The sequence below is a fragment of the Vicugna pacos genome, chromosome 9 (genome assembly GCF_048564905.1).
Source record: "Vicugna pacos chromosome 9, VicPac4, whole genome shotgun sequence".
In the NCBI taxonomy this organism is placed as follows: domain Eukaryota; kingdom Metazoa; phylum Chordata; class Mammalia; order Artiodactyla; family Camelidae; genus Vicugna; species Vicugna pacos.
In genome coordinates this window covers 7,749,682-7,817,971 of record NC_132995.1, presented here as the reverse complement: position 1 = coordinate 7,817,971, position 68,290 = coordinate 7,749,682, and the positions used below count along the sequence as shown (strand labels likewise).

At 47.7% G+C, this 68,290-nt stretch overlaps 3 protein-coding genes, 1 long non-coding RNA gene and 1 other non-coding gene across 13 annotated transcripts; 4 read left to right on the top strand and 1 right to left on the bottom strand.

The window, feature by feature from the left end:
* Nucleotides 1–6,356: 6,356 nt before the first annotated feature.
* Nucleotides 6,357–6,463, bottom strand: LOC116282315 (U6 spliceosomal RNA). The gene has a single exon (XR_004191809.1). It is a non-coding gene; the product is annotated as a U6 spliceosomal RNA (small nuclear RNA).
* A 2,536-nt stretch (nucleotides 6,464–8,999) lies between these two features.
* On the top strand, nucleotides 9,000–11,326 carry LOC140698419 (uncharacterized). Its single transcript, XR_012076202.1, has 3 exons — nucleotides 9,000–9,113; nucleotides 10,437–10,772; nucleotides 10,874–11,326. It is a non-coding gene; the product is annotated as an uncharacterized lncRNA (long non-coding RNA).
* Nucleotides 11,327–12,324: 998 nt separating this feature from the next.
* Nucleotides 12,325–27,084, top strand: C5AR1 (complement C5a receptor 1). Of its 2 annotated transcripts, none has more exons than XM_072966776.1 (2): nucleotides 12,325–12,407; nucleotides 24,667–27,084. In XM_072966776.1, exon 2 carries the CDS (start codon nucleotides 24,673–24,675, stop codon nucleotides 25,717–25,719), a length of 1,047 nt encoding a protein of 348 aa, XP_072822877.1. In that variant the 5' UTR covers nucleotides 12,325–12,407; nucleotides 24,667–24,672; the 3' UTR covers nucleotides 25,720–27,084. The 2 variants fall into 2 exon arrangements, with proteins under 2 accessions (XP_072822877.1, XP_006208747.2); XM_006208685.4 differs by lacking the exon at nucleotides 12,325–12,407 and adding an exon at nucleotides 19,693–19,767.
* On the top strand, nucleotides 19,753–39,605 carry C5AR2 (complement C5a receptor 2). 8 transcript variants are annotated; one of them, XM_015242941.3, is made up of 3 exons: nucleotides 32,386–32,586; nucleotides 35,806–35,875; nucleotides 36,839–39,605. In XM_015242941.3, the coding sequence occupies exon 3, from the start codon at nucleotides 36,854–36,856 to the stop codon at nucleotides 37,865–37,867; it is 1,014 nt and encodes a 337-aa protein (XP_015098427.1). In that variant the 5' UTR covers nucleotides 32,386–32,586; nucleotides 35,806–35,875; nucleotides 36,839–36,853; the 3' UTR covers nucleotides 37,868–39,605. The 8 variants fall into 8 exon arrangements, with proteins under 8 accessions (XP_072822872.1, XP_015098427.1, XP_072822875.1 ...); XM_072966774.1 differs by lacking the exon at nucleotides 35,806–35,875 and adding an exon at nucleotides 34,181–34,255; XM_006208519.4 differs by lacking the exon at nucleotides 32,386–32,586 and adding an exon at nucleotides 34,836–34,922.
* A 3,047-nt stretch (nucleotides 39,606–42,652) lies between these two features.
* Nucleotides 42,653–67,358, top strand: DHX34 (DExH-box helicase 34). The gene is made up of 17 exons (XM_015242939.3): nucleotides 42,653–42,706; nucleotides 45,978–46,958; nucleotides 49,816–50,127; nucleotides 52,544–52,798; nucleotides 54,922–55,024; nucleotides 55,421–55,638; nucleotides 56,250–56,424; nucleotides 57,702–57,895; nucleotides 58,586–58,687; nucleotides 60,291–60,533; nucleotides 60,767–60,940; nucleotides 61,295–61,412; nucleotides 62,553–62,659; nucleotides 64,864–65,145; nucleotides 65,985–66,161; nucleotides 66,320–66,458; nucleotides 67,100–67,358. The coding sequence occupies exons 2-17, from the start codon at nucleotides 46,254–46,256 to the stop codon at nucleotides 67,231–67,233; spliced, it is 3,438 nt and encodes a 1,145-aa protein (XP_015098425.1). The 5' UTR covers nucleotides 42,653–42,706; nucleotides 45,978–46,253; the 3' UTR covers nucleotides 67,234–67,358.
* The last annotated feature ends 932 nt before the right edge of the window (nucleotides 67,359–68,290 follow it).

Below are 68,290 nucleotides of genomic sequence, written 5' to 3'. Positions count from 1 at the left end.
ACACTGACCTTGGGGCCAACATGCCGAGATTCAGATCCCATCTCTTCCGCTCACTAGCTATGCCACTTTGGGTGGGTAACTCAACCTCTCTGACTCTGTAAAAGAAAAATGATTATAGCATTTATCTCATAGAGTTTCTCTGAAGATTAAAGAAGCTGGTGATCCGGAGCCCTTAGAATAGCATCACATGTTCTTTCTATCCGCCCACCTCTGTCCCTTGGGGCTTTAAAAACCACAGCTTGGATCCCAAGGGATATCCAGACAGCTCAGAGCCCTGGATGCCAGCAAATGGTGAGTTAGAGGGAGGGGCTTCGTCTCTGTTCCATTGGGCCCTGCCCTGGTTCCCAGCTCTCCTACCAACCCCAGTTTTCCTGCTGTCTCAGTTTCTCTTCTTGTCTCTGTCTCCCTCATCACCCTTTCCTCTACCTCTTCTCTTCATATTTCTCTCCCTGTCTCTCAGTCTTTGTGTGTCTTGGTGTCTCTTTCTGATGTCTCTCTGTATTGTCTCTGTCTCTATCCCTCACTCTGATCTCTGATCACCCTCTCAGCTCTGTTGCTCTCATCCCAGCTCTCTATTTCTTTCCCTTCCTCACTTTTCTCCCCTACATCTTGATCCAACCCCCACTTCCCATTTCTCCCCTAATTCACTCCATATCTCCTCCCCATCCCCCCTTTTGAATCTCTCTTCCTTTCTCTCTTTCTGTTCCTCTCAGTCTCTCTTTTGATCGCTATCTCTTCATCGTTCATTTAACAAATATTTATTCAGCATTTACTATGTGCCAAGCCTTATTTTAAGCACTGGGGACACAGCAGGGAACAAAACAGGCAGAAAATTCTGCTCTCAAGGGAGCTGACATATCAGTGGGGAGATGGACAAGAAATAGGATGAATAACTTAAATATACATTGTGTCAGGTAATAAGAAATACAAAGGAGAAAAAATAATGGGGCAAAGGTGATAGGGAGTGATGGAGTTGTGCTGGTTACCGGCTTGAAGCCTAAGAGAAGAGAGGGCAGGACATGTGGATCTCTGCGGGAAGAGTACTCCAGGAAGCAGGAACAGCCAGTGCAAAGGCTCTGAGGCTGGAGGTGATTGGCTTATTCAAGGGACAGCAAAGAGGTCAGTGTGGTTGGATCAGAGTGAGTGAGGGGGAGGGCGGGAGGAGGTTGGAGGTTAGAGAATGGGGGTGGATTGTGTAGAGCCTCATGGGCTAGAGTGAGGACTTTGGTTTTTAACTTGGAGTGAGATGGAGCTGTGGGAGGCTTTTGAGCCCAACTTAGGTGTTAACAGGACCCTCTGACTGCCACATGGAGAATGAACTGTAGGTGGCAAGGATGCAAGCTTGGAGCCCAGTAAGGAGGCCACGGCTATGATTCAGGTGAGACGATGGTGGCTTGAACACGGTGGTGATGGAGAGGAAGAGAGAGGTGGGTGGTCAAAATTTGCATCTATAAAATACAAGTGGCATAGAAGTTACCATTGTAACCATTCTAAAGTGTACGATTGAGGGCATTAAGTACATTTACGAAGTTGTGCAAGTGTCACCACCGTGCCTCAGTCTGAGAGCTGTGGAAGGAGAGAGGGAAGAGGGGTCTGGGTCAGAAGAGCAGCAAGTCTGTGGGATGGGGGTTTGTGTCTACAGAACGGGATCTTTGAGCAAAGGTTGCCCATCAGAGTTGTCCTGGGTGGGGCTGCAATGGGCTGGCACTAGTAACTGCTGTGTTCTGTCACTGGGAGCAGCCCAAGGGAGGCATGGCCAATGAGGTGGGACTGTCAGACAGCTGTGCTCTCAGCAGCAGGAACTCTTAAAGGGAGATCTGAGCAGTGCCATTGCATGGCCATCACAGGGATCTAAACTGTTTCTAGTTCTTTCTGGCCTCATCTCCAAGCGGCTTCACCTGGTACCCATAAGATCCGGGCACCTGGGTCCCACTCATTCCCCATTCTTCAAAGATGGGGAGGCGTGGCTTCTACTGGTGGGACAACGGGCTTTCCTTCAATCTGATTGGATCAGCTTGGGTTACATGACAACCCCAGAACCAATGCCTGTGCCAGGGGCTCGTCAGGTGCTGGTTGGCTAAGACTTGGATTCCTGAACTACTCACTGGCAAGTGAAGGCGGGATTACTCTGAAGGTTTAGACCAATGAGGACCCATTGCGGGATCCGGCCAAAGCCCGCGGGCATCCCAAATTCTCAGCCAAGCTGCAAGGACTGAGACTGCCAGGAGGGGGCGCTGAAGGGTCGCCAAGCTCCTGCCATCTTCCCCTGTGTCCAACTTGAAGTCGAAGATTTACAACAATCAGAGCAGGAATATAAGTAGATGCATGTGTGAAAGTGCCACTAGAATCCCCTACCCCTTATCCGCAGTTCCGGATTCCAAAAAGCTCTGACAACTCCAAAATATTTCTTTGGCGGGTAATCTTGGCCCTGTCTCACATGGTGGCAAATCAGCTAATATGTGTTCTTTACACTCTTTACTTATTTCCCTTGGTGTGAATTTTCACACATTTTACTGCAAATGTATAAACATGTCTCGTGGAGAGGGTCTGCTGCAGGCCCCTGAGAGTGTTACATAATCTATGGCATTCGCTCAGAATTGCCTTTCTAAAATTGGAACAATTCTGAGCTCTGAAATGCATCTGTCCCCAAGGAATTCAGCTAAGGGATTGTGGACCTCTAACTGGGCACACTGCCGACCCTAGATTCATCTTAATTATTTGTTCAACGTTTATTTAATGGTTCTGAGAAGAAACTCATTTTCCATTACAATTTTTTAAAAATAGAGAATGATGTTCATTTACTAAGTCCCCTTCGTTAATGATATGCTATTTTTAGTGCTGTGTGTGTGCGTGTGAAAGTGTGTCTGTGTGTATGACTACGTGAGTGTGTGTCCGTGTGTGAAGCTGTCTCTGTGTGTGTGTGTGTTGGTATTTCTGTGGGTGTACACATGTGGGTCTGTGTGAGAGATTGTGTGTAAGTTGTGGGTGTTTGATCTTGTCTGTGTGTCTGCGTGACTGCGTTTGTGAGCATCTGGCTATGTGTGTAATTTTGTGTGTGTGAATGTGACTGTGGGTCTCTGGGTGGATGTATGTGTTTGTGTGAGTGAGCAAGAGAGGAGGCATGGCTCAGGGTTTAAAGTTAATTATCTGAAATAAAGTCCTCATTTCACGCGATCATCTCCGCCTTCCTTTTCCAGCATCAGCGAACTCTACAAGAATTACCTTATACGTCCACTAGAGGTCGCCTGTCTACTTGGGCCAAAAGAAACTTAATTCCTGGCAGAGGCGTGGCAGGGGCAGCTAACTCAGGCTCGCTTCGGCTCTAACTAGAAGAGTGGTTCTCAAAATTTTTGGTCTCAGGATTCTTTCACACCCTTAAAAATTCTTGAGGACCCAAAGAGCTCTTTTTTGTATGTATGTTATATCTATCAAAATTTAACCGTTAAATTAAAATTATTACATAATTCATTTAAACATAACTGATGAATCCATTGCATTTTTGCAATTATTGTGTAAAAATATACATAACAAAATTTAATATTTTAACCATTTTTAAGTGTACCGTTCAGTGGCATTAAGTAAATTCACACTTTTGTGCAACCATCACTACCATTCGCCTCCAGAATTTTTTATCTTCTCAAACTGAAACTCTACCCATTGAGCAATAATTCCGCATCTCCCCAGCCCCAGGTAACCTCCATTCTACTTTATGTCTCTATAAATTTGCCCGTTCTATGTAACTCATATAAGTGGAATCATACATTTGTTCTTTTGTGATTGCTTCATTTTACTTAGCATAATCTTTTCAAAATTCATTCACATTGTGGCATGTGTAGTAATTTCCCTCTTTTTTTTTAAAAATGCATTCTTTTTTTTAAATGGAGGTACTGGGGATTGAAGCCAGGACTTCGTGCATGCACTCTATCACTGAATTATACCTCCCCCACCCTGAATTTCCTTCCTTTTTAAGACCGAGTTGTATTTCATTGCACACCAACATAAAAAAAATTCAATGAGAAGAGTGGCATTATTTTACATTTTTGAAAATACAAAATGTCTGGAGGAGAAGACAACTAGGTTTTCAGAGCTGCTTCTGCATTTGGTCTGTTGCAATATCACAAGTCATCTGGCTTCTGGAAAAATCTGAGTGAAGTCCAGCCAACTCTTAGAAAGTCCTGAGCTTGGGCTTTTCAAGCCTGTTAACACGCAACCACACTACTCTGAAACTTACGTCTTTACAAAACCGCCTCTAGCCTTCCATGTCATCTGCATTTAACATCTGTCTCTGGGTACAATTTCTCACTAATTTGCCAGCGCCATCTTGCTATGTGGTCCATGATCATAAATAAAATAGAAGTAATCTGGTGGTCATGCAGTCACTCTGTAGCTATGTAATGATGAGTCTGTGGGTATACTGCTGGTAATATATCAATTAACTATAGTTGGGTAAAAAACAACCAAAACCTGTGTATGATGTACATATATGGACATTTATTTAGCTCATGCATCTTAGGTTGGCTGAGAGTCAGTTGATTCCGGCTGGAAGGCTCTGTTGATCTTGACTGGGCTCTCCCATATATCTGGGGTGTGACTGGGGCTGGGCGTGACTGGCTGCCTCTCTGATCTTGATTGGGCTGCCCTCAGGGGTTTGTAGGCAGGCTCATCTTGGCTGGCCTTGGCCAGTGCATCCAATGCTTGGGACCAGTGCTCTATCCCGGAAATGTTCTTCCCATGGTGATGGCAGAGGTGTGAGCTTAACTACACAGGTACATTTCAAGCCTCTGTGTCCTGTGTGCCATCATCCTGTTGGCCAAACGGGTTACGTGAGCAAGCCCATTATAAAGGGGCAGGAAGTATATAGTGGCCAAGGAGATAAGGTAGATGAAGTGAAGACTCCTGAAAAGTAACCCAGAGAGGCAGGAGGGGTATAGCTTAGTGGTAGAACTCATGCCTAGCATGCAGGAGGTCCTGGGTTCAATTCCCAGTACCTCCATCAAAACAAGAATAACAATAAAATAAATGTAAATAAACCTAATTACCCCTTAAGCCTGAAACTGAATGCGAAAGTTTAAGCATCCAGTAGGGATAATATAAATAGCACTAATATTAATATTGTGCCTCAGAGAGGTTACATAGTAATTTGCAGAGCAATAGAGGGGTGGGTGAGAAGATGAAAACCCAGGCCATATGACTCTAAACTGTTCCCTTTCATTGCTCATTTTGCTCCTTATCCCAAACCAGATGGGAGAGCCCACGTGCAGGCACTCTGGTCTAAAATCCTGGCTGTGCTCCCACTTGACAGCCAAAATCAACCAAAGGAGAAGAAGGAGAAAAAAGAGGAGGAGAAGGAGAAGGGGAAGTTGTTAATGGAGATAGAAATGATGATAATGTTGATGATGAAAATGAAGGTGCTTTTGTAGTGGTGCACTAGAAATGATAATGATGATGATTGCTATAGACTGAATGTTTGTGTCCTCCCCAACCCACTCCAAACCATATGTTGGAACTTAATCTCCAAGGTGATCATACTAAGAGGTGGGTCCTTTAAGAAGTGCTTAGGTCATGAGGGTGAAGCCCTCATGAATGGGATCCACCCATAAAGAAACTCTGTACCTATTAGGCAATAACTGACCATTTCCCATTCCCCCAGCCCCTGGTAAACTTTAGTCTACTTTCTGTCCTTGAATCTACCTATTTTAGATATTTAATATAAATAGAATCATACAATATTTGTCCTTTTGTGTCTGGCTCACTTCACTTACTGTATAGTTTTCAGGTTCATCTCTCTTGTAGCAAGTATCTGAACTTCATTCTTTTTCATGGCTGAATACTATTCCACTGAATGTATATACCTTATTTTGTTTATCTATTCTGCTGACGGACACTTGGATTGTTTCTACCTTTTGGCTATGTGAATAATGCTGCAGTGATCACTGGAATACAAGTATCTCTTTGTGTTTCTGTTTTCAGTTCTTTTGGGTATATATTGAGGACTAGAATCACTGGGTCATATGGTAATTCTATGGTTAACTTTTTTGAGTTAATTGCCAAACTGTTTTCCATAGTGGCTGCACCGAGTGACTTTTAAAAAAAATTATTGAGTTATAGTCAGTTTACAGTGTTGTATCAATTCTGGTGTACAGCACAGTTTTTCAGTCATGCATGAATATACACATATTCATTTTCATATTCTTTTTTTCACCATAAGCTACTACAAGATCTTGTACATATTTCCCTATGCTGTACAGTATAAACTTGTTTATCTATTCTATATATACCTGTCAGTATCTACAAATCTCGAACTCCCAGTCTGTCCCTTCCCACCCCCTCCCCCTGGCAACCACAAGTTTGTATTAGAGAATACGGAAGGCTTCACGAATTTGCGTGTCATCCTTGCACAGGGGCCATGCTTATCTTCTCTTTATTGTTCCAATTTTAGTATATGTGCTGCCAAAGTGAACACAGCCATTGACTATTAAATCATGGAGTTCCCAGTATTAGATCCTTTTATGTTTAAAATACCTCGAGTGGCACCCCAGTCAGTATAAGCTAGGTTATGCCACAGTAACCCTCTTCCCGTTCTTAGCGGCTTGAGACAACAAAGATTTGTTTCTCACTCATGCACTGTGTCCAGCGTGGGTGGTCTGGGAACTCTCCCCACACTGTTTATGCTGTTTTACTCTGGGACACAGGCTGATGGAGCAGTCCCTGTTGCGTCACCCTGGCCAAGGGAAAATTCAAAACATGGTCAAGAGTGTCCTAGTTCTTAAAATTGCCATACTGAAGTGGCACATGTTTCTTCTTCTCACGTTTCACTTTTGCAAGGCAAGTCACATAGCCCTCCCAAACTGCAAATAGGCAGGAATGCATAATCTTATCACGTGCCCAGGAAAGCTGGAAGGTTCGAGAACATCTCTAATGACTATTGCAAATGGATTGTTTCTTGCTCTGAAACATGAGTCACACATTCTGAGCTCTCCCGTGAAAGATACCCTTTTCGACTAGAAATTGGGATTGCTTCCTCTTTGTACTTCTGTGGAAGTATAGAACCACCATTGCCTGTTACTGCCACAAGTAACAAGTGGCCACAAATCCCCCCACCTATGCCCTTTGCATTGTGGCTCTGTGGTTCCTTCTTTCTAGAGGTGGAGTCCGTCTCCCCACCCCTTGAATTTGGGCTGGCCTTGACCAATAGAATGTGGCAGAAGGGATGTTGTGTCAGTTCTGAGTCTAGGTCTTGAGAGTCCTTGTGTCTTCTGCTCCCTTGGAAACTTTCCACTGCCATGGGAATAAGCCTGGGCTAAGCTGCTGGAGGATGGGAGCCTTCACCAAGTAGACCCAGGGCACCCAGCTGATATCCAGCCAACTCCCAGAAACAAAGCCACCTACCCACAGCTGACTGCAGAAGCATGGACGAGCCCCTCCGAGACCAAAAGAACCATCCGGCTGACCCATAGGCTTATGACCAACAACAGTAGCTATTGTTTTAAAATATTACCCTTTGGGGATATTTGTTACATAGTTGTCTTGGTCCATTTGGGCTTCTATAACAAAATACCATAGACTGGTGGCTTAAACAACAAATATTTATTTCTCATAGTTCTGGAGGCTGGAAAGTGCAAGATCAAGGTGCCAACAGATTCAGTATCTAGTGAGGGCTCACTTTCTGGTTTGCAGACAGCTGTCTTGCTGTGTCCTCACACAGCAGAAAGAGTGAGAGAGCTCTCTGAGGTCTCTTTCATAAGGGCGCTGATCCCATTCATGAGGGCTCCACCCTCATGACCTAATCACCCAAAGCCCCACCTCCTAATTCCATCACACTGGGGAGAGGTTTCAACACACGAGTTTTGGAGAAGGGACACAGACATTTAGTCTATAACAATAGCTGCTGTGATTGGCTATTCACTGTGGGTTCTTCATTTCTTCTCTTAGTCTGAAAATAAAGGTCTTGGAACATTTTTATCCTTCGTCATCCAGTTCTCTTTCAGAACAATGTGCAGAGCATGAGAAATCTCTTTGTCATCTGTCCTCACTGCCCAGGGAGCCTAGGGCTCAGGACTGTGGATAACTGAAGAATCCACTTTTTGGCAGAGGGTAGGAGCAATGAAGGTAACCACCTAGGAAGTGCTTGGCACTGAATTTGATAGGGAACAAGGGGAGAGTGTTTCTTGTTATCTACTCTCTGTTTTCTGATGTTCTAAAATTCCCACTTCATTGTGATAAAAATAAAGCATGATTTTTGTCCAGAGAGAAGAGGCAGCTGTAATTTTGGCTAAGGTGACTGTCAGGCAGGGAGCACAGAGACACTGAGGGAGGGAGGAGTATGAGGTTGGGAGGGAGATGGAATCAGCTGACACTGAGAGATGGAGACACTGAAACAGGAAGAGAAGTGCAGGGACAGCGGTCCTGAGAGAGATAGAACCCTTGGGAGGTTAAGAAGGAGGGAGATGAAAGATGGAGCAGTCCAAGGGCTGAGACAGAGAGGAGACATGGTGAGAGGTCAGAGGAGGAAAGAAGTGGACAGAACTGAAGACTAGGAGGGAAGTGGGAGACAAAGGGGGAAAGAGAAAGAAATCAAGGGAAGAAGAGACAGAGAGGGGCCCAAACACGCTGAGATGGAAGGAGGAGGGACAGGTGGACAGTCTGAGGGGAAGAGGCTGGGAGATACTGAATTGCCTGGAAGAGTCTCAGAGACACCAAGAAAGTGAGGGACAGAGGATATGGAGAGCCCCCAGAAGGCTGGGTGAAGGAGAGATAGAAACGGGGAGAAACCAGGTGGGAGGCAACTCCACTGAGAGACAGTGATACAGAGTTGGACAGATGTTGGCGGAGAGAGAGAAGACAAAGGTGAAGCTAAGTGGTCGAGAGAGCCCGAGAGAAGAGAGATGGAGAAAAGAAATGCTGACATCTGAGGTGACTGAAGGGAGAAAGGAACTGAGAAGAGGGAGGGACAAAAATTCAGAAACAAGGGAAAGAAGATGTTGTGCAATGACATATGAAGAGAGTCAAACTGAAAAACGGAAAAAACAAAATGGTGTTGTCCAACCGATAGAAAAAGAAGATGCTGCAAGGAAATGGAGAAGAGGGAGAGACAGGAAAAGCCACTGTGACAGGTGGGAGATGTGAGGTGATACAGTTTGTGGTGGCTGTGGATTTGATGTGCATTTCCCTAATAACTAGTGATGCTGAGCATCTTTTCATGTGTCTGTTGGCCATTTGTCCTCTTTGGAAAAATGTCTATTCATCTCTGCCTATTTTATAACTGGGTCGTTTGTTTTTTTGTTATTGAATTGTATGAGTTCTGTATGTGTTTTGTGTATTAACCCTTTATCAAATGTATGATTTGCAAATATCATCTCCTATTCCACTGGCTGCTTTTTCACTTTGTTGGTTGTTCCCTTTGCTATGGAGAAGCTTTTGTTGGATGTAGTCCCTCTTGTTTATTTTTGCTTTTGTTGCCTTTGCTTTTGGTGTCCAGTGTATCAATTATTTTCCTGCTGCTGTTCTGAAAGTTTTAGTATAATCCCTTTAGTGATCCCCCTGACTTACTGAGAGGCAATACTAATACTTAATTTTTTCTTCTTAATGTTTGAGTTCTATCAATATCTACGTCTTCCGCCCAAACGAGACAAGAACCTAAGCATGACCTCACCTTCCCTTCCCCACCCTCCACCTGTATCTTGCATCTCCCATTTTGATATCGTCTTGAATGTTATATACAAATTTATAAGGATAAGCATTTCTTTCTCTGATGATTACCTGTTTTTTAAAACCTCACCTTATTTCCAGCAACTTGTCATTTCCTCCTGAATTAATTCCTCTTCTTAAGTTCTTTCAAAGTGTGTCTATGTGAGGCAAGTTTCTGGAGTTTTTGAATCTCGTCCTCCAGTTAAATAACCTAATACTAACCTGGTTATGCTGTTCCACGTGCAGACCTGTAGTCCGGCGTCTCATGGAGGATGTTCCTCTGTTATCTCTGCATCTAGTTTTGCTGTGGAAAGCTGGATGCTCTTTTCTGGTATTCTAAGACTCAGTTACCAAGGTAGGGTGAAATTTCCCGCACCTCCAACAAGCAATTCTCGGAACATCAGCTGGGTGTCTGAGAATTCTGTTCTCCCCATGTGTGTATGTATGTATGTGTGTGTGTATGTGTGTGTGTGTGTGTGTGTTGTTTTTCCTTCAGGCTTTGTCTTCTTCTGGGAGGAGTGTATTAAACAGTTAAAAATTAGAGAATAGTATAAATTACTTCTTTTTTGTCAGAATCTCTCTCTCTCTTTTTGGTGTGGGGAGGTAATTAGGCTTATTTATTTATTAGCGGAGGCACTGGGGATTGAACCCACGACCTCATGCATGCTGAGCATGTGCTCTACCACTTGAGCTATACCTTCCCTGCTAAATTACTTACTTCCAAGATTACATCTCTTCCTTCATTTCAGATTTCCAGCTGATTGCAGATCTATGTACCCAGGACTCAACACAATAGTATAGACCAACCCTAAAAAGGAGAAGGCTGAAGACATCTCCACAGGGGGCAGCACGTACTAGAGGGCAGGACACGGAACCTGATCGATTTCTCCCAGCGATGCTCTAGTCCAGTGCCTCTTAGCCCTTCAGGTGCCCAGAAATCACCTGGCCTCTTATTAAAATGCAGGTTGTGATTCAGCAGGGCAGGGGCAGGGGCAGGGCCTGAGATTCTGCATTTCTTATAAGACCAGGAGATGCTGATGCTGGGATTGCTCTTGGGGAGTGAGGATTTAAAGACAGACTTAAAGGTAAATAATCCAAGGAGGTACCACGTAGCCTCACCTGACCCATTTCCCCTGGTTCCCCCCTCAATCCAGCTCAGTTAAAGATCTTTTTTTTTTTTTTTAAGGATCTTTGAAGTAAGAGAATCTGCTGGCGGGAATGCGAAATGGTGTAGGCATTTTGGAAAACTGTCACTGTAGTAAGTTGAATGGTGTCCTCCCAAATGATACATCCACCCGGGACCTGTGCGTGTGACCTTAGTTGGAAAAATGGCCTATGCAGATGTAATTAAGTTGAGGATCTCAAGATGAGATCATCCTGAATTATCCAGGTGGGCCCTAAACCCAATGACAATTGTCCTTATAAGAGACAGAAGAGAAGGCACAGAACATGGAGAAGGCCGCGTGAAGACGGAGGCGGAGATTGGAGGGATGCAGCCACAAATGCCCGGAGCCACCAGAAGCTGGAAGAGGCAAGAATGGATCTTCTCCAAGAGCCTTTGGAAGGACTATGGCCCTGCAGATGCCTTGATTTCAGACTTCTGGACTCCAGACCTGTGAGAGAATACATTCCTGTTGTTTGAAGCCACCTAGTTTATGGTTGCTTGTTACAGCAGCTACAGCTAACTCATACAGTCAATTTCTTTTTTTTTTTAATTTTTTTTTGGGGGGGCAGGTAACTAGGTTTATTTACTTATTTACTGGAGGTACTGGGGATTGAATCCAGGACTTTATGCATGCTAAACACACACTCTACCACTGAGGTATACCCTCCCCACACTCCACAGTCAATTTCTTTTTTTTTTTCACAGTCAATTTCTTATAAAATTAAATATACACTTACCACATGACCCAGCTGTCCCACTCCTAGGTGTTTACCCTGGAGCGATAAAAACTTAGGATCACAGGACACCCTGGAGAGAAGGTTTATAGCAGCTTTTTCTTAGTAATTGCTCCAAACTGGAAACAGCTCAAATGTCCTTCCCCTGGTGGATGGATAAACTGTGACACACGCAGACAACGAAAAACCCCTCAGCTATTAAAAGGAACTTGTGCTACCTACAGTGACACGCATGAATTTCAAACGTCAACGCTAAGTGAAAGAAGTCAGGTTCAGAAGGCCGGATACTGTTTGATTCCATTTATAGGGCATTCTGGAAAAGGCACAACTGTGGTGATGGAGACCAGATCCGTAGCTGCCAAGCAGTTACAGGTGGCGGAGGGGCTGACTACAAAGAGGTAGCCCCAAGGGAATTTCATAGGGAGCAGCGATGGAGCTGTTCTGCATATTGTTTGTGGTGGTGGTTACACGACTCGATGCCTTTGTTAAAGGTCAGAGACCTGTTCCCCGAAATGAGTGGATTTCATTGTATGTAAGTTAAAAATAAATTAATAAAAGTTAAAAAAAATGAGAGGATCTTTGAGCTGATGCTTTAGAATTGGAGATGCTCATCCTCTTCCTACACTTACAACTTGAGAGTTAGAAACTTCTAGAGTTTTCAGAATAATAATAACTTTAGAATTAGAAAGTTCTAGAATTTTCAGAGTACTAATAATACCAGCTCCCATTCTAAATTCTGTCAAGGTGAGCACGTCTCATCTTAACCTGCTTTGGTTGCCGTCAAGCGCTTGGAACAGCACCCAGCACTAGGCAATCGCTTGGTGAGTGTTGATTCTTCTTCTTATTGCTGGTGGCGGTGTCTTCTGCCAGCCCTCCAGACACCTTATCCATGATGCATCACCCAAATTCTCCCTCCCAGCCCGCCCCTGGAACTTATCGCCACCCCCTGGTTCTCAGGCTCCGTGGTGCCGGAAGTCCCGCCGAGCCAACCTGGCCAGGGCTGGACCACTGTGTGGGACCAGACACTGCTGCTGATGGGGCCACGACATCCTGCCTCAGAGGCCACTGTGCCCACAGCTGAGGGCCTCAGCATAGATTGCTAACATCTCGTGGCTCTAGGCTTCCTGCGGCTGCTGGCAGGCTGGTGGCTGGCCACAGCTGCTCCTCTTTGGGGTGTGGTGGCTGCAGCCACTTGCTCAGCCCTGTCTCTCTCCAGATGGGATCGGCCCTGCATGGACATAGGGACTGTGGTCACAAAGCAACACAAGTCCACATGCCACTTGGTCATAATCCCTTCTTACTCCTTTCCTTTCCATTGTGTAAATGTTAAGCCTCACAGGCCCACTTAAAAAAATACCTTTTATTGAAGTTATAGGATGTAGACTGAAAAGTTCACAAACCATAAAGGTGTAGCTTAATGAATTTTTACAGTTGAATGTCCCTCTGTGACCAACATCCAGATCAAGAAAAAACAAGTTTCTAGTCCCCAGATCCACCTCTGCCCCAGTGCCCCTTATAGTTTCTACACCTGAAAAATAATCTCTATCCTGGCTTATGTCACCCAAGTCCAGCCTTGCCTTCTCTTGAACTTCATATAAACAGAAATATACAGTATGAACACTTTAATTTCTGACTTCTTTTGCTCAATGGAACGGCTTTGAGATTCAGCCATGTTGTTTGTTCCATGTACTAGTTTTTGCATCCTTCTTTCCTGCTATATAGTATTCCATTGTATGAATGTACAATTTATTTATCCATTCTCCTGTTGAAGGACTTTAGGTTGGCATCCAGTTGTTGGTTATTATGAATAGAGTTGCTATGAATACTCTAAGACATTATTTTGCTGGCTGTGTGTTGGGTTCTCTGTCAGGTAAATGGCCAGGAGTGGGATTGCTGGGCCACAGGTCAGGGGTGTATTTAGTTTTAGTAAATGGAAACATCCAACAGTTTCCTAAAGTGGTTGCCCCATTTTCCACTCTCTCCAGGTGTGTGTGAGAATTCAGGTTGCTTCACTTTGTCATCAGCACTTGACAATTTCTTTCTTTTTCATCATAGCCTTTCTGTTGAGTTTGTAGTAGAACCACATGGAATTTACTTTGTGTTTCCCTGTGGACCCAGAAAGTCATCACCATCTTTCCATGTGTTTATTGGCTACTTGGATATCCTTGTTTATGAAGCACCTGATCAAGCCTCTGACCCATTTTTCTACTGAGTTGTCTTTTTCTTATAATTTGTAAAAATTCTTTATGGAGTCTAGGTACAAATCTTTTGCTGAAGATATATGTATCTTCTTCCACTTGGTGAGTTGTCAGGCTTACCAATTTTTTTTTTCTCTTAGTGCTGATGGAAGGAATCCCAATGCTCTACTTTGAAACTGTAGGACTTTTCTAACTACTGCCAAAAACAAATCTCAGCAAGATAAGAAAAAAGCTTTTTCTTCTTCCTCCAAAGTTTCAGGAACGCAAACATGACCCTGTATCATAAAAATGCCCCTATAAATATTATTTCTAACAAAGGAATCTTATCAAACATCCAAACTTCAGATTTTGTTATATCTCATGTAAGTAACTTTTAACCCCTAAAAAGTCTCTATCATTATAGTTGGCTGTTGTCTAGTAAAAAATTTAACCTTGCCCAGAGAGAACTCTGGCCTTTGCTCTGGCTCCTGGGAGGTAATTGCTAAGCCCTTGGAATGTCCTGCCCGATAAAATTTCTTAGTTTTCTTGGAGCCTTGGGCCACTCCAGACAGTCTAGCAATGTGACTTAGGGTGAGGACTTTGGGTCACGTGGTATCAGCTAGACCTCCAGAGGGGCTGGAGACTGAGACCAGCCACACTGGTGATCAACCAGGACTACATGGCCAAGGCCCCAGCAGAGACTGGATGCCAAAGCCTGAAGTGAATTTCCTGCTGGCAATGCTCTATCTCTGTTGTCACACGTTGTCACTTAGAAAGCCTCCCACGACTTCTCGGGGAGAGGACAATGGGAAACTGTGAGTACAGAACTCACCTGGACTCTGCCCCAGGCAGCTCTTACCTTGACCGATTCTCTATCCTTTAGATCTAATAAACTGTAGCTGTGGGCACAGCTTTCAGAGAGTTCTGGAGTCTTTCTAGCAAATTATCAAACCTGAGGGTGGTCTTGGGGACCCTCAAACTTGAAGGTGGTGTCAGAGCGAGAGTGGCTTTGTGAGCTGCTCCTGCATTTCACGGTGGTCTGTCTTAATGCTGCATGGCTCTCGTGCTATTATTTGAATGGACATCCCTGTTTTCTGGAATGTGTAGATAGATGTGAATTCTCTTTAGCAAACCAGAGGAAGATCATTGGCACGTCCTTATTCTCTCACACATTTCACTCTGTTACACTCCTTATTTAAGCAATAATAAATAAGATTGTCTTGTTTAAATTAAAGCAGCCCTTCCTGATGCTGCTCGGGACTTCTAATTGTCCTATAGCCTGTATTTCCCCATTTGTCCATTGGAGATTATTTTATTTTTGTTTATTATTGAAGTGTAGTTGACTTACAGTGTTAGTTTCAGGTGTATAGCAAAACGATTCAGTTATATATATACATACATATATATTTTTTCAGATTCTTTTCTATTATATGTTATTACAAGAAATTGAATATAGTTCCCTGTGCTATACAGTAGGTCCTTACTGTTTATCTATTTTATATATAGTAATATGTATCTGTTAACCCCAAACTCCCAATTTATCCCTCCCCTGCCCTTTTCTCTTTGGTAACCATAGTTTGTTTTCTACGTTGATGAATCTATTTTTGGTTTGTAAATACGATTTGTATCATTTTTTTTTAGCTTCCACATATAAGTGATATCATATGATATTTGTCTTTCTCTGTCTTACTTCACTTAATATGATAATCTCTAGGTCCATCTCTGTTGCTGCAAATGACATTATTCATTCTTTTTTATGGCTGAGAAATATTCTATTGTGTGTGTGTGTGTGCTTATACACCACATTTTCTTTATCCAGTCATCTGTTGATGGACACTTAGGTTGCTTCCATGTCTTGGCTATTGTAAATAGTGCTGCTATGAACATTGGGGTGCATGTGTCTTTTTAAATTAAAGTTTTCTCCAGATATATGCCCAGGTGTGGGATTGCTGGATCATAGGTAAGTCTATTTTTAATTTTTTAAGGACCCTCCACACTGCCCTCCATAGTGGTTCCACCAATTTACACTCCCACCAACAATGTAGGAGGGTTCTTTTTTTGAAGTAGAGTTTTAACAGGACACAGGGATACCCAGCTCAAGATTAGGTTTCTCAGCATTCCTTGCAGCTAAGTGTGGTCAGGTGACCATGTTCCAGCCAATGGGCTGTGAGGGGAACACCTGGTGTGTTACTTCTGAGTCTCACCCTTAAAAGGATTGAACATCAGTACCCTGACTTCCTTTTCCCTTCCTGTTGGGATGTGGTGAGTGCTGGAACTGTCACCTTAGAGCCCCACAGTGGAAGCTGTGAGTTATACTGGTATATGAGAGAGAAATGAATGGGAAACAAGCAGACATGGCTCTCTTGGTCAAACCGTGTGTGTGTGTGTGTGTGCGCGCGCGCACGCGCGCGCGCACCCTGGCATGGGGCTCTAACTGCCCGGAAAGGGCACCTCTTTATAATTCACAAAGGTTCTGGCTGGGCTAGTGGTGGCTGGAGACCAGTGCCATCCTGCACAAATATGATGTGAATCACAGATGCAAGTCTCATAGGTAATGTTAAATTTTCTTTTTGTTTTTTAAAAATATGTTTCACCCTTAATGGAGGCACTGGGGATTGAACCCAGGACCTCGTGCATGCCAAGCATGTGCTCTACCCCTGAGCTATAACCCATATCCTCAGTATTGTTAAATTTTCTAGTAGCTGTGTTAAAAAAGTAAAAAGAAACAGGTGAAATAATAGGAACATATTTAATAATCTAATTATATGTTAGATTAACACCAAGGCTATTAAAATATATTTTATAGTAATAATGTTAATATTATATATTTATATTATGTTGTCACATATAATGATGTTTAATACATAATAATAACAATAATATACAGTTGATCCTTGAACTGCACAGATCCACTTCCATGAGGGATTTTTTTCCAATAAATATAGCACCTGTATTTTCATTTCTCAGATCTTTAAATTAACTAAGTGTGGGGAAAAGTTTGCGTTTGATTAGAGATCACAGTGTGCAGAAGCAAAAGAACTAGAGTCAGTGGGAGAGACTAGCTCAGTGGTAGAGTGCGTGCTCAGTATGCATAAGGTCCTGGGTTCAATCCCCAGTGCCTCCATTAAATAAAATAATAATAATAGATAAATTAATAACTAAATAAATAAACCTAATAACTCCCCTCCCCCATAACAAAAAAAAAGCAAAACAAAAAAGAACTAGAATCTGAATCCTGATTCTATCCAAACTGCTTCAGCTTCCTGTCCTTGGGGGAGTCATTGAACAACTCCTTTGTTTTTGAGGCAGAGAGAGCAGTACCAGGATTTTTGACAGCTTGAGGGTCAGTGCTCCTAAACCCTGGTTTGTTTGAGGGTCAACTGTAACTAATAATATTTTTTGCTTAACCCAATCCATCCAAAAGGTTACTGTTTTAACAGTAATACAATATAAAAATTGTTGAGCTCTTTTACAATCCAGTCTTTTTTTTCTGCAGTAAGTCTTGGAAATCTGGTGTGTGTGTTATAGTCATGATACATCTCAATACGGACTCACCACATTTCAATTATTCAGTAGCCACAGGTGGCTGGTGGCTGCTGGACTGGACAGCCCAGTTCTAGGTCTTGAAGAACAGGAAGAAGAGACATCAGCATGAAAGGTGGCAAATACTGAGAGTGGGTGCACCCACTTTGCTCTGCAATTCCATTTCTAGGGAGTTATCTGCAATCCATCCTTGGACACAGGCACCAGGATGTCCTTGCAAGGGTGCTCGCTATGGTATGGACAAAAATATGGGAAACCACCTGAAGTGTCACAATAGGAAAATGATCAAATAAACGGTTTCCAACTAACAATCGACTTATGATGCTGTTAAGACAATGCCAAGTGTTTAAATGTATTTCCAAAAATACTATTCTGAAAAAAATAGTGATACAAGCACATCATTGGAAACCTCAGTGAAATCTGAATGAGGACAACGGATTTCATAAGGTGTTGTATGACATTTCCTTACTGCTATGACTATTCTGGCCACTTCCCTTTAAATTTGAAATTACAGCAAAATAAAAAGTTGCAGAAGTTATTTTGAGAAGCAGTCCATAACTTCTCCAAGGAACCAGGACCTAGAAAATGTTAAGAATCCATGATTTTTGGTAACCACTATATAAAAAAATAGATAAAAACCAAATTTCTTCTGTATAGCACAGGGAACTATATTCCATATCCTGTAATAACCTTCAATGAAAAAGAACATGAAAATGAATATATGTATGTATATGCATGACTGGGACATTATGCCGTTCACCAGAAATTGACACATTGTAACTGACTATACTTAAAAAGAAAAATCCATGATTTTAAGGCAATGCACAACTTTGGTCTAAAATCCTAAAAAATGAAGAGAGTGTGCCCTGGCCTCCTGAGCCTCCCCAAGTTCAAGTGCTTCCTTGAGGTCAAGGTGAGTATAACAACTCCGCATTCCTACCAGCACCAAATCCCGACCAACAGACCCTCAAAATCCTTGCTGAATCATGTTGGCCACACGTATGGCTTCATTCAGTGGAACTAAAATTTGCTGTCCACTGAGCACCCCTGAATACAAACACCACGTCTGGGTGAATACACACCAAACTGCTAATGGGAGTTGCAGAAGAATGTAAGTTAGGGGATTTTTCAGTGCTTTTTTGGGGAGTGGGGGTGGGGGCATTTCTAGATTGTTCAAATGTTTACAAGGTGCATGGGTCATCTTTGCGGTGAAAAGAAAGCCAGATCTTCATAAATTGAAGCTTGCTGTAGGAAAATATGAATTGTGGAGGAACGATATCAGTGATCTATTGTAGAGTTACAGAAAAGTATGGGAAAAATGAACCTGTTTCTACACCCATTGTAATAATCACGCTCATGTGGTAGACTGCAAAATGGTTCCCAGTGGTGTCCGTATCCTAATTTCTGGAACCCGTGGCTTGACCTTCTATAGCAAAAGGGATTTTTCAGATAAATTAAGGATCTTGAAATGGGAGATCCTGGATTATCCAAATGGTCCTTAAATGTAATGACAAAGGTCCTTATAATAAGAGGGAGGCAGAGGGAGACTTAAGACACAGGAGGAGGGAAGGAGATGTGTCTGTAAAGGCAGAGACTGGAGGGCTGCAGCCCCAAGCCAAAGAATGCTGGGAGTCACCAGAAGCTGGAGGAGGCAGGCAGGAACAGATTCTCCTCTGGAGCCCACGGCAGAGTGCCCCTTCATTTCTGACTTATGGCCTCTAGAACAGTGAGAGGATGCGTTTTTGTTGTTTGAAGCCACCCAGTTTATGGCCATTTGTTATAGCAGCCATAGGAAACCAGTAAGTAGGCTCCTTCCCAGCCCCCGAGTCCAGCATGTTTCTGGGAGAACTCAGAATGGGGCTGCAAAGGCTGGTGGTGGCTCTGGGGTTGGGGGGTGGGGGTGCGAACTTCAAAACCCTAGGGAGGAAGACTGAATGGTCCTCAACGGCTGGGCCTCCTTCACAGACCTGCTTTGCCTCTCTGGGCTCCAAGCAACCAGGCTGGGAAGCTGGGGCTCACAGTCCCTGTTTCCCAGGACCAAGGGAGTTTTAAGCTATTTGGGCCCCTGAGCTTTTCCACAGCACCTCCGACATCCCTGGAAGGAAAGAGATTGTCTCAAATGGGGAAACTCAAGCCGCAAGAGGGGCCACGCAGCGAGGGGGCGGGGGTCTCTTTCTTCTGGCTTTCTCCTTCCTGGACCTGGGACTTCCTCAGTTTTTGGAGCCCCGGCCTTCCCCTCTGGCTAGGAGGCGGTGTTCAGAGCTCTCTGGGTGTGAGCCCGGCCGAAGGAGTCCCAGGCCACTAAGAGCCCGAGACCAATAAGAACTCCAGAGGGGAAAGATGGGTCATTTCCTCTTTGGCTATCAGCACCCTCCCTTGAAGCTTTAAAAACCACAGCCCTTAGGCAGGAGGGACCTTTGATCAGCAGAGAACCGGCGAACCCGGGAGAGACCTGAAGATGGTGAGTCTAGCGGGGCAGTGGGGCAGGCGCCCGCTGCCCGTGTGTTTTCCCTTCTGGGGGCTGTCCACTCTTCCAATTCCCCCCTTCTTCCTGCCTCTCCCTTTCCATCCTCCCTCTCCCTGTCCTGGGTGCCCCCTCTTCTCCCCTCGCCCTCATCTCAGAGGAGTAAAATTGTCAACGGATTGATTATAGGGCCCACGATGACCTTCGACTTCTTTTTCTTTCTGTAAAATAATCCCTAACCCCGAAGGATGTGGAGTGACAAGTCACTCTCCTTCCCCTCCCCAGAGCCTCAGACTCCTTGTCAATGCCCCCAGGAGCCACAGTGGGCACCAGTTTGTGGTGGATTCTTCTGGAAACAGTCTACAGGTGCTGCAGGACAGCATAGGGATGAAATAAGGAGTAGCTGGACACATAGGGAGTCACACTGAAACGGGCTTCAAATCCTGCTTCTCCTGTGTAATAGCTGAAGAGACTCACCTTTCTGAGCCTCCTCCTCCTTATCTCCAAGATGGGGATAATAACTCTACAGACCGAGATCCTGCATCATAAGATCATGGAGAGAATTAAGTGAGATAATACATGGGAAGCTGTTACAGCAGTGCCTGGCATACAGTTGGTGCTCAATGCATGTGATGGGTCTGTCCTTTCTCTCTTGCCCCCACAAATAAGGGTCTGTTTTTACACACTATCCTACATCTTGCTTTTTTCCCATGAATAACATAATGTTATTGACCAACATTTATTGAGTGCTTACTGTATACCAGGTGCTGGGCTATGCACTTTCCAATTGCTAATTTCATCTTTTTTTTTTTAAGGTTTTTTTTGGGAGGCAGAAGGGAGGTAATTAGGTTTATTTATTTATTTATTTTTAGAGGAGGTACTGGGGACTGAAACCAGGACCTTGCACATGTGCTCTACCACTTGAGCTGTACCCTTCCCCTACTACCTGCCTCTTAAACAATGTATGAGGAAGGTATTGTTACCATCTCCGTGTATTTCAAGGGAATGACCTCTTTCTTTTTATCAGCTGTATGATATCCCAATGAGAGGTTCCATTTGCTATCCATGGAGGTTTAGACTTTTTCTCAATGCTTTGTCTTTAAAACCAAAGTTAATCTTTGGACCTATAACTGGATTTCCAGAACTGCAAGTGCTGAATCCAAGGCATGGGCAATTTTTATTTTAACAGATACCGCCCCGGTTGTACCAACGTATGTTCCTCATCGACAGAATGTTGAGAGTGTCTGCTGGTCTATACCCCCATCTGCAAAGTCATTTGGAACTTTTTAATTTGTGCCAACTTGACAGGCAGCTCATCACATCCTCAAAGGGTCTCAACACTTATCTTTTCTGTGTGGTTTTTAAAATGCAAATGTTTCTGTTTCTTTGTGCTTAGGGATTTTTGACTCAACAAAGGTTGTGCAAATTCAAGAAGGTAAATCTGAGTTAAGATGCTCCCTCCAGCCTTGAATCCTGTTTCTCAGATGACTCAGCCTAGGATGGGTCCATGTGGTTCTGTGGGTGGATTGTTTAAAGACGTTGTGTCCATGTTGGAATGGGGCAGGGGATGTTCCAGAAGAAAAGGCAGACGGTGTCTTCTGAGTATTTACTAGCTCTGCCAGCACTCCTCAGTGAGTCTGTTACTTCCACTGTAATGGAGGGGATAGTCGGCAGGACTTTCCCTCCTGTGAGGATGGCGAAACTGAAGCCCAGAGAAGGAGGGAAGGGGCTGGGGCAGAGTTTACCACCCACCAGCTGCATGACTGTGGCCATGTCATGCCTCTCTCTTCTCGTGCCCTTAAGTCTTCCTACTTTTCTTCCTCTTCTTGGTCATCATGCCTGTCCCAGCCCGCATCTTCGCTGGCCTGGGTCTTTGCCTCAGCCTCCTCTCTGGTCCTCCTGCCTCTAGTCTCACCTCCTTACAGTGGCCAGAGGGATCTTTCTCAATGGAAAGTCTAATCCAGTCCCTCTGAAGCTCAAAGACCATCCATGGCTCCCCATTACCCTAGGATAAAATACCTAATTTTTAACATAGCATCTGTCAATCCTCCAACCTTGTCTTGCCTACCTGCCAGCCACACTGGACTGGAAAGTTCTCTTAAGCAGTCTGTAGCCTCAGTTTTCTCACCTGTAAAATGGGTGTTGTAATAGCAACAACTCTCATAGAGTTGTCCCATAGGTTAAGTTAGATGATACATGAAAATGACTTAGAACAGATCTGAGCGATTCTGATTGCTATTCTCTTAAGTACCGCATCTTCCTTCACCCTGGTCTCCTCTGATCCATTCATGTCCACCTCACCAGGACCGTTCCAACCCCCTCTTCTTCCCAGCTTCTGTACTGGAGCCCTTTCTTCACAGACGAGTGCTCTTAAAATGAGCCTACGAACTTAGGAACAATAAAAGTACCTCACCCTTTGGGTTGTTGGGGCATAAATGCTGCAGTTAGGGAATTAACAAACTAACACCTGGGAAACATCCGAGAATAGCGCCCAGCATTTAGGAATCTCTTAAGAGCTCCAGACCTGCCCAAGATGGGCACCTCCAGCCACAGGTAGCTGCTGAAACTGAATTAAAATGACAGAAAATTGAAAGTTCAGTTCCTAGACACGCTTGCCACCTTCCACGCACTCAACATACCATCTTGGATAGTGCACTTCTAGGACACTTCCGTCAGCACAGAAAGTTCTGTTGGACAGCGCTGCCGTTTTATTTTTCCAAGACCCTCCTCCTGATCCCACATCAGGCTGATTCTCTGTTGAACACTCTCAGTCCCCATCCTGGTGATTAATTTCTCCTGGTAGCATAACCTGTCCCAGGGCAGATACCAGCTAAGTCAGGAGCCAGTCCCCTAGCCAGTTCATCTTTGTGCGATGAAGAAAGAGTCCTAGAATTTTTCCTAGACTCCTAGAATGGTAGAACCACGAATTGTTGTGTATATTCTGTACAATATCCATTTTGTGGAAAATGAGTGGTGTGCACTCGCTGGGGTGGCTCTACATACAAGAACAAAAGTATATGTGTAGTAAAAGCTCCCTTCCAATGCGTGCTGTCTAACCCCCTACTGCTGTCTAACCCCCTACTTCTCCCCAGGGACAACCACTGTTACAAATTTCCTCTGTCTGCCTCTGGAGCTAGTCTGTGCATACACGAACAAACACACACACACGGAGGGAGACAGACAGAATGATAATGTGATAGAGAAACAGAGGAAAGGGAGGAAGGGAGAGAGAGAGAAACAGAGAGAGAGGGTAGAGAGATTCCTCTTTCGCAGGTAGCGTGCTTCACACACAGTTTAGTTATTACTTTTTCTCTTTCACCCTAGATCTTGGAGCTCTTTCCATATCCTTACGTAAACTTCCTCCTTTTGATGATTGCATGATATTCCGTTGCTTGGATGTGCCATCATTAACTTAGCCAGTCCCCTCTTGCTAGACACTTGGGCTGTTTCCCTTCTTTGCAGGGATGCTGCAAGAGCAAAAATCTACAAGCCATTTGCATTGGGAGGATCCTAGAAGCCGCAAGAGGGTTAGAATCAGCATTTTTTTTTCTGCATTCATGAAGTCAATGAGAGGAAAGGGTCGAGTGAGCTCATTTCAGGGAAGGATATTTGTTAGCTGATGGGTGGGGTGCAGGAGAGAATGATGAGGGTGAGAGAAGGTGGGGGAAAGGCTTCCCTTTTGGGGGTCTGGGTCATTCTGCAGCCAAGCCTGGCTAAGAGCTTGTGAAACCAGCAGGGCAAAAGTTAGCTTCATGTATCACATTCAAGGTCAGCACTTAAAATATCTGACAACCTGTTAAGATGCAGAGTGCCACCCCCCAGCCCAGCAGAATCTGAGGCTTCTTGCCATGCCTGGCACTAACTCTTCAGTAATCGGAGCATGGGGACTGGAAGTGGGGTCCCAAGGTTGCAAATGGGAAGCGCAGGTGCTGGGAGTGGAGGTGGTACGGGTGACTGGCTCAGGGCAGGGGCTCTTCTCAATGGAAATAGTTCAACAATTTAAACCAAACTGAAATATTTTCACACTCATAGAAAAATTACAAGAATAAGACAAAGAACTCTCATATACTCTTTTTTTAAAATAAAGTTTCTTGCCTTTTTTTAATCTTTTAATATATTTTTATTGAAGTCTAGTCAGTTTACAATGTTGTGTCAATATCTGGTGTACAGCATAATGCTTCAGTCCTATAGGAACATACATATATTCGTTTTCATGTTCTTTTTAACCGTAAGTTACTACAAGATATTGAATACAGTTCCCTGCAGCATGACTATACAGAAGTCCATGCTGCCTGATACATTTGCATGTTATTGTCAACCTGCAAAGGCCGGCCCAGCTGGGAATGCAGACTGTGGGCTGACTGGGAAGGTCTCCTTGTGCAGAACTATGGGGTCAGAAATCAAACAACCGCAGCAGATTATCTTCATCTAAAATTCAAGTTTTTTTCCACCGTGTCATTTTTTGGGGGGTGCACGAGGTCATGGGTTCAATCTCCAGTACCTGTATTTCCATTTAAAAAAACAGAAAAAAGAAAAAATACATTAAAAAAAATTTAACAAGCAGTGTGTCATGGGTACTGGCCAATCAGAACGGATGGTGATTTCAATGTTGCGGCAGACTTTAATCCTTTGGTTGCTGGATCCTGGGGAAGTCTGGGGACTTCAAGAGGAGGTGGCAGGGTGGCAGGGAGACTAATTAGCTTGGGAGGATTTTCAATATTTTGATAAATGGTATGACACCCCAGAGGGCTCTCGGCCCTCAGCATCCTCATTTCCCCAGGGGAAACCTGACGCTTAAAGAAATGGAGTGATAGGTTCAAAACTACGCAGCCCTGATGGGCCCCTTGGTGCCTGTCTACAGACTCATACTCTCCTTGCGTCTCCGATTCCACCCAGGACTCCATGGAGAACAGCACCTTCTATTACGATTATAACATCTCGGACCTAGACCCCAACGTGCTGGTGGATGACTCTTCCAAAACCCTCAGGCTGCACACTCCGGATGTGATCGCCCTGGTCATCTTTGCGGTTGTCTTCCTGGTGGGAGTTCCAGGCAATGCCCTGGTGGTCTGGGTGACTGGGTCCGAGGCCAGGCGAACCGTCAATGCCATCTGGTTTCTCAACCTGGCTGTGGCCGACCTCCTCTCCTGCCTGGCACTGCCCATCTTGTTTACATCCATCATCCAGCACAACCACTGGCCCTTCGGGAAAGCCGCTTGCCGAATCCTGCCCTCACTCATCCTGCTCAACATGTACTCCAGCATCTTGCTTCTGACCACCATCAGTGCTGACCGCTTCCTTCTGGTGTTTAATCCTGTCTGGTGCCAGAACTACCGCGGGTCCTTCCTGGCCTGGGTGGCCTGCAGTGTGGCCTGGATCTTGGCTCTGCTTCTGACCATCCCCTCCTTCTTATTTCGTGGGATGCACATAGAGCCCTTTCCATTCAAGATAATGTGTATTGTCGACTATGGCAAGGATGGTTTGTATGTAGAGAGGGTTGTGGCCATCTTCCGGTTTGTCGTGGGTTTCCTGTGGCCACTGGTCACACTCTCAATCTGTTATAGTTTCCTCCTGGTCCGGGCTTGGAGCCGCAGTGCCACCCGCTCCACCAAGACGCTCAAGGTGGTGGTGGCCGTGGTGACCAGCTTCTTTGTCTTCTGGCTGCCCTACCAGGTGACAGGGTTGATGCTGGCCTTGTTCAAACGGCACTTGGACAGCTACAAGCTCGTGTCCAGTTTGGATGCCCTGTGCGTCTCTCTAGCTTACATCAACTGTTGCATTAACCCCATCATCTACGTGTTCGCCGCCCAAGGCTTCCACGCCCGGTTTCTCAAGACTCTCCCCTCCAGACTCCGGAATGTGTTGACCGAAGAGTCCGTGCACAGGGATAGCAAGTCCGTCACCCTCTCCACAGTGGACACCCCAGCCCTGAAGAGCCAGACGGTGTGAGGGGAGGCCTCCCAGGCCACTATATTCCCGGCGCTCCACCAGACTTCCTATCCATTCGCTTTCTGCTTATTTGAACTCAGCCCTTGGCAAGGTGGTGTTGTCTGAGTGAATTCTCCTTCATCCTTCCATCTTTCCCCAACTCGTCCCTCCTCTCCAGGCAAACTCTTCCCATCATTCCTCATTTCCAAGATAAACACTTCCTTCCAAGGACACTCAGCCTTTCTTTCCATCCAAGGACTTTGGAAAACAAACAGAAACCAGTCTACCTGGAGCCCTCCCATCAAGCAATACGTTTGTGTGCGGAGACAGTGACAAGAATACGTCAGCTACACGGAAGGCAGACAAACAGAAACATTCTAACCTTAAAAAAAACATCGTTCTGTATTTATTTTATAGAGAGTTGGGAAAAAAATTTTAACTGGCATCTCAAAAGATATTCTCATTTAGGGTAAAGCGAAAATATTCAGTTTTTGAAAGTGAGTTGATTTAAAGGAAAACAATAAGTTAATATGTTACCTAACTAGGTTTTTTTTTATTAAAGTATTAAGTAAAAAGATGCGATGTGGTTATGGCAAAAAGCAGGCAGTGAGGAAATCACCTGGGGTTGGGAAACGCTGGTTGGGAACCTCCAGGGTGGAGGTGTCACAGGGGAATTTGCTGTTTTACTTTCTCAGTTGCTGCTTTGTTTGCACTTGAAAAAATGAAATGTTTTCTTTTGATTTCATTTAGAGTCTTTTTTTAAAACTTTGTTTTTATTGCGTTATAGTCATTTTACAATGCTGTGTCATTCAGAGTCTTATGCAGTTGTAAGTAATAATACAGAGGGATCCTGTGTACCTTTGACCTGCTTCCTGTACTAGCAACATCTTACAAAACGATGTTACGATATCACAGCTGAGATGTTGACATGAATATGGCCGCAGGGCAGGACGTTTTCATCACTGCCAAGATCCCTCGTGACACCCTTTTCTAGCCACACCCACTTCCTTCCACCCTCCCCAGTTTTATCTCGAACCCCTGGGGGCCACAAACGAGGCTGCTCTCCATCTCTGTGCTTTGGTCCTTTCAAAAATGTTATATCAATGGACTTATACAGTGTGTAATCTTTGGACTTTTATTTTTTATTTTTTATTTTTTTTGCTGAGCATCTCCTGAGTATTTTCTTTTTTTTTTTTTACATTTTTTATTGATTCATAATCATTTTACAGTGTTGTGTCAAATTCCAGTGTTCAGCACAATTTTTCAGTCATTCATGGACATATACACACTCATTGTCACATTTTTTTCTCTGTGAATCTTTGGACTTTTAAAAAAACTAGTGTGCACCACTTGAAAACTGAAAATAAAAAATAATAAATGGTGAAATGTGTTGTTTATAATGGAGTTGGACACATTCCTGCTTAGTGTTTTGTGTGTGTGTGTGTGTGTGTGTGTGTAGATGGCTAGAAATACTGTACAGGCCAGCACTGTCCAACAGAAATACGATGTGAGCCCCTTAAGTAGTTTAAAATTTTCTAGTAGCTACCTTAAAAAATTCATATGAAATGGATGAAATAATAGTAATATATTTAATAATGTGATACAATTATATGTTATACTAACAATGATGAAATGAATGCTGTATTAATTATATTATAATGGTTTACTTTATATCTTGTAATGAACTATAATGGAAAAGAATATGAAAAAGAATATAACTATGCATAACAGAATCACTTTGCTGTACACCTGAAACTAACAGAACATTGTAAATCAGCTATATTTCAATTTCTAAAAATTTATTATATATCATGTGATTATGTATTATGTGAATAGCAATATGTTATACAATTATATAAGTTATATTTATAATTACATAATATAGAAATACATATAAATGAGAAATACAGAACACATAATATCATGTTATAACACATATTAATACTATATTAATATATGTATGAATATATTATCATAATATTGATGTCATTAATATGTTATATCACTATATATAAAGATATATGATATATATAAGAATGATAATATAGTCAATAATATATTTGGCTTAATTCAATAGATCCAAAATATTTTTATTTCAACTTGTAATCAGTGTGAAAAATTATTACTGAGGTCTTTTACATTTTACATTCTTGTTTTGGTACTAAGTCTACAAAATCCCGTGTGTGTGACACAGTGTATCTCCATTCAGACTGGCACGTTTCAAGTGCCCAGAAGCCACATGGAGCTGGTGGCCCCTGAATCCAATGACACAGGGATCCACTGCCTCTCCCTGTTGGCAAGAGCTGACTGAGTCCAGGAAACAGCTTTCAGGATGGGGCACTGGGCTGGGATTTTGTGTGAATCCGACGGGAAACGTGGCTGAATCCTGCTATGGCTGTGTTGTCTGCCTTGGGGACAATTTTTATTTAAAGATGCTTCTGGAGCAGCTATAGGGGTGGGTGTTCTGCTGCACTTCCAGAAGAGGCTGTGTGTGGTTTTGGTACCTGTGCCGATTTGCTGGTAGCAAGGTTGTTGGGGGAAGACCTGAGCCCCAGCTACCATCAGGTCTGGGACCTCCTCTGAAGATCCTCTTGATCCTGGATGTCCCTTCTATCTGGACAGCCCACATCCCCCTGCTGCCTTCTTCCTGGCCGCTCGGGCTTCCTCCCTGGCTGGCTCCAAGCCTGATTGGTTATACTCTTCCCTCTCTGAGTGATTCTTCCCACCCTCCTCCACAGAGTTTCTTCCTCTATATTTAAATGTTGGGTTTCTAGAGTTTTCTCTTAAACATGCTTCTTACTTTTGTGTCTTCATCCAATACTTCACAGCGCTCTCTCTCTTCAGGGTATGACGTCTGCACCTGCCTCGCCCAAAATGACCTGGGCATCTTCTCCCAGACCTCCTCTCACCCCTGCATCCCCATCCTGGGGGGCCCCACCATCCATGCCATCATGCCAGCCTGCACCTGGGACCCGTGCTGGATGCCACCGTCTTCCCACCTCACATACTTCCTGATCTAAGCCCTCCATCCTCTCTCATTTGAATCCCTGCCTGTCTTTCTGTCTGATCTCCTAGCTGTCCGGTCAGGTTTTAAAAGACCTTCCCTGTCCCTATTCTACCTTCCTTCAGGGTGCAGCCTCCTCCAGGAAGTCCTCCTTGACTTCTTCCTCTGCCTCCCCACACTTCTACTCCATCTCTGTTCCAGGACACCCTCTGGCTTTCCTGGTTTTGGGGAGTGGGCTGTAGGCAGTGGGGTCTTTCCCTCCCCCTGATATGGAAAGGAAATGCTTCCTGAGAGCTGGGTCCCACAATTGTCTTCTAGAAACACTTGGAGGCAAGCACATGGGATCCAGGTGGCTTCTCTGAGGCAGCCTCAGCCTGGTGTTGATCAACACTGCCCAAGAGGGAAGTGGCTGAAGGGCCAGGAGATTGCGAAATCTGGGGCCTGGGGAATCTGCTGGGTCAGCAAGTTCCAGAGAGGAAGTGGTAGGGATAGGAAGTGCATGATGAGTTGTCTGTGTTCCTACCCTTGCTCTCCAAGTCCCTGGTCACCCACCCACCTGTTGTTGAGACCTGGCTCCCCAAGGCCAGGGGGCAGAGTCTCCTCCCCTGCATCTGTGCCACATGACCTTCCAAGGTACCACATCTCAAACCTTCAGGAGGATATTACTCAAGATTCATGTTGTCTAATTGGACTATAATGTCAACCACAAGCATGATTTTAGATTTTTCAGCAGTCAAGCAAAGACAAACAAAAAGGATCAGGTAAAACGACTTTTGGTGCTGTCTTTTACTGAACCACATCTATTGAAAGTATGATCATTTTGATATGTGACCCATATGAACAATTATTGAGACTTCACATTCTTTTTTTTTTCCACACCACATCTTCCAAATCTCGTGTGTAGTTTCCAGTCACAGCATCTCTCATCTCAAATCCATCTCATTTTATTTAATGTAGCCTCATGTGATCGGTAGCCACCATAAAGGACAGCTCAGGGCTAGAATTCCATGCCTGATGTTCAGATCATCTACCAAATTCTAACATTGAACAGTTGGAACTCTATACTTCTAACTCGGAGGTTCTGGTGTGACATTCTAACATCCTGAGCTTTAGTAGTTTGTGACAAACATTGTAGGATTCTTTGGGTCAAATAGCCCATGATTCCAACATTCTGAGAGTCTGTGATTCCAACAATTTAGCGCTCATAGTCTTTGACCTAGATCAGGTGCCAGCAAACTCCAGCCTGTGGGCCAAATCTGGCCCACTGTTTGTTTTTGTGAATAAAGTTTTATTGCAACACAGCCACGCCATTCAGTCTATGGCTGCTTTCATTCCACCAGAGAACAGGAGTGACCTCCTGACCAGCAAAAATGAAAATCTTTACTCTCTGTTCCTTCACTGAAAAAGTTTACTGACTCTTGATCTAGATATTCAGAGTCTAAGATGGTTGGTGGTTTTATAGAAGTTTTTTAATTGTTGTACTTTATAATTTACACGTTACTGGCACTCTTTTCCATGCATCAAATATCATGTAATAATATGCATTGTTCAGAAGAGACTGATTTCCACTCACCCTTTCAGGGTTCTAGAATTCCATTAGGCTGAACTTTATGAAATTGCCAGACTCCATCCTAATTTGGGGTGAGGTGGTATAACAGTTTGTTTCCTTATCACTTTTAAAAAATTGTAAGATGTGCATAATGTAAATTTCACCATTAGTAGCATTTAGTATATTCACAATATTGTGCAACTGTCACCTCAAAGTATCAAGTTCCAGAACATTTTCATCACCTGGAAAGAAAAATAGCATTCTCGTTAAGCAGTTACACCCCATCCATATCCTGTTCCCTTCAGGCCCTGGCAATCACTAATCTGCTTTCTGTTGCCACAGTTGCTGGAATGCAACCAATTTTGATCCACAAAAATGGCAATTTCATATGGGTTAACTTAATAATTGTCTTCATTGTCAGGTTCTTCCAGCGTTGAGGGACGAGTACTCCACATCGCACAGGGTGTCTGTAAAAGGACTCCCACTCCCCAAACAGCTACTTCTTTTTATAACAGCTGTGCCCCCGCCCTGTTCACAGCATCCCCCAGAGCCCCAGGTAAGAGCCCCCAACTCTAGAGACACCAGAAAACCTTAGCTTCCCAGAATCTGAGAAATGTACGCCGGACGCTCCGTAGCTGAGGACTTCTAAGGTCTAAGAAACACACTCCTGGAAACTCAAGATCAGAGAAAAGTTTGGACTGACGAAAGACAGTGCCCACCCTGGGCTTCTCTCGTGTTTGTCTCTCTTTGACCAGGGCGGGTTCCCACGGGGGCCTGGGCTGGCGGGATGTGTGGGAGCAGGAGGGTCCGCCCCCAGAACGTGGTGGGACAGGGCAGAGGCATGTTTGCCTTTGCTGAGATCTGGGACCAAGTTCAGCCAAGACAGGGTCACCCAGAGATGCCCCGGTTCCCACTGTGATTGCCAGTCTCTTTAGATTTCTTTCTTTTTTTTTTTAATTGAAGTATAGTCAGTTTACAATGTTGTGTTAGTTTCTGGTGTACAGCATAGTGATTCAGTTAGATATATACATACATATATTCCTTTTCATATTCCTTTTAATTATAGGTTATTACAAGATACTGAACATAGTTCTCTGTGCTGAACAGTAGGACCTTGTTGTTTTTAAGTCCCAGTCTCTTGACACATGAACAACTTCCTCTAACAACGCGAATTTATTCTCTAAACTAAACAACAAAAGAAATGTATAAATGGGTCCCCCAACCACTAAAGCACACGTAGAAAAGTGCAAACACCCCAAACTGCTGAATAAAGGGTTCCGAAGTTGGAGTAAACAGCCACTTCCTCTTGCCCAGCCTGCATTCCTCAAATGTAAATTTTAGGAATTGATATCATATGCTTTTTGTGGTTGCTAATTTAACAAACATGGACAGAGCATATTCTGTGTGCCAGGCACTGTTAAATCTCTTCACCTATCAGCTAAGGCTCACAGCTAAAATGCCCACTTCACAGATGAGAAAGTTGAAGCTCAGAAGGATTGAGGCCCAGGAACTCGTCAACGGGGGGACTTGGAATTTGTACCTTATCGCTGTAGCTATCAAATTCACATCTTCAGCCTCTGTGCTGGACTGGGAGGGAGGTTAGGAACCACTATGCTCAATGTCCGTTTTGTTTTAAAGAGAGAAAACAGAGGCGCATGGAGGAGATAGGACGTGTCTGTGTTTTGTCTGCCTCTGAAGCCTCAGGCCCTGAGCTGGGCGGCCTGGGTCTTTTGGTTGGAGGCTGTGACTCTGAGCTGTTTCCCTAAGAACCTGGGAGGTGGGAGGCTCTGTGGAGGGCGGAAGGAGGGGCTGGGCACACAGCTGGAGCCTGGGGCGGGGGTGGGGGCAGAAGGCAGTGGGGGTTTGGTAAGGAAGACCTCAGAGGGCCCCGCGGGGACAGTGATTCCAGGCCAAGACCCCCAGGCCTCGAAGGTCAAACCACACGTAAGACTGGCTTCCAGGAAGCCGGTGACATTGAGACTGCGGTTAGGGACACTGGGTCAGCTCTCTACACACCCATTCCCTCTCTGGCCTTCCCTGCTGCCTGGTAATTTGGGGATATGTGAGTCATGGGAAGAGTACAGGACACACACACCCTGGGAGGAGGAAAAGGCCATTCCTGTTTTTCCCTGGTTATGAGGATTGCCTGGGGCCTGTGAGGTGGCAGTGCCCAGCTAAGTCCCAGGAGGACCCTGGCAAATGAGACCAACTTGCAGAAATTCACCAGCTGCTAGACGCCGGGGAGAGACCTCAGATCTTTCAGGTCCTGGCTGTGGGCCTGGATCGTGCTCCCAAAAGGCATTTGGCTAACCTGGGGACCATCCTGCAAGAGACGGTAAGGATGGAGGAAAGGAGGGAGGGAAAGATGGAGGCAGAGAGGGCGCATTTCATAATCCTGGCTTTTCAGACTCATTATTTTCAGAATCTGGGAATCAGAACTAGAATTTGAGGAGTGGAATCTTACCATCATCACTCTGGAATCCACATCAGAATCTCAGACCCTTGGAATTTACTCAGGCAGCCCAACAGAAAGCCTTTTGTCAAAGCATCCACATATATCCACATACTCAGGTGTATAGGAAACCCCCTTCCCAAACCTACGGGGACCCTGGTAGCTTCTGGGAAATCCACCAAACATGCCCTTCATTCAACTCAGCGATTCGCCTTAAGAAAGATCCTTTAACTTTATTTTCACATGTAACATACACACAGAAAATTGTACATGTGAGAACTGGGCAGTTACGCATATCTGCATGGTCCCCCCTCCACCCATCACTCCCCACCCCCACATAGAATTCTTTTCCTCACTTTTGAACTTGATGGGAAAGGGATTCAGTAAATTCTCTGTGTGTCTGCCTCTCTCTCCTCAATATTATATTTATGAAGTCCATCCACATTCTCCTGTGTGGTTTGTTCATTCCCATGGTTAGAGAACATTCCACGATGTGTTTACTCATTCTCCTGTGAGTGAAAATTTGGACGGTTTACATCTTGGGCTGCTGTGAACATTCTGGTACATACATTTCTTTTGGTCAGCTTTTGTGTGCTTCTTTGGGAAGGGGGCAAGGTATCATATGATCAGTTTCAGCAGATACTGCCCCACGGTTTCCCAGAGCAGAAGTTCCAGCCAGACTGGCTGATACACAGACACATGTGTGAGTTCACACAGGGGTGCTTGTGATCTCAAGGACCTGGAAGAAATCTAAGCGACCCCTTTGTGTCTCTGTGCCTCAGTTTCCTTCTTCATTCTTTTATTCACCAAATAAATATCAACTAAGAACCTGCTGAGTGCCGGGGAAATGGGCATAATGATGGTACTTACCTCCTAGGGTTGTTCTAAGGGGTATACCTGGTACCTAATAGGCACTTGATAAATGCCATCTATTATTCGAATTCTTACAGAATAATAATAATGGTAATTATATTGTATCTAAATAAGTATAATTTATTTGATATACCAAATAATAATGATATCATAATGTTACTCATGAGGATCATTAAATGTCTTTTAGTCCGAGGCTGGTTAATAAGTATGACACGCTCAGCCAGTGGAGTGACTTCGAAGCTATTATGAAGAAAGGAGCCCGCACATGTCCAGATGGGGAAACAGATCTAAGGAACATGCAATGGAAAAGATTAAGAGATGGCACAGCGGGTGTTGAACGCTCCCTTTTCTGCTTAATATATTGAAAGGGAAATACCATAGACTGAGTTGCTTACACACAGAAAGCTCAGATTTGAAAGGAAGAATTGCGAAGGGTGGGGTCTCAGGGTGAGAGGAGAGGGTGGCCTGGATCTCAATACCAGCGGCTAACACATCTTAGATATGCTGGCTGTGGACCAGGCACTGTGTTCAGTAATTTATGCCTGTTAACGTGATGAACTCTCATAACACTCTCTAGGGTAAGTATGTTATTCTCCTTTTGCAGATGAGGAAGCTGAGGTGCAGATGAGGAAGCTGAGGCACAGAGAGGTCAAGTGACTTGCCCAAGGCCACACAGCTCGTGAGCATTTGAATTTTTTTTAAATTTTATTTTTAATTGAAGTGTAGTTGATTTACCATGTTAGTTTCAGGTGTACAGTGAAGTGGTTCAGTTATGATATACATACATATATTTTCAGATTCTTTTTTTGAGAGGAAGTTGCCATAATTATTTACTTATTCCATCATCCTAACCATTAAAAAATTTTTATTTATTATTGATTTGGTGGGGGAGGTAATTAGGTATTTATTTATTTATATGGTACTGGGGATTGAACCCAGTTAAGCCTGCACTCAACCACTGAGCTATACCCTCCCCACCCCAAATTCTTTCCCAATGTAGCTTATTACAGCCTGAATGTGTTTCACTCTAGTGATGAAAATGATGTGAAAGCAGAGGGTCAAGCTCCAAACATACACACACACACAAAGTGGCTTGGCTTTTTAGCAGCTGATTGGCAGGGGTGACTGCGCAGGGGAGTGCCCCAACTTCCCCTCTGTCTTTCCTGTTGGATCATCTCCAGCTGGAGTTCTGGGCAGGGCCAGTCAGCCCATAAGAATCAGCAGAGCCGCAGGCTCAGGTCACTGTGACATCATGCAGGACGGCTTACCTTGTCTCCCGTAGCCCTTGCTTCTGTGCCACGTGCTTTATGCGTACTGACTCTTCAAGGCCTCCCCAAACCGGTGAGGTAGGTTCATCTCGGTACCTCGTTTCCCAGACCAGGAGACAGAGAGAGAGCCAACTGAAACTGCTCATCCAGAGTCACAGAGCCCGGTCTGCTCAGGGACACTGGCCATCCTGCTTTGCAGTTTGCCTGAACCTAAGATTTTGGGATAATGATATTTTAGGGCCCGGAGTTCCAGATTGGGACCAACACAGTTTGACTCTGTTACTTGCTTAGCTGAGTGATATTCGGTAAGTGACTTAACAGCTCTGTGCCTCAGTTTTCTCATCTGCAGAATGGGTATAATAATAGTGTGAAAATCAGAGGGTTGTTATAAGGACTAAACAATATGGCATTTAAAAGTGCTTGGAGCAATGCCTGGCACATAACAAAAAGTACTCAACAGATGGTGCCTAATAATAATAATAATAATAATAATCGTTATGATTATTATTGCTATGATAGACAATGCAACTTATCAGCACCATCCCATGGCTCCCATTTTGCACAGAATAAAAGATAAAGAATTTACAGTGCCTGCGTGACCACTGCTATCTCTCTGTTCTAACCTCCCCCCACCCCATCTACTCCACTCTAGCCGTGCTGGCTTCCTCTCTGTGCCTTGAACACAACCATCATGTTCCTGCCCCCAGGGCCTTTATTCTGGCTGTTTCCTCTTCCCCCAGAGCCCCACAAAGCTCCCTCCTTCACCTCCTTTCCAGCTTTGCCTAGATGTCACCTTCTCAGAGAATTCCTCCCTGACCCCTCATTTAAAATTCCAACATAGGAAATTAAAAGTTCCCTGTGTGAGTGTGTTTTTCCTTCTGTTTGCCATGGCATTGATCACCTTCTAAAATACGGTGTGTTTTACTTACTGGTTACTTTTCTATCTGACTCTTCCCATCAGGAATTTGGCTCTGGAGGGAAAGAGGATTCTGTCTGTCTTGTCCCCTGCTGTGCATTTAGTAACAGAACAGGTACTCGGGAGCTGTGCCAAATATATGTGTGAATGAGTGAATGAATGAATGGTAGAGAATTCAAAATTTTATTCCTCCTGTTTTTCTTAATTGTCATTACTTTAAAAAAATGGCTCTAGCAGGATTCTAGAAATATGCCGTTTCTCAATCTGGGTGCCAGTGACACAGATGTGTTCAGCTGAAACCCAGCGAGTGTACCTGTGTGATGCATAGACTTAGCTGTCTGCACATTTTCCTATGATCTAGCTTATGTTAAAAAAAAAAGATGATGAATTTGACCCAGAGGTACATTTTTATTGCATCAAGATTCGAAAATACAGCTGAAGAAGAATCAAGAAAAATACTTTTGCTGTGAAGACATATTAACCTTTTCCCATCTTGACGGGTGTTAAGAGCCCAGTATTTTAAATTCTAGGATTCTAGGTTGCTAATGGACTAGAGTTCTAATATTTCAATGGTCTAGAACTTCACCCTCCAATAAGGGAGCCACTAGCCACGTGTAGCTATTTAAATCAATTAAAATTAAGCGCAGTTGGAAATTTAGTTTTTCAGTTGCACTGGCCCCATTTCAAATGTTCACTAGCCACATGTGGCTGGCAGCTACCGTACTGGGCAGCAGATGTGGAATATTTCCATCAGCACTGAAAGTTCGATTGGACAGGGCAGCCCTAGATTTCTAAACAACAAATGGCTAGGATTCTCACAGTTTCATATTTTGGAATTCCAAGATTTTTAGTACGCTAGTGTTCTAACATTGTAGTATTCTGGAATTCCAGGATGCTAATAAGTGGGAACCGTAACATTGTAATATTCTAGAATTCCAATATTCTAATGCACCGGAGTTGTAATATCTTATCCTGGTTTCCAAGATGGTAATAATGGGCTAAGGTTCCTACACCCTAGGATTCCAACAGTCTGAGAGTTTCCGTCTCCGAGGTTTCATGCCATTTCTCTCCTGCCCAGGTGTCTGGGGCCTGGATGGAGAACACGTCTCTCATCAACGAGTATGGGGATTACGGCGAGATTCCGGATCTCCCCGTGGACTGTGTTGATGGCGCCTGCGTCTCGATCGACCCCTTCCAGGCGGCCCCACTCTTGCTGTATGCTGCGGTCTTCCTGGTGGGGGTGCCCGGCAATGCCATGGTGGCCTGGGTGACCCGGAAGGAGGCCCGCCAGAGGGTCGGTGCCACCTGGTTCCTCCACCTGGCTGTCGCGGACCTGCTCTGCTGTCTGTCTCTCCCCATCCTGGCGGTGCCCATCGCCCACCAGGGCCGCTGGCTGTACGGGTCTGTGGGCTGTCGCACCCTGCCCTCTGCCATCCTGCTCTCCATGTACGCCAGTGTCCTCCTCCTGGCTGCTCTCAGCGCTGACCTCTGCCTGCTGGCCCTCAGGCCCAGCTGGGGGGGTGCGGCGCGGCGGGCGTGCCGGGTGCAGGGAGCCTGTGCGGCAGCCTGGGTGCTGGCCTTGCTGCTCACTGTGCCCTCGGCCATCTACCGCCGGCTGCGCCAGGAGCATTTCCCACCCCGGATGGAGTGTGTGGTGGACTACGGCGGCTCAGCCGTGGCGGAGAACTCAGTGACTGCCAGCCGGTTTATTTTTGGCTTCCTGGGGCCTCTGATGGTCGTGGCCAGCTGCCACAGTGCCCTCCTGTGCCGTGCGGCCCAATGCCGATGGCCACTGGGCACAGCTGTTGTGGTGGGGTTTTTTGTCTGCTGGGCCCCCTACCACATGCTGGGGCTGGTTCTCACTGTGGCTGCCCCACACTCTGTGCTCCTGGCCGGGGCCCTGCGTGCTGAACCCTTGATCACGGGCCTTGCCCTTGCTCACAGCTGCCTCAATCCCATGCTCTTCCTGTATTTTGGGCGGGCTCAGCTCCAACGGTCACTGCCAGCTGCATGTGGCTGGGCCCTGAAGGAGTCAGAGAGCGAGGATGAAAGTGTGGTCAGCAAGAAATCCACCAGCCATGACCTGGTCTCAGAAATGGAGGTGTAGGCTAAAAGGAAACGGGACTGGATCCTCCTATCCCATTTCACAATACTGGCTTCAGGCATAGCTGGATCCAGGGGCTCAATGCTATTGTCATATAGTTCTTTATTCATTCAGCAAATATTCATTATGCACCAGCTATGTGAAAGGCCCTATTATAGACACTGGGTATGTAGTAGTGACCAAAACAGACACAGATCCCTGCCCTCAGAGAGCTGACATTTTAGTGGAGGAAGACAGATAATAAGAAATAAAGGAACACAGAATATGTCAAGTGATAATAAATGCTAAGAAACCTAAATGGGATAAAGAGAGCTGAATGGGGCAGGGATATAGGTCATCCAGGCAAGGCCCCTTGGGAAAGATACTATTTGAACCAAGACTTGAAGAAGGGAGGGAGGAGTCATGCTTAAACTGGAAGAAAAGCATTCCAGGCAGAGGGAACAGCAAGTGCAAAGGCCCTGGGGCAGAATGTGCTTGGCATATTCCAGAAACAGTGAAGTGGCCAGTGCGGATGGAGCAGAGTGAGTAAGAGGGAGAGTAGGGTAAGATGAAGGGAGAGAGAGTGTGGGGGGCAGACTTTGAAAACCTTGTAGGTCACAGCAGGTGTTTGGGGATCCTTGGGAGGATTCTGAGCTATCATTAGCTGATAAAACACAGAACACTCAATTAAATTTGAGTTTCAGATCAACAACCACCACCAACATTTTAGCAAGAGTATGGCCCATGCAATATTTGAGACATTTTTATACTAAAATGATTTGTTTATCTGAAATTCAAATTTAACTGAGCATTCTGCAATTTTTTTCCCCTTCAGTCAGACAAGCCTATTCTGAACAGAGGAATGCCTTGATTTGACTTGGATTTTGATAGGATCCCTTTGGTTGCTGGTGGAGACTGGACTATGGAGGAGGGGGAGGAAAGTTAGGAGCCACTGCAGGTATGAGGAGGCTACTGCAATAGTCCAAGCAAGAGGTGGTGGTGACTTGGATAAGGATAGCAGCAGAGGTGGAGAGAGGTTGACAACTTGTGAATCTATTTTGAAGGCAAGGCTATGTCCAAGCCCCTCAGCTTGGTATTTGAGGCTTATTTCCACCACTGAGTACACTTACATTCTAGCTGCTCAGACCCTGGGGGAGACAGAATAGAACAGTGGCCCCTAGTAAGGTCCACATCCTAATGCCCTGAACCTATGAATATATGACCTTATTTGGCAAAAGGAACTTTGCAGGTGTGCTTATGCAAAGGCTCTTGAGTCATGGAGAGTATCCTAGGTTACCTGGGTGAGCCAGTGTAATCACGAGGGTCTTGACAAGAGGGAGGCAGGACGCTGAGTCAGTAGGAGATAAGACAGTGCAAGCAGAAGTCAGAGTGATGTGAGGAGCCACAAGCCAAGGAATGCAGGCAGCCTCCAGATGCTGCAAAGGCAAGAAAATAGATTTTTTTGAAGCCCCTCAGACATAACGCAGACTTGCTGACACCTTGATATTAGACATCTGACCTCCATAATTTTAATAGAATCAATTTGTGTTAAGTCACTAAGTTTGTGGTAACTCGTTATAGCAGCTACAGAAAATGAATACAGATCCTCTGGGCTGGATTATTTTCATGCTGCTGGGCCTTCGCTCAAGCTGGTGCCACTGCCTGGAATGCCCTTCAGATCTAAGCTGTCCAATCTGGTAATCACTAGCTGTCTGTGGCTATGCAAATTCAAATAAATTCAAATTAAAAATTTCATTCCTTAGCTGCACAGGCCACGGTTCAAATGCTCAATAACCACATGTGGCTGGTAGCTACCATATCGGGCAGTGCAGATACAGAACATTTCCAGCATTGCAAAAAGTTCTATTAGACAGTCTATTGGACAGGATAGCTCTAGAATCTCCCTTGCTCTGATCTTTTAAGTCACACAGTAGTGACACCTGCATGCAGAGTCATTAATCCAGGACAGCACTTTACATATAGTTTTTCCTTTAAGGTAATTCTTCCAACAACCCTGGCAGGCAGAGGGAGATGCTTCATTTCATAAGCCGAGGCACAGGGACCAGAGGTTATCTGCCTAAGATCACACAGCAAGAAAATTATAGAGCTGAGATTTGATCCCACGTTTACCTGATTCCAGTGCCCATGCTTTTGATCCCCAAATTTTCCTTCAATGCCTTGTTCAAATGACATTTCCTTCAGGGAGCCCTCCCTGATTCATTCCCTTCCCAGGGGAAGTAGTGTTCTCCGAGTTTCTGGAACACAAATTCTCAGCTAAACTGTAAGTTCCCCAAGGGTAAAATCTGGGCCATTTTTAACTTCTGATTCTCCTCCATCCATCCCAGGCCTTAGAAAGAGCCAAACTATTCTGTCTGCACTGTGTTTTCTTCCAATTAGACTGTGAGCTCCCCAATGGTGGGGATCTCTTTCTGTCTATTTTTTCTTTATCTAATACAAGGACACATAGTAGATCCTCAACAAAACATATTTAATTTTTTGATATTTTATTCAGAATTCGCATGCTTGAATCATTGTGCCCAAGATTGCCTTGCAGAATGAATTATGTCCTGAGACAATTTATATAGCTTCATGAAAAGTTGGGAGAAATCCTGCTTTTAGTCCACTGGGGCCAGGTGCTATTTAGAAGATTCTTTGATACATTTATAAAAAGTTCCTTGTGTTTGTTGAAAAGTATTTTCATTTTTTATTGCATCAGCCTTACTTTTTGTTAAGAATGAATTTCATGAGCGCTTTCAAATCTATTTGTGTGGAAATTTACATAGAAGTTCCTTGATCATTAAAAACAATCTTGCTTTGTGTTTGTTATAACTTCCTCTTTTTGTTAAGTTTGTTCTTTTGTTTTTGTTTATTTTTTAGCATGAATATATCGATTTCCTTGAGTTTCCAAAGAATCAGGTCTTAAAGATATTTTTCCAAGAACTAGTTTCAAGTTTGCTATTCAATCCTAGCGTTGGTAGTTTTTGGTTTTCTTTCTGATTTCATATTTGTTGTTTACTTCCTCCCAGTTTCCCTTTTTAAAAAAAAAAGGAGTTCTCTTTTGCAAAGTTTAAGCAGACGTTAACCAATCTCTTCCCCCTTTTCTTTTGATGATATATGAATTGGCCTCTCTGTGTTCCCAAACGTTTGATAACTGCATGCAACTTCCCACTTGACATTTCAACTCAGTGTATGAAATATAACTCAAAATGCTTAAAACGAACTCTGAATTTTCTCTCTCAGATCCTCCTCCGGCATCTTCCCAATCTCAGTTGATGGCAACTCCGTATGTCCAGGTGCTCAGGCCAAGAATTTGGGGTCATCCTTTCCACCTCTGTTTCTCTCATATTCCATGGTCAATCTGTCAGTCAATCCCTGCAGGTTCTACCTCAAAAGACCCATCTTCTCTGCTGTCATCGCAGTCCAGCAGCCCATTGCAGCTGTCACCTACTGCAGCCGCCTCCTCCCTGGTCCCCTTTTCTCATCTAGATTGCCTGTAGTCTGTTCCCCACATGGGAGCCAGAGGATTCTGTTAAAAGCTAAATCAGCTGAAACTCTGCCTGTGGATCCCACCTTACTCAGATTAGAAGCCAAAGTCCTCACTATGGTGTGTAAGATCTCTCCTTCTCTCCACCTCATTCCCTACTATTCCCCCATCCCTTATCCAGCCACACAAGCCTGCATGCAGGCCCCTGAACCCACTAAGTTTTTGGCCATTTCAGTCTTTGCCTCTGCTGTTTCCTCTACCTAGAATACTCACCCAGAGGGGATCCCATGACTTGCTACCCCACTTTTTTCAACTCTTGGCTCAAATGCTATTTTCTGGGAAATGTCTTCTCTGACCATCCCTGGACCAAAAGCATCACTCTTTACCCCTTTCCTGCTTTGTTTTTCTCCAAAGGGCATGCAGTTTTGCTTGGCATTCTATTTATTTTAATCTAATTATGTCCGTCTGCCGCACCAAAATAGGAGCTCCACTTTGTTTTGTTCATTGCTGTATCCTCAGTGCCTTGAACTGACTCCAGAACTGAAGGCTGTACCTTCTTAATGGCAATGTCATCCTAAGGAAGAAGGAGAATGACAGAAAGGATATAAAAATAAAAATGAAAGATCTAACATTTATCGAGTGCCTATAGGTACACTAGTGAAAATAGTTTCTGTACCTTATGTAGACTTTTTCATGTATTTTTTTCAACAATCTTGAAGAGTAGGTATTATCCTCATGTTATAAGTAGGAAAACAGGTTCAGTGCCACAATGACTGTCCTGTCTAGGATGAAAGAGAACTCACTTTTCTCCTTCATTGAGTCATTCATTCAGCAAACATTTACAGACAAATCCCTGTAGTGGATGCTGGAGAACAGGACTTGCAAGACAGAAATGGCCCCTGCCCTCAGGGAGCTGGGGAGTTGACTTGTATTATTTATAAGTGAATTCATAAGGTGAAATATACATTAATACAATTATGCATTAATAAATATGAATTATAATAAATAAACCAAGGGAATATTTTGATAGTGTCTGGGCCCCGGCCAGCTCCCTCGTTGGGCTAAAACCCCGGAGTCCGCGCGATTCCAGGGTACAAGTGGCTGTTCAGGTACAAGGTAGAGCAAGTCTCCACCGTCACGACTCCACAAGCCTCTAGAGGGCGCAGTCACCCGAGGCTCCGCTCGAAGCGAGAAGGGGCCTGAGAGTGCTGTACGCAAGCGCAGAGCGAGTCTTGGGCGCTCGCAGCTGCCCACTGGTCCTCTGTCTGCGGCGGGGCGGGGCCGGGCCGTGAGGATGGCGTGCGCAGGCGCAGAACCGGTTTCGGGTGCGTGAGGGGCGCTGGGAACCGGAAGTGGAAGCTTTGGCGGCGTTTAGTGAGGTGAGGGAGGCGGGGCGGCTGCCCGGGGCCGTGGTGGCGGCGGTGGCGGCTGTAGCGGTGGTGGTGGCGGCGGCCGGAGTTGTACTGGGTCGGGGGTAGATTGGGAGCGAAAGAGGGGTAGAGGGAAATCCCGGGATGAGGGAATGTGTTGGAGGAGGCCGAGGGGCCCGGAGAAGCGGACAGAGATGGAACCTAAGCGTTCCTGAGAGAACCTGGGGGTCGGAGAGGCTGAAAGAAATAGAAAGAAGCTTCAAGAAGCTGAGGGACCGAGAGACGGAAAAGTTGAGAGAGGGAAGCTGAAAACTAGAGAGATCGAAGGCAAGAGGCTGATGGGTTCATAGGGACTACGAGATAAAGGTGGTCGCACCGTGAACTTGGGAGATGGAGGGAAACGTAGTAAGAGTAGAGTGGAAACTGGGGATCAGAGATAGTCCGAAGAGTAAACTGGAAGAAGAACGAGAGGCAGAATCGGAGGGAGACACCGACGGATAGGGAAAGGTGGAGATGGTGAGATGGGGGAAATTGACAACAGCCGACATGAAAGGGGTTGAGAGAAGAGAAGAGCAGCTGAGGGAAGGAGACTTGGCGAGAAAGTAAGAGATCGGAACGGAGCGAGATAGATAGGAAATGGGAGATAAAGCCAGATAGATGAAGAGAGTAATCCTGAGGATGGAGAGATGGTGAGACAGTGCAAATGGAGAAAAGGAGAGAGAGCAAGTAGAACTGAGAAGACAGTGTCAAATTTAAAAATGGAGGGTTAAAGCCAGACAATGGAGAGTTACATTGAGAAATGAAGACAGGGCTAAATGAAGCCAGAATCCCTAGATTTTAATTTCTCATCTGCCACTTACTACTTAAACTCTGTGGCTCAGATAATGATAATAGCACCTTCTTAGGGTTGTGAGGAAACCGTCTATATGTGTGTATGATGTATATGTATGCATATAAATATATATGAGTGACTTAGAATAGTACCTGATAGATATATGAGCAAGCCCTAAGTAAATGTTAGCTATTGTTGAAGCTTCAGACAATTGGGAGACAAAGTTTTAGATGGAGAAATGGAGACAGACGGAGAGTCATGCTGGAGGAAGAGACAGGGAAGGAGACAGAAACGGAGAGTCAAAAAAGGGTTCAAACAGAAAATGAAGTCAAATGAAGAATGGAAGAGGAGTGGAGTCAAAGGGAGAAAGACAGTTGCAGAGAAAATCAGACTGGAAAATAGACTCAGAGTGGAAGAGAATCAGATAAATGAAAAGAGATGGGGCCAGGCAAGGAAAGGTAAGAGAGATGAGGATGGTGAGCAAGATGGACCAAAAAAAGAGAAGAACCTGAGAACTGCAGATGGAGGGCCAGAGAGGAAAGAAATCGGGAAAACCTCTAAAAGCCAGAAGCCTAGGAAATAGAGGCCAAGAGGCTAAGAGAGCAAGAGGTGGTCAGAGATGCAGGTACAGAGAAACTAGTAGATCCAGAAAATCTAAAGGGTAACCTAGGAAGAGAGACTCTGAGAGCCGTGAGGATGCTGTCATTCTGGCCACACGTGCCTGCTTAGGCAGTTAGCAGCCTGAGAGGACTGCACTCCTCCATTTCATTGTCCCCGTCCTATTCTGAGAATCACTGGCTCAGGATCACAGCAGCCTTTCAAGACCTCTTCCTTTTCCTTCCCTTCTAGAACAGGAATTCCCTCTGAAGCTGCTGTGACAACCCCCAGCCCAGAAAGTGGTGTGCACTCCCCACAGGCTACTGCAGCTCCGCCAGTTCACACATTCTTCACTTGAAACCTTTACCTGGCTCTGATTACTCCCAGAGTTGGCCCAGGTCCCTCTGAGACTGCAGAGAGCAAGAATCTCTGAACTCTGTTGTGTGATGGCCCTGAAAGCCTGAAGGCAGAGTAGGGTGTAAGCATCACTAATACCAATGTGAAGGTGAATTGTGGCCTTTTGAGCTTACTTTTTCCAGGTTCTGTGCCTGTGATTCCTCTCACTGTTTTCCCTATGTTAGTCACTGAGGAGAGAAAGCACTGGACTTGAATAGTAGTTACTATTTAGCTTCTCTATGTCAGGCTAGGTGATAAACACTGCAGTGTTTTGAGATGGAATTGTCCCCATTTTATAGATGAAGGAAGGCTCAAGGGAGTTTGTTAATGGCCACACATGTAGTAAATGCTAAGGCTGAGATTCAAACCCAGATCTGCCTGACTCCAAAGTCTTAACCACGGAAGACTCAGAACACTTTTAAGGTCATAAACTTCTTTAAAAATCTGAGTGGTGGGCTTCCCTCCAGAAAATTGCACAGACAAGGGGATGTTCTTTATGAGTTAGGACTTAAATGCAGCTAAGAATCAGAAGCCAAATCTTAAGCAAAAAGACATTTTCTTGTGTAGCTGTGCAGTGGAGGGTTGGAGGGAACGAAGCCTCAATCACTAAGTGATGTTGCCAATCTCTCCCCCTTCTCTCTTCCACTTCTCTCCTTGTAGTCGCTCAGTGACCACCCTTGTGCATGCCTCACTGTACCCACATGCAGACTTCCCTGTAAGATATCTAGGAAAGACTATTTGCTTCAAGAGCTACTGCAAACACTCTGGGTTTCTATCATCCTTGCTTAATCACTAGATAAAATGAGAGCTTTTCTCTCCTACTAAACCAGAGTAGATTTCAGAGAAAGGCCCTGATTGGCCCTCCTCGGGTCATGTGTCCACTTCTCAGACCAATCACTGGTTAAAGGGGAAGTAGGACACTGTGATTGGCCAGGCTGTTGTCACTTGCCCAACCAGTAGGGGTTCTCTGACTTAATGACGGTGGGGACCATGTGGAATCCAAGAAGGGCTGCTCTGGGAAAGAAAGTGTTATCAGACAAAAAACGAAGGAAAGTGCCAGGCAGGCAAAAACAAAACATGTAATGCAAAACTTGCAAAATTGTGCACTTAATTTGAAAGGGTTCCCAGGGGGTCCTGAAGCTCAGTAGACCCCAGATTAGGATCCCTTGCCTTACTCTTTTCCTTATACTGCACCTCTCTCCTGTTGTAGCCTCATGACCAGGTTCTGCTATTGACTTTCCTCCAGGTCAAACGTCCCCTCCTCAAAAGATCCTTCCCTGACTCCCAAGCAGGTCCCCGGGCTTCCTTTATCACAGCCTCCATCACTGGGTTGTCAGAGTCTGCTCTGACATGGGACCAAGACCACCTGTGGGGGCTCAGTGTGGTGCTTACAGAACAGCAGGCTCTCAGTAAATGTTTCTGAAAATGAATGTGTCTTATGTTCCCTCCCGCAAGCCTTCAGGGCCCAGGATAAACTTGTGCCCATCCCAGAGATCACCCCAGGAATCGTGAGGTGCCCTGTGTGTCACCAGCTTGACCTAGGCCACTTTGTCATCGCCTGCAGTGATCCTGGATCACCAATGAAAAGGAAGTTAGCTCTTTGAAGAGGAAGTGCTTTGTTATTGCAGGCCCTGGCCTCCCACTGCAGGCAGACAGCCATGGCAGAGAATTTTTGGTCCAGGTGATCAGAACTGACGCCACTTTTGTGACTGTGCCGGGATTAGCCACAGCATGTCCCCTCCCAGAACAAGGGAGGGCAGGGGTCACTGGGACCAACACCAGGCTCCCAGTCAGGAGGTGGCCCCGGAGAAATGGAACTGGAATTGTCCAGAGACACGTCGCCTCTTCGAGGATGCCTTCTTCCATGATGAGGGTTATATCCGCCAGGGTTCTGAGGAATGCCAGAAATTCTGGAGCTTCTTTGAACGCTTGCAGAGATTCCAGAATCTCAAGACCACCCGGAAGGAGGAAAAAGATGCTGGCCATCCCAAGCACAGAATCGCTGCCCTGTCGGACCTACCTCGCACTTACGACCCGCGCTACCGCATCAACCTCTCTGTCCTTGGCCCTGACACTCGGGGCCCTCGGGAGCTGGGCAGGTGCCTGCCCCCGGAGAGAGTGTCCGAGTTCCGCCAAGCCCTGTTGCACTACCTTGACTTTGGCCAGAAGCAGGCTTTTGGGCGGCTGGCCAAACTGCAGCGTGAGCGCGCAGCGCTCCCCATCGCCCAGTACGGGAACCGCATCCTGCAGACGCTGAAGGAGCACCAGGTGGTGGTGGTGGCAGGTGACACGGGCTGTGGCAAGTCCACTCAGGTGCCCCAGTACCTGCTGGCTGCTGGCTTCAGTCACGTGGCATGCACCCAGCCCCGGCGAATTGCCTGCATCTCGCTGGCCAAGCGCGTTGGCTTTGAGAGCCTCAGTCAGTATGGCTCGCAGGTGAGTGGGACCTAACAGGCTTCTGGTTTTTCCCTTGTGACCTTGTGGAATAAGTTGCTGACGGTATCGAGAAAGTTACAGAAACACTTAACCCTTTGAACCAGTGATGATTCTTCTACAAATTTACCTATAGATTGGCCTGGATATGGTCCAAATGACAAAAGCACTAACATTGCCCAGGGTAGCAATTTAAGAGTTAAAAAATTGGAAATGCCTAGATGTTTATCAATCTTTTTTCCCCGGCAGTCACGAAAAAGGAATGGGAATCCTTCTTACTAATGACTTCTAGGGTGCTAATCCTGGCTCCACCACTTAAGAAGTGTTGCTGTTGAAGTTACAACACTCAATGGGGAGGGCATAGCTCAAGTGGTAGAGCGTGTGCTTAGCATACACCGTGTCCTGGGTTCAACCCCCAGCACCTCCTCTAAATATAAACAAATAAAACTAATTACCCCCCCGAAAAAAAAATTTTAAAAATACATAAATTGAAGTTGTAACACTCAACACAAAAGAGGCCACATAAATATAGAGCTCTGAGAATTTTCATAAGTTGACTGTTTATGTAACTTGCACCCAGATAAGAAAAAATCGAACTTACTAGCACCCCAGAAACCTTGTTTCCACTTCCGGGTACTGCCCTGAGGCCCCGAGAGGCATCACGATTCTTTGTGATAAGCTGTCATTTTAGTGCCGGGTTGATTATCACACCTGCGTTCATGAGAGACGATCACAGATGACTTTTGCCTCTCGTTCTTACTTTTTCTAAATGGAATCAAAAAGTATATACGCTGTTGCCAAGCATGGCCTCTGTTACTCAGTATTAAGTTTGTGAGACGACTCTGTGGTGTTAGCATGTGTGTGTACACTGTTCATGCTGCTCTGTGGTATTCCGCTGTGAAGGCGCCACGAGTATTTGTCCCTTCTACTGTTGATGGGAATTTGGGAGATTTCCAGTTTCAGGGTGAATGGTACTGCTGCCAACATTCTATAGCATGCCTTTTGGTGTCTCTTTTTTTCTTTCTTTCTATTTTTAGTTTTACTTTTTAAATTTTTTCTTATTTCATGCTCATATAATTGCATTTTTTTTGTTTTTTTGCATTTTTTAAAATTGAAGTATAGTTGATTTACAATGCTGTGTTAGTTTCTGGTGTACAGCATAGTGATTGAGTTATATATATGTGTGTGTGTGTATTTTTCATTATAGGTTATTACAAGCTATTGAATGTAGTTCCCTGTGCTATACAGTAGAACATTGTTGTTTATCTATTTTATATATAGTAATGTGTTTCTGCTAATCCCAAACTCCTAATTTATCCTTCCCACCTCCTTTCCCCTCTGGTAACTGTAACTTTGTTTTCTATGTCTGTGAGTCTGTTTCTGTCTTGTAAGTTCATTTGTGTCGTTTTTTCAGATTCCACATGCAAGTAATATTATATGATACTTGTCTTTCTCTGTCTGACTTACTTCACTTAGTATGACAGTCTCTGGGTCCATCCATGTTGCTGCAAAAGGCATTATTTCATTCTTTTTTATGGCTGAGTAGTATTCCTATATGTGTGTGTATATATGGCACATCTTCTTTATCCAATCATCTGTTGATGGACATTTAGGTTGCTTCCATGTCTTGACTATTGTAAATAGTGCCGCTGTGAACATTGGGGTGCTTGTGTCTTTTCAAATTAGAGTTTTCTCCTGCTATATACTCAGGAGTAGGATTGCTGGATTATATGGTAACTTTTAGTTTTTTAAGGAATCTCCATACTGTTTTCCATGGTGGCTGCACCAAATTACATTCGCAGCCTTTTGGTATATATTTTTGTTGGGTATATGTCTAAGTGGGATTGCTAGGTCATACCAATTCTTGTTATGGTTAATCTTTTTCATTTTAGGTTATCGGGTGGGTGTGTAGTGGTATCACATTTTAATTTGCATTGTGGGTGTCATTTTGTGTTTCCCTGATGACTAAGAATGTTTAACACATTTTCATGTATTTATTGGTCATTTGGAGATCCTCTTTTGTGAAATGTCCGTTCAAGTCTTTTTCCCATTTGTCTTTTGTATTTTTTGTCTTTGTTCTTGACTTACGAGTCTTTACAGAAACTGAATATGAGTCCTTTGTAGAATTTGTGTATTGCAGATCTTGTCTTCTACTCTGAGTTCATTTTCTGAATGGAGTCTTTTGATGATGGTGCCCCATTTAAATATAATACAGTCTAAATATTTTCCTTGTATGGTTGGCACTCTTTGGGTGCTGTTTAAATAATTTTTGCCTACTTTAAGGTCATGAAGATGTCCTGTTTTCTCCTAACAACTTTTCCATTTAGAACTGTAATTCATCTGAAATCAGTATGTGTGTATATGATGTGAGGTAGGGGTTAAGGTACATTTCTTCTCACTTGGACTTTTTAGCGGGTTACCTTGGCTGAGTGACCTCAGTTTTCCCATCTGTGAGGTGGGCATAATAATAGTGCTTACACCGTGTGGTGATTGTGAGGATGAAATGAGTTAATATACATAAAGCATTCAAAGCAGTTCCTGGAACACAGTAAAGACTTAAAGAAAGATTAATCATAACTATTCTAATTAAGTAGTATCATACACCAGGCTCTGTGCCAAGCACTTCCTCTGCATTAGCACATGTAATTCTCACAGCATCTAAGAGGGAAAAATACATATCTGAGGCATAGAATTGCTTGCCCCAAGTCAACGGCACTAAGTGGCAGAGGTGGCATTTGAACCTAAGCCCGTTGGACTCCAGAGTTTGATGTGGGACATTTGCTCAGATTTTCAATCTGGGGTGGGTGAGGGGCGGTGGCCCAGGCCCAGGGTGCTCTCCTGACCACCCTCCCAACCCCAGGTCGGCTACCAGATACGTTTTGAGAGCACACGGTCGGCGGCCACCAAGATCGTGTTCCTGACCGTGGGGCTGCTCCTGAGGCAAATCCAGTGGGAGCCCAGCCTGCCCCAGTACCAGGTCCTGATCGTGGATGAAGTCCACGAGCGACACCTCCACAACGACTTCCTCCTGGGTGTCCTGAGGCGCCTGCTGCCCACCCGGCCCGACCTCAAGGTCATCCTCATGTCGGCCACCATCAACATCTCGCTCTTCTCCAGCTACTTCTGCAGCGCCCCTGTGGTCCAGGTGCCGGGGAGGCTCTTCCCCATCACGGTCAGTGCCCCCCCACCCCCAGACTGCCCACCTGGTCTCCGGCCAACCTGGACATATCCCTTCTCTGCTGTTCTGTTTCCCATCTCTTCTTTTTCTCCTCCATCTCTTTAATTAAGGATGTTCTCCCCTTGCCTCTCTGTTTTTCAAAGCTGTTTTCTTTTTTTAATTAATTTAAAAAGAAATTGAAGTATAGTCAGTTTAGAATGTTGTGTCAATTTCTGGTATACAGCATAGTGATTCAGTTTTTATTTATACGTATATAATATATATATGTTCGTTCCCTTTTCATATTCTTTTTCATTGTAGGCTATTACAAGGTATTGATTACAGTCCCCTGTACTCTACAGTAAGACCTTGTTGTTTATCTATTTTGCATATAGTAGTTAGTACGTGCAAATCCTGAGCTCCCAATTAAAGCTACCATTTTGTGAGTATTTGCCATTTGCTGGGTAGAGTGCTAAGTGCTTGTTAGATGAGACCCCAAAATTTAAAGGCTCAAAAAATATAGAAATTAATTTTTCTTGTATTCCAGTCCTGCTGGTCCAGGCTGATGGGCAGCTCTGTTGCACATGGTCATTCAGGGACCCAGGTTCCTCCTTCCTCATCGCTCTACCATCTTGTCGGGCAGGGTTTCTCAGACTCAGCACTGTTGACATTTGGGGCTGGATAATTCTTGGTTGTGGGGGCTGCCCTGTGCATTACAGGGTGTTCAGCAGCCTCCGTGGCCTCTGCCCACTAGATGCCAGTAGCTTTCTCCTCCCTTAGCTGTGACAAACAAAAATGTCTCTAGATGTTGCCAGATGTCCCGTGGGGGTACAGAGCCACCTCTGATAAGAACCACTGTCCTGGGGGAGTTGTCCTGATTTGTGTGGTCAGAGGTTGAAGAGGGAAGGAGCCAGAGGCCAGGGAAAGTGGCTTGGCTTTAGACTGGACATGACCTTGCTTCACTGAGCCCCACCTAGCTGCAAGGGAGGCTGGAAAATATCAACTCTCTCTCTCTCTCTTTCTCTCTCTACGTGATGGGTGCTCAGGAAGAAAACAGACTTACTGGGGACCGCTGTGGGTCTCCCATACCACTCAACACACACGATCTCACCCCATGCTCATAGCAGTCCTGGGGGTAGGCTCATCTCCACCGTGTTTCATAAACCTGCCTGCCCACCTGAGACGCAGCTATTGCTTAAGAAGCTGAAATCAAGAAACAGACCTTTTAGATGAAAAAGAGGGAGTTTTTTGGTACTCATGAAAAATAATGTTTTTGGGTCCTCTTACAGTTTGCTTTCCCCAAGCTAGGCAGAGATCCTTTTCAGCTCTTCAGTTTCCCCAGCAACTTCTGCCCTGAACTTTCCCCGCGTTTCTCGACCTATTTGCTATGGCCTGCGTGTGGGTTTTATCAGCCATGACATTGATGATCACAGCTGACATTTATCAAGTGTGTACTGCACGCTGCACAGTGAACAGCATGAGCTTGCGTGAGTCCCTCACCACAGCCTTGGTGGTTCTGGGCGGGGAATTACTTCCCTTCCTTCTTTCACCCATAAAGGTAAAAATGAAGCTCAGGGGTGTGAAGTCCCTTGTTCATGGGACAGCTCAGGAGTGACAGAGCCAGGATTTCAGTCCGACTCACAGACAGACATGGCCCTGCGCTGGATAGATTCTGTTTGTCCTTTTCCAGCTCTCCTTTGCCCTTGCCCAACTTCCTGTCTTCCCTGGGGAGGCCCGTCTGTATGGATGGCACTAATGGAGCCCTGCCCCTCTGGCTCCCGCTGGCCAGTGGGGGAAGGAGAGTCAGCCCCCTCCCTCCAGGTCTGTAGTGGGCTGTGACCCTTGCCTGAAGTCACAGCTCCTTTCAAGATGTCCCTCCACACAGCTGCCTCCTTTATGGTTTTGATAACCCCTCCTTCCTCTTGTACCTTGGGGCCAGTGATTGATAACAGCGCTGAAGTTCCTCGCACCAGGAAATGCACTGTCCCTTGTGGTTTCTTGGTCTCAGTGCCCATCAATCTGTCTTCTAAGTAGCCATGAAAAAAAAAAGTGAGGATGCTTTCAGAGAAGTGATTTCTAGGGTTTTAATACTGTCCCCGCCCCTTACAATTCTGTGGTCATTGTTGGAGTTACACTCCCAACACAAAATGGTGCACGTGTCCCCAGGGAACAGTTCAATTGATTTTCACAAATTAAATGCCTGTTAGAGACCAGCTTTAAAAAAACATCAAACGTTACCAGCACCCCAGAAGCCCCCCAGTTACCTCGACACTTTGTCCTGTTACTATATCCTCGTCCAGTTATCCTATGTGAATGTGCCGTCTGCTGCCCGACTGATCTGTGTCTTCTCCGTCAGCCTGTGGCCTCCCAGCCACATGGCTCTGAGCTGGGATGACACGGTGTGCCCCTGGCTGGGGCTGTCTCCTCCCAGGTCGTGTACCAGCCACAAGAGGTCGAGCCGACAACGTCCAAGTCGGAGAAGCTGGACCCGCGGCCCTTCCTCAGGGTGCTGGAGGCCATTGACAATAAGTACCCTGCTGAGGAGCGGGGCGACCTCCTGGTCTTCCTCAGCGGCATGGCAGAGATCAGCGCTGTGCTCGAGGCAGCCCAGACCTACGCCAGCCACACTCAGCGCTGGGTGGTGCTACCGCTGCACAGCGCCCTCTCCGTGGCCGACCAGGACAAGGTATCACACACGGCCAGGTGGAGTGGGGCGGGCGGGGGTCTAGCCATGCAGGCCAGAGGGGGAAGAGGGGTTGGGGGCGGCTAGTGCAGGGCCGAGGTGACACCACCCCTCAGGGCTGTGGGTGGCAGAGGGGCTGCTCCCATCTTTGGGTGGCGGAGTATGTGTCAGGGTGAGCTTCCTGATGAGGCCAGAGGCATTGGAGCTGAGCCTTGGAGGACAAGGAGGAGTCGGAGTAGGAGAAGAGGGAGGAGGGCAGTCTAGTTGGGGGAGCACCTGGAGCAAAGGCCTGGAGGTGGGAATCTGTGAGTTGGGTGTGTGTAAAGATGGTGAGACCTGGAGTGGTAGACAGTGAGGCTGGAGTGAAAGGGAGCTGGGAGAGAGGCCTTCGGGTCACTGTCTTAGTTACTTATTGGCGTGTAACGAATTACTCCAGAACCTAGCAGCATGTTTACTGCTCCATTCAGTATCTCACACAGTTTCTGTGGATCAGGAATCTGGGAGGGGCTTAGCTGGGTGGTTTTGGCTCAGAGTCTCTCATGAGGTTGCAGTCAGATGACATATGGGGCTGCTGTCATCTGAAGGCTTGGCTGGGGCTGAAAGATTCTCTAGGGGGCTTTCTGAGTGTCCTCACAATAGGGTGGCTGGCTCTTCCTAAGAGACCAGAGCAGAAGCCACAACACTGTTTATGACCTAGCTTTGGAAATCACGAACCATCATTTCTGCAGTATCCCTTGGTTAACGCGGTCTGCCCTGTTCAGGGGGAGGGTACTGGGAGTGTGTGAATCCCAGGAGGCGAGACTCCCCCAGGCCATCCTAGGGCCTGACTCCTACAGTCCCCTTGGGAAGAATCCCTTCAGGTCACACTTGGTCGTTTAGTGGTTCAAGAAAGAACCTTTGAGCACCTCCTTAGTGCCTCCCTTGGCACTAAGCATATCCCAGCCAAAGTATGTGGAACACTTGCATGCTGGCCAGGGTTCTGAGATCTGTCTCTCATCCTCATAGCTGGCCTATCTGCCAGGTCCATTGTTGTCCCCATTCAACAGATGCAGAAACTGAGGCATAAGCATGTGTGCAAAGTTGTATAATTGGCAGAGCCAAACTAATTTGGTAATTCAGTACGAGAGCCCATGCTTCTAACCAGAGGTTGGCAGACTTGCCATAAAGAGTGCGTGTTTTTAGGTATTGTGGGCCGTATGGTTTGTGTATAGCTACTTTACTATTACAGCTAGAAAGCAGCTCTAGACTGATCATATGAGGCTGTGTTTCATCACAACTTCATTTAGAGGGGTGGGGATAGCATGCATGAGGTCCTGGGTTCAGTCCCCAGTGCCTCCATTAAAAATTTTTTTTTAATTAAAAAAAAACCTTGGTTTACAAAAATAGGTGGCAGGGTGGGTTTGGCCCACAGGCTGTAGTTGCTGCCCACCACTCTTAACCACTATGCTCTTGGGTCCATGAGGAGGGCGTGTGCAAAGGGCCTGGGGTGAGAAAAAGTCAGGGCAGCTGGGGAACTACACTTGAATTGTCTGCATCCAGATTGTGATGGGGAAGTCAGGAGAGATGGGACTGGAGAGGTGGGTGGAGTTAGACCACCAGGGGACTTGAAGACCCAATGCAGTGCTCGTATTTGTCCTGAGTGCTCTGGGGGGTCATAGGAGTGTTATGAGAAAGGTGGGGGCGCTGCCAGTTGTGTTTCAGCAGATTCCTCTGCTGCATATGAAGGATGGATGGGAGGGGATGAGACTAGAGGCCAGAAGGCCAGAGAACAGGGAGGAAGCTGGGCAGGGTCCAGGTGGAAAGCAGGGGCCTGGACCAGGGAAGAGGCTGTGGGTTTGGGGAGGAGGGAATGAAATCATGAAATGTTCAAAATGATCAGGTGTGGCTAGATGTATGAGGAGGGAGGGAAGACCTAGGGCAGCCCGTTTCCATCCCTGGTGACCCGGTAGATTTTGCGCCATCTGTGAGATGGGGACCTGAGGAGGAAAGGGTTCAGTGGAAGGAAGCTGAAGCTGTTTTATACATATGGGTGTGAGGTGCTCCAGGAGGTATTCAGGAGGCCGCTGGACACACGGGTCCGTAAGGGCTGAATTAGCCCCCAGTGCTGCCTCTTCACTTTCTCCCAGGTATTTGATGTGGCCCCCGCTGGAGTCCGGAAATGCATCCTCTCCACCAACATTGCCGAGACCTCAGTCACCATTGATGGGATCCGCTTTGTAGTAGATTCTGGTAAGGGCTGCCCCCCTCCGCCTCAGCCACCCTGAGGACCTAGAGAGAAGTGTGAATTCTGGAGATGTGCACATATCTGGAGGGAACTCCAGACTGAAGCAGGGAGTAAGTAGTGTTTAGGGCTGTTTGCCTGATACCTGGTAGGTGCTTAATAGTATTTGTTGAATGACTGAACCTCTGAATGGGTAAAGGCTTGAATAAATAAATAAAAGATGTGTCAGTGAGGAAACTGAAGAGTACATTAACAAAGTGGCACTGTGGGGCCCAGAATGACCTACTGGTTAGTGTTACTGGAATAAAGGAATAAGTGAGGGTGTCTGAATGAAAGGCCGGGTCAAGGGCCAGGCGTGTGGAGGGCCCACGTGGCTCCTGCACACACGTTCCCTGCCCACCCAGGGAAGGTGAAGGAGATGAGCTACGACCCACAGGCCAAACTGCAGCGGCTGCAGGAGTTCTGGATCAGTCAGGCCAGCGCGGAGCAGCGGAAGGGCCGGGCAGGCCGCACGGGCCCTGGCGTCTGCTTCCGCCTCTATGCCGAATCGGACTACGATGCCTTTGCCCCATACCCTGTCCCGGAGATTCGGAGGGTCGCCCTGGATGCATTGGTGCTGCAGGTGAGACAGGGGCCAGGAGGGGACTGGATCCTGAGTGCCAGGGAGGAACCTGGGAGGCACTGAGACAGGACAAATCCCAGGGTTTCAGGGTCAACAGCGCAGGGCTGCCTGGCCACTGAGGGGAACCCATCCCTTCCAAACATCTGATCACGTGTTGAGGGGAGAACTGTTGTCCTGGATCCACGGGGTCATAGGCAGAACCTCATGACTCAGTGCTTTCAGCTGTAACAGGAAACCCATCAAGAAGTGGCTTTTAAAACCAGGGTTTCTCAATACATTCTATGTCACGGCTCATATCTCAGTAGTTCGTTTTGCTTAGATTAGGCAGCTGTGACAAATAGACCCACTCACAACGGCTGTGTTCTGCCAACACAGCAGAACGTTAGTCCTCAGGTTGGCGGGCAGCTTCCTGTATTAGGGGACCCAGGCCTTTTCTGTCTTGCATCTCTGTCATCTCCCCAGGGCCTCTTCCTCATCGGCATCAGCCAGCGAGGGGGAAGGAGCGTGGGAGGTGGGTTCGGGAGGGTTTGAGGGCCAGGTCCACAAGCGATGCGCTTCCCTTTTACTCACCCTGGTTGGAGCTCAGCCAAGGGGTTTGGTTCTCATTCCAGATGAAGAGCATGAATGTGGGGGACCCCCGAACCTTCCCCTTCATCGAGCCCCCACCACCATCCAGCTTGGAAACAGCCATCCTCTACCTCCAGGACCAGGGGGCCCTGGACAGCTCAGAGGCCCTCACCCCTATTGGGTCCCTGCTGGCCCAGCTGCCTGTGGACGTCGTGATTGGTGAGGAGCCCCCGCTGGGAGTGAGTGTGGGACACCACTGTGAGTGACCCAGAGGCAAGCCTGTTCCTTCTCAAGGCCCTGTTCGTTCATTCACACGTCCTCTGTGCCAGGCACTGTTCTAGCACCAGGGATACAGCAGTAAACAAAACAGACACCTCTCTCTGCACAGTCTGTTCCCAGCCCCACCCTGGTACCCGTCTCTTGCGGTTGTAAGGATGTCAAAACTGCCTGCCTCTTCCTCTTGCTCTTTCCTGAGTCATTCCCTACCCCTCCCAAGGAACTTGCTGACTGAGGCGTATTCATCTTGCCTGATTCCCCTGACATAAGACATTCTGTATCTACCAGCAATCCACGGCCCACAGAATGTCCCCAGCTGGGTTCTACCACCTGGGGCACCATTTCCCAAGCGTGATGCTCAAGGGAACCTCCTGCCTATGTCAGTATCATTACAGTCCCCATCACTGCCACCTGCTGGAGCTCCAGGACGGGCAGGAGGTTGGGTACCACCAACCTTGAGGGCCGCCCAGGGCTGTGAAGGTGGTTATTTTTGTTTGTTTTAGAGGGAAGGGGGCTAGTGCAAGGGGATCTGAGAGGAAAGAGAACGTTCTGTGGTCATTTGCTGTGTGTCAGTGGGAGACTTTATGGCCCTTATTTAATCTTTACCTGATGAGGGGAGGGCCTCCGGGCACCCCTGTTGTGCAGATGGAAACTGAGGCTCAGAGGAAGGTTGTCACTCGCTTACCCAGGGTCGTGCAGCAGGCAGTTGGCAGGCACGCCCCAGCCAGGCTGGCGCCGTCGGCCGCCAGGCCCTGCGGGGCAGGAGACACAGCGGTGCGGTGCTGGGGGCTCTGGGCCCAGCTGGCTCAGTCACCGGTCATGCTTTGTGCTGAGTGGAGCTCTGAGGGCTTCACCAGTGAGTGGAGCTCTGGGGCTTCACCCCCAGCAGGTAGTGCTGCCGTTAGCCCATTTCACAGATAGGGAGATGGAGGCACAGAGAGGTGGAGGGACTTGCCCGAGGTGACAGAGCCAAGGGGGTTCTGGGACAGCTTTGTTCTAGTGCCCAGCTTTATCTTATGATAAGTGTGCCAGAAACTTTCTGGAAAGGTCGGCAAGGGGAACAGTGAGGATGGGTCAGATGCGTGGCGTGCAGGTGGAAACCGTCTTTCATCACGCTGGGGTGCGATTCTGGGTTTGATTGTGTCCCTTGGTGGGCAAGGTGGAGGGCGGGTCCGGTGGCGCCCCGAGGTCCTGAGGGCTCAGCGTGTGTCCGCCCACAGGGAAGATGCTGATCCTGGGCTCCCTGTTCCACCTGGCGGAGCCCGTGCTCACCATCGCGGCCGCCCTCAGCGTCCAGTCGCCCTTCACCCGCAGCGCCCAGAGCAATTCAGAGTGTGCGGCCGCACGGCGGCCCCTGGAGAGTGACCAGGGCGACCCCTTTACGCTCTTCAATGTCTTCAACGCTTGGGTGCAGGTGAGGTTGGCGGCAGGGTGCCCTGTTGGGCTGTCGTTCTGCAGAGGTCAGACCTCCCTGAGGCTATGGCTCCTCCTTGTGCCCCTCTGCACACCCCAGGGAGGACCACTGAGCCCTCCACAGACCCGGCCTGCCTGGGGAGGACCCCATCTCCACCACTGATGGGACTGGCACAGGCAGAGGCCCCGGCTTGAGGGGGAGCCTGGGTTTCTAAAGCACTAAAACCAGTACCATCTGGAGAAAGTGCAGACACCTTAGGGTGGTGTCTGTATATGAAATATGTTTTCCTTGACCCTGCCTGTTTTGGTCCTGGGCAGTGCTGGGGACCTGGTGGTGACTAAAACTACCTGCTCTCCTGGGGCTCACAGTCCAGTGCAGGGAGACAGACCTGTCCCTGGACAGTGACCACCCAGCATGGGCTGTGATGGGGAGTCTAAGGGACTGGAAGAGCCCAGCAGGGGGTGTCTGCCCCAGTGTTGTCTGGGAGGGCTTCCTGTAGGAGGGGGCAGTAGGGCTGAGACCTGAAAGGAGGAGGAAAGCAGGTGTCGCTGAGGGAACGCTGGCGGGTCTCCCACCTGCCTCACCTCCTCCCAGTGGCTCACACTGGGCTCGCCTGGGCGGTGGGTCAGCACCCCTGTCCCTTCTCCCAGCTGGCCAGGCCCTGACACTGGTGTCCGGACCCCCACCCAGGTGAAATCTGAACGGAACAGAAACTCACGCAAGTGGTGCCGCCACCGGGGCATAGAGGAGCATCGGCTGTATGAGATGGCCAACTTGCGGCGCCAGTTCAAGGTGAGGCCCAGGCTGAGGGGTGGGAGCCAGCCTGCCCTGGCACATAGGGCCAGGAGCAAACCTGGGGACGGGGGTCAGGGGGAGGTGGAGTGAGAATATGTGAATACATTCCAGAACATGGTCTTTCTCCTCCTCTGACAATCATCGGAGTCCCAACCTACACCCGCCTCCCCCATCATCACACAACCAGGTATTGGGGATGGTGGGGGGTGGGGAGGGCAACAGGGTAGAAATCCAGAAGGGCTTCCTAGAGGGGTGGACAGGACAGGCAGTCACATGACTCATTCTCATGAAGAGTCTCGCCCTCTGGAGCCAGAGTGCTGAGCTGGCTGCAGAGGCTGAGTGCTGGGAGGCAGCACAGAATGATGGTTGGGGGCACCAGATCTGGAGCCTGAGATCTGAGCTCTGCCATTTGCTGGCAGTTCAACCCCGGGCAAGTTCCTGTGCCTCTTGGGGCCTCAGCCTCTCCCTCTAAAAAACGGGGAAACTAAAAATTGCCTCTGCCTCCGGGCGATCTCGTGAGGGTTAAATGAGTTAATACACATAGAGCATTCAGAACAGGGCCTAACACACAGGTGGTCTCATACAAGTGTTTGCAGTTTTCATTGTTATTATTATGTGGTTCTATAGCTTGCTCCTGTCATTAATATTCCACGGGCGTTTTTCCATCTGAGCACAAAACGATCTGCTGCTGTGTACTTTTCCGCGGCCGTGTAGCATGCCGCGGAATGAAAATAAAATAAAAGAGTCCCTGGTGTAACTGTTCCCTGTGGCTGCAGGAGGGCAGATTGAGGCCCAGAGTGGGCGGTCGCCACCAAGGCCTCCCATGCAGTAACGGGGATCCCCACATTGGTGACCACTGATGTCCCAACCATTCTTGGCATCCCTCAATGTCTTTGACTTTCTAAAGGGCAGCGGCTCAACCATTGTTGGGCTCCAGACACTGAGAAACTAACCCAGTAGGGTCTCTGGGAGGCTGTTTACAAAGGTGTGGGCAGGAGGTCTCTAAGGTGCATCAGAATCCCCAGGAGAGTCTTGTTGTACCCAGATTCCCCACCCACCCCCCTGACACTGACTCAGTCCTTCTGGGATGGGGCCCAGGTCTTGGCGTTTCTGACAATTTCCCAAATGATCCCAGCTGCTTCTGCTGCCGGCCAAAGCACCGCAGTCAGAACCAGGAGTGTAGAAAACCCCCAGGGCTGGTGCAGGCCTGGAGGGGCAGGTCAGAGCATAACCGGAGCCCGGAGCTGGCTGTGTGGAGAGTTCCTCAGGAAGGACCCTGGGTGACGATCGCCTGGCCTCCTCTTCTCCCTCCTGTCCCCAGCCCGGGCATTCCGTTGACCAGGGACAAAGACAGCCTTTCACGGAACAGTCATGTTCCCAGCACTATGCAAAGGCGTGTTCTTGTACAGTCCTGTTCAGCCCCAACAGCCCCAGCAGGGAGGTCCTGGGAGGGCCCCCGATTTCTGTTTGAGGAGAAGTGTGGTTGTAGGGGTGAGGTCACTCGCCAGCCTGCTGCAGGCCCCAGACTGGAACATGCGTCTCCGTCTGGAGCCCACTTGGCTGGCCCTGGGTCCCTCACTTGCGCCCCACCTGCCCCCAGGAGCTGTTGGAGGACCACGGGCTGCTGGCCGGGGCCCAGGCCCCAAAGCCAAGGGACAGCTACAGTCGGCTGCAGCAGCGCCGGGAGCGCCAGGCGCTCTACCAGCTCAAACGCCAGCACGAGGAGGGCGCAGGGCGCAGGCGCAAAGTGCTGCGGCTCCAGGAGGAGCAGGACGGCTACTCCAGTGAGGAGGACCCAGATCGCACAACCTCCCAGGGGGCCGGCGACAACGTGGACATCCAGGTGGGGCGCTGTGGGGCTGTCTGGTGCCTGGAGCCAACGGGGATGGAGTTTGATAGAGGTGGGACATGGGCTGTCCTGGGGTCTGTGGGGCTATGGTTCTGCCCCGACCTCAGGAGACAGGTTTCCACAGACAGGAGTCTGCAGAACCGTTTGGATCCACATACCCTAGTCCAGGCCCCTGGGGGAGTGGGGAGGGCCCCGCAGGAACCCACCTTCCCCCGTGTTGCCACCAGGATGTGAAGTTTAAGCTGAGACACAACCTAGAGCAGCTGCAGGCGGCCGCCAGCTCAGCCCAGGCCCTGACCCGGGACCAGATGGCCCTGCTCAAGCTAGTGCTGGGCCGGGGCCTCTACCCACAACTCGCCGTCCCGGACCCCTTCAACAGCGGCCGCAAGGACTCGGACCAGGTGGGCCTCCTTCCCTCTCCCCATCCCCTTGTGTTGTCCATCACCCCTTCCCAGTGCCTGCTCTGTGCTGGACACAGTAGTGACTGAAATGGCCCTAACCCTGCCTTCATGGGACTCCAGTCCAGTGGAGGGAACAGGCCTGTTCCCAGACAGCTGACCCAGAGCGGTTGGGGCTGAGATGGGGACCTGGGGGCTGAGGGAACAGAGACGGGGACCTGACTAGCCTGGGAGGGGATCAGGGAGGGCTTCCTGGAGGAGGGGACTTCTGAAGGGAGACATGGAGGCAGGAACCTGGCAGTGGGAAGAGCAGGTCCAAGGGCCTCTGTCACCTGGCCCCACCTTTGGCTTCTCCAGATCTTCCATACCCAGGCCAAGCAGGGCACCGTGCTGCACCCCACCTGCGTCTTCGCCAACAACCCTGAGGTGCTGCACACCCAGGAGCTGGAGGTCAGGGGTGGCGAAGGAAGCCGAGGTACCATGAGCCCAGGCGGGTAGGGAGAAGCCCTCCACTGGGATGCGAGGGGCAGGGACCGTGACCTCGGGGTGCACCTCGCCATCTGGGGTCACCCCCTTGCTCCTCCCCACACCCCTCCTTCGCTGGGGCTGGTGATGTGGGACCTGCAGGTCCTAGGAGCCAGACCTCACTGGGTGGCCTTAGCAAGTTCACCACATACTCAGCCTCATGCTCCTCCTGGTGGTGCTGGGCCTCGAGCCCCATGGCTGTTCCTGAGGCCTGCGGTTTTAGCTGGTAGAGCAGTGCCTGCCGGGAGGCATGTTCCGGGAGCCCTGTGAACTACAGGGTTTGGTCTTCCTGGGGGGGCTCCCCCAGCCCCAGCATTTACTCAGTTGGATTCGGTTCACCTAGTGGGATCCAGGCCTCCAGTGCTGCCTGAACTGAGACCAGTCCCATCCTGGGCGCCTCTCCCGAGGTGCACTGGGGTGGGAGTGTCCCCCTGGCCACCTGCAGGGCTGCTTGTGTGCTTTGTCCCTTGGTTGGGAGGGAAGTAATGTACTGTATTAAGATGGTAAATAGCAACCCCCTGAGGATGAGGTTTATAATTTTAAACACCAAAGACAGAATTTGAAATTTTTTTGTCTAATCTTTAACCGCCATGAATTCCTCGTCGTTTTACTTTCTTCTTCTTACATTGTTTTTCTCCTTTTTGAATTTTGAAAATTCCAACATCTTCAAAGTAGAGAGCATGACAGACCCTCCGCGCCCTCACTCAGCGGCATCTACCAACCGCTTTACTTCTGTCCCGGTGCTTTTTTTCCGTTTTTCCTGGAGCATGTTAAGGCAGGTCCCAGACATCATACCATTTGATAATAATAATGATAATCATATTCATAAGGACTGTTTTTTGCATCACCGCAATGCTATTACTGTTCCCAACAAAATTGACAATACTTCTTAATATCACTGAACAGCCGTAGTTGCATTCAGCCTGGCAAAGTGTTTAAAAAATAAGCCCCAGACATTTTATTGTTACACACGAGTGTGTTCGTTGCGTGGATGTGTGATTATCCTAGAGGAACCGGCAGCCCGTTGGGGACGACGGGGTGGGGTGGGGGATTGGAGGTGGGATGCTGAGCTGACTCTTGACCCTTTCAGATGACAAGGACAAGATGAGCAGCAAGCACCAGCTCCTCACCTTTGTCTCCCTTCTGGAGACCAACAAACCTTACCTGGTGAACTGTGTTCGCATCCCTGCCCTCCAGGTGGGTCTCTGCCCGGCCTCCCCGCCTCCCAACTCCCCGTTCTGTGACTGTGTCCCCAGGGCAGGAGGCACGGGGTAGGTCTGAAGGGGCCGCCTTCCCCACAGGCTGGCACAGCATCAGGTGGGCTGTTGTCTTCTGTTTTTTTGTATTCATTCGTCACCTGCTGAGCGCCTGCTGTGCGCCAAACTGTGGAAGGCACACGAGACAAGATCTGGTTCCTGGTGGTCCCTGTTCTCCCCCTGCTCTCTGGGGCTCACATCAGGCAGGGGAAGATGGACAGTAGCAATAAACACAGTACAGCACTAAATGATATGGTAGCGGGTGATAAGAGTTGGTGGAAGAATGAAGAGAATAGGATAAGGGAGTAGGGGGTTTGAGGGGGAGGGGAGGGGCAGGTTCTAGTATGAAATTAGTAGATCTGGGTGGGCCTCTTTGAGAAGGTGCAGCCAGGCAAAGACCTATGGGAGGGAGGGAGCCATAGGGATCTCTGGGGAAAGAGCATCCTGGGCAGAGTGGAAAACAAGTGCAAAGGCCCTGAGGCACCATATGCCTGGTGTGCGCAGGGAACAGCTGGAGCAGAGTCAGTGAGGGGAAGAGCAGCTGGAGAAGAGGTCAGGGAGGTGGGTGAGACTGGATTCCCCCTCCCCACCCATCACCACAGGGTTCTGAGCAGAGCTGGGACAGGGTCTGACATGGAGCCGAGGCCAGGAGGCCGGCAAGGTGACTGCAGTCGTAGAACAGGAGAGGATGGCGGGTGCACCCGGTAGAGGCTGAGGACACGCTGAGTTTGCAGATATACTTGTTTATGTGTCTGCAGGCTGCCCCGTGGTCCCAGGCCCAGCCGTGGTTCTTGCTGATAGGGGGACAGACGAGGCTGGGGTGGGGATGGAGAGGAGGGCGTGTCAGTTGCCTCAGCCACACAGTGAGCAAGGGGCTGAGCCAGAGCTCAGGGCCATGGGCTGCACTGGCAGCCTCCCCCCATCAGATGAGTGTCCCCATTACCTTGACCCCCTCACTTCCATCCCGGGGAACGCAGAAGGAGAAGAGAAACCCTTTGGGCTCCCAGAGCCTCCGGAGATGTTGCTGACACTGTGAGGCCCACCAACACCATGAAAGCTAACTCTGAGCTGCTCCATTATGTATTCATTCAAATGTATATTGAGTGGCCACACCGTGCCAGGCACTAAGGACTCTTCTTGGTGCCGGGGATGCAACCGTGGTCAAAATGGACAAAATTCTCAGGGTTCGTGGGGCTTGTGTATGAGTGGGAGAGGCAGACAGTAAAGAGAAACAAATAAATATAAAGGACCAGGCCAGGCACTCATATTGGTGCCAGACTGGAACACAGCAGCCTGTGGGGAGGAGTGCTGGCGGTCAGCGGGACTTCAGGAGAGAAATGCGTTTGCAAGCCGAGATGTGGCCTGATATTTCAGTCTCCCCAGCCCGGTACAGTTCGCTATGATAGAGAAATTTTAAACAGGCCCCAAAGTAGACAGGATAGCCCATTGAACTCTCATGTTCCATCACTCAGCCCCACGTACCATCCACCTGTGGCCAGTCCTGCCCCATCCACTCCCCCCACCCTGTCCCGGAGAATTTTCCCCAACATCTTGACAATTTTCAAAGAGAAAAGTTGAAAGAAGTGTGCAGTGACCTCTCGTACTCCCAGCCCCCAGTCCCACAGAGAACATTTGGTCTTTGCGTTATCACCTCTCCGCCCATCAGTCTGTTTTAATAGGTGGGTTTTCTTTCTCAATTTCTGGGTACATTTTAAAGCAAGTTGCTGACATCAGTGTCCTTCACCCTGCTTCCCGTTAACTAGCGCTCAGCATTTGTTTGGATATCTTGAGGATAAAATTTACTGTGACACATCCACATCAGGTCCGCCGTCTGAGGGGTATTGACAGGGGCAGACACGTGTAGCCCCCACCCTCAGCAGGTCAGCGCCACGGGGTGAGGACTTAGCCTACCTTGTTCACGCTTGTATCTCCAGCACCCGGAAGAGTATCTGGCACAGAGAAGGAGTGTGGTCAATATTTGCTGCAGAGCTGGCTGGGTGGGTGGGCGGATGCCTTGGAGAGACGGTAGATGCCTGGATTAGAGGATGGGGAGGTGAATGAGGGCGGTGGGCAGGAGCCCAGGCCGGTGGGGGCCTCTCTAAGATGGCTCCCTGCTCCTCACACCACTGTCCGTCTCTCTTCCAGTCCCTCCTGCTGTTCAGCCGGTCCCTGGACACCAATGGCGACTGCTCCCGCCTGGTGGCTGACGGCTGGCTGGAGCTCCAGCTGGCAGACAGTGAGAGTTCTGTCCGGCTCCTGGCGGCCTCCCTGCGGCTCCGGGCCCACTGGGAAAGCGCCCTGGACCGGCAGCTGGCCCACCAGGCCCGGCGGTGGCTGGAGGATGGAGATGAGGAGGAGGAGGCTCCGGTCCACCGCAAGGAGGTGGCAGCCCTGAGCAGGGAGCTGTTGCAGTTCATGGCATCCAAGGTACCGGCCACCTGGGTGCCTGTGCCCCATGGCCGGGGGGGCTGTCCGCCACAAGGATTAAGGCTCTAGAGGGCCCAGTTTCCGGCTTATCAATGTGGGGGTTTTCAAACCAGAAAGGTTGATGACAAGCCCTAGGTCACACAGCTGGTCAGGGTTTTGATCCCGGGATTGGAGCCAGGATTTGATCCCAGGAGCCTGGCTCCAGAGGCCACGCTGTGAACCGCTGCAGCCCTCATTCACCGGATGTTTATTAACACCTGCTGTGCGTGGGGTGCAGGTTAACCCTCATTAGCAGTTAAGGGCTTGCAGGATGTGAGTGGGGCGCTGTAGGGTTCCTGTCTATTTGTGGGGGACAGACAGGAAGAATTGGATAGAGCAGATTTGAAACTAATCCCCTACCTCTTAAGTGGGTATTGAGAATTGATCCTGATTCTACTACATGTGGATGGGGTGGGAGAGAACAGTGCAATCTAGGATGGCTTCCTAGAGGAGTGGAAGAACCCAGTGAGCCAGGGAAAGGGGAACAACCTGACATGCCAGGGAAGGAGGGGCAAGGTGGCTGGACTTGAAGGCCATACTTCAGGTCTGAATGTGTTCCCACAAGTGATAGGGAGCAGAGAAGGGGCCTGGGGAAGGCAGGTGAGATGGGGGATGGGGTACCAGAGCATGTTTTAGACAAGCCTGTGGTAGTGAGTATCTGAAACCATGTTGTGATTGGCTTAAGCAGTTGGCCCCCATAACTGAGATGTCCAGGGGTGGACTTTAGGCACAGCTGGATCCAAGTGCTGTGATCATGTCTGCGTGAGTTTGTCTCCTCTATCTCCTGCCTCTTTCCTCAGGTTTCCTACAGCCTCCGGCGGCTCACAGGGCTGGAAGTCCAGAACCTCTACGTGGGGCCCCAGACCATCACGGCCACCCCTAGTCTCCCTAGCCTCTTTGGCAGCTCTGCCCCGTCCCCCCACCCTACCAAAGGGGGCTATGCAGTCACTGCCTTCCTCACCTACAACTGCCTCACGGTAAGATTCCACCCCGCCGCCAACCACATTCCAACTTCATCCAGGGATGCGGTTTCAGAGCGGGGTCTGCCAGCCCCGAGGGCTTCTGGGAAGGTCCCAGGCTGGGTGGTGGGGGGCAGGGCAGGTTGCCAAGCCCTGACACAGCCTGGCTGTCACAGAGTGATGCGGACTTGTATAGCGACTGTCTCCGCACCTTCTGGACCTGCCCCCACTGCGGCCTGCACATGCCTCTGACACCTTTGGAGCGCATCGCCCATGAGAACACCTGCCCTGAGGCCCCACGGGACGGTCCCCCAGGTGAGGCCGGGGCGGTGAGGGCCGGGCACTGTGTCTGCCAGCTGTCCGTCCAGCCTGTGTTTGTTCCCTCTGCATCTGGGCATTCACTTGACACCTTGGGGATGCACGACCTCAACCCTCTGCCCTGGCTGGAGCCACCTCGTTCTCATGTCTTTGTGTCTGTCTGTCTCTGGTCTGTGTCGCTGCCTCTCTGGTCTGCATCTCTGTTTCTGTCTGTTTCTCTGTGTCTCTTAGTCTTTTCTCTGCCCCACAGCTGTGTCTGCCTTGGCCATGTCCATCCTGTTGTCACCCAGGGGACACCGCAGGGGGCAGACCCCGACGCACTGCCTGCTGCATTGCGCCACATGCCACACCCTGGGGCTTGTTGGGAAGGTGGCAGAGGGGCAACGTAGTCCCATCCCAGGGCTCTCTCTGTTTCTTTCAGTCTCTGTGTCTCTTCTTGTGTCTTTCTTTCTACCTCTCTCAGCCCCTGGGACACAAAGTAAAGACTTGCCTCTGTAAGTGTATTAATCAAGGAAGGCTTCCTGGAGGAGGCAGAGCCAGAGGCCCCAGCCCTACAGCTGCCCAGGATTTGGGGTTGGGGGTGGTGTGAGCGCACCATGGAGCACCCCCCTCACAGCCTCCCTTCTCCTCTTCCTTAGGGGCTGAGGAAGCTGCCCCTGAGCCCCTCCAGAAGGCATCTGCCCTGCAAAGGCCCTACCACTGCGAGGCCTGCCAGAAGGACTTTCTATTCACGCCCACAGAGGTGCTGCGGCACCGGAAGCAGCATGTGTGAGCCCAGCCAGTCCCCGACCAGGGCCAGGACATCTGCCCAAGCCCCCACCTGTGGCTCAGAACTGCGGTCTGGTCTGGCCTCACAGGGAGGGAGCGTGAACACATGAATAAAGTCTTACGTACAGACTCGGGTCCTTTAGCCTGCTCCTGCCCAGCCAGAAAGTAGCAGCTGCCCCTTGTTGGTCCTCCCCACAGTCTAACTGTCATTCCTCCTGTTGCAGGAGGCCAGCTGAGGTGTTCTGGTGTGGGTGCGGGAAGTTAAGGCTGAGCAGGGACCTCAGGTTCCATGTACAGGATCTGGGAGACCCTGCATTGGCCCATCTGTGTGTGTCACTTTGAGAACCGGGCAAGGTCGGGGGTGCTCAGGGTTCACTCCGGCCCATAGGCTGCACTACCAGACCTACTTCTGGCATCGTCACCAGGGCCATTCCTGCTGCGAGGTCCGTGAGCAGTTCTCAGCTGTCCCCTGTGGACTCCCCGGCCATGCCTCCCCTACAGATGTGATAAGGATAGGGGATGCCGAGAATGACTTGATGCCAAGAAATTCCGCAATTCAGTTGAAATGGAAAAATGTCTTGAAAGACACGAACTGCCAAAGCTCACTCAAGAAGTAGATTAACTGGACAATCCTGTGTCTCTGTTAAGGAAACTTAACTGCTAGTTACAAACAGAGGACAGGCGTGGGTGGGTTCACTGGTGACCTCCAGCAGATGGGGAAGGAAACTGACACAGTCAACAACAGCTCATTTTCAAGGTGGAAGAGGACACCTCTGGGCTGGTTTGATGAGGCCAGCGTTGCCCTCATGCCAGAACCAGACTTGGACAAGATGTAGACACGAAAGTCCATCCTAAACGTTTGGCAGCCCGTGTTCAGCAATACATAACAAGAACAGTCCATCGTGGCCAAATGAGATTTATTCTCGGTGTACAAAGTTGGTTTAACGTTTGAAAATCAATCAGTTTGGTCCACCATATTAAAAATAGGAAATGCACTTGACAGATTTTAACATATTGTGGACTTGGGTAAACCCCTTGACCTCTCTGGTCCACTATTTTTT

Bases quoted from the DNA above. Each gene is read 5' to 3' on its own strand.
- C5AR2 (XM_072966770.1), top strand. From the start codon at position 34,884: ATGCGTACTGACTCTTCAAGGCCTCCCCAAACCGGTGAG. The intron at 34,923-36,838 runs GTAGGTTCATCT...TCTCCTGCCCAG, and splicing joins GGCCTCCCCAAACCGGTGAG to GTGTCTGGGGCCTGGATGGA.
- DHX34 (XM_015242939.3), top strand. From the start codon at position 46,254: ATGTCCCCTCCCAGAACAAGGGAGGGCAGGGGTCACTGGGACCAACAC. The intron at 58,688-60,290 runs GTGAGGCCCAGG...ACCTGCCCCCAG, and splicing joins ACTTGCGGCGCCAGTTCAAG to GAGCTGTTGGAGGACCACGG. The intron at 60,941-61,294 runs GTGGGCCTCCTT...TGGCTTCTCCAG, and splicing joins GCCGCAAGGACTCGGACCAG to ATCTTCCATACCCAGGCCAA.